This window comes from Magnolia sinica, chromosome 4 (genome assembly GCF_029962835.1).
Source record: "Magnolia sinica isolate HGM2019 chromosome 4, MsV1, whole genome shotgun sequence".
NCBI classification, from domain to species: Eukaryota; Viridiplantae; Streptophyta; class Magnoliopsida; order Magnoliales; family Magnoliaceae; genus Magnolia; species Magnolia sinica.
In genome coordinates, this window is record NC_080576.1 from 11,383,056 (window position 1) to 11,455,144 (window position 72,089).

The 72,089-nt window shown below is 40.9% G+C and overlaps 2 protein-coding genes across 3 annotated transcripts; one reads left to right on the forward strand and one right to left on the reverse strand.

The window, feature by feature from the left end:
* Positions 1-8,048: 8,048 nt before the first annotated feature.
* Positions 8,049-21,855, forward strand: LOC131242435 (CDPK-related kinase 5-like). The gene is made up of 11 exons (XM_058241055.1): positions 8,049-8,872; positions 11,492-11,622; positions 14,226-14,267; positions 14,415-14,523; positions 15,116-15,194; positions 15,300-15,596; positions 15,676-15,788; positions 17,789-17,896; positions 18,010-18,072; positions 18,172-18,339; positions 21,369-21,855. The coding sequence occupies exons 1-11, from the start codon at positions 8,306-8,308 to the stop codon at positions 21,507-21,509; spliced, it is 1,818 nt and encodes a 605-aa protein (XP_058097038.1). The 5' UTR covers positions 8,049-8,305; the 3' UTR covers positions 21,510-21,855.
* A 5,721-nt stretch (positions 21,856-27,576) lies between these two features.
* On the reverse strand, positions 27,577-39,982 carry LOC131242436 (uncharacterized). Of its 2 annotated transcripts, XM_058241056.1 has the most exons (2): positions 38,574-39,981; positions 27,577-27,957 (listed from the first exon to the last, which is right to left on the reverse strand). In XM_058241056.1, the coding sequence occupies exons 1-2, from the start codon at positions 39,896-39,898 to the stop codon at positions 27,954-27,956; spliced, it is 1,329 nt and encodes a 442-aa protein (XP_058097039.1). In that variant the 5' UTR covers positions 39,899-39,981; the 3' UTR covers positions 27,577-27,953. The 2 variants fall into 2 exon arrangements, with proteins under 2 accessions (XP_058097039.1, XP_058097040.1); XM_058241057.1 differs by lacking the exon at positions 27,577-27,957 and having other exon boundaries at positions 38,570-39,982.
* Positions 39,983-72,089: the final 32,107 nt, after the last annotated feature.

Below are 72,089 nucleotides of genomic sequence, written 5' to 3' on the forward strand. Positions count from 1 at the left end.
ATCTTCTTCCTCCTCATCTTCCTCCATGCCCCTTGGGAAGTTAGGCCTTCCCGGGCGGGTTAATAAAGACGACCCACCACGAGAAGGAACAACAGAAGCAGGGCGCTCCGCCGGAGCTTCAGTGACTCTCTCAGATAGAAAAGCAGCGTTGGCATCCACTGCTATCTCCGTCAGTAAGGAAGGCGATTCCGCAACATTCCAAAAACGTTGCGCTTCGCCTTCGTCTCCGGAAGCTCCCCCCTGGGGACTTCGAGAACCCCTACCCGCCATTATTATCTAATAGAGAGGGAGGAGAAACTCACCGGAGGGACAAAGGAAAACGGAAATGGCGGAAGGAAGCGCTGACGGTTAAGAGAGAGGAAAGGAAGAAGATGAAAGACTGAGAAGGCTCCAAAGGGAATGAAAAGTAGGAATGGCAATAGAAGTTCAAAATGCGGGACCCCCATCAATTTATAAGATTGCCATACGGCAGGAGTAATTAATGAGGAAATGATTCGACGCCTGCATCGATTCCCCCACTCGACACGTGGCGCTCGTCGACTGACGACAATAATGCCCTTGCTACGTGTCCAACCCTCATTGGCGGGATAAGCGATTTGACAGCTGACGGCGCATGCGATGTCAGGAACGGAACCGCCTCCCGTCAAAGGCGACATGGAACGCATTAAATGACCACCTACTGTCTCGGACTGGGTTGTGAACCGACTCAAAGCTCGCTACTCCTAAAAGACACGTCAAAATGTGGATGGTTACTGTTGGGAACAAAAGATATAAGTCCGTAGATTCGGACTTAATGCCTCGGCCGCCTAAGAATGTGGCAAACCCGAGGCATGATTCGCAAAACCGAGACAAAGGTTGAGTCGGTTCCGACGACAAAGGTTGAGTCGGTTCGGACGACTCATCCGCACTCCGGGCATGCGTCGGGCGGACCACCTTACCAGATCGGTCATCGCAAGATCAAGCCTCATTCCGGATATCTTGGGATAAGATCTCCAACCCCGAAGCTCACGGGATCGGATGAAGGCTCCAGATGGGCACGACCCAATCTCCGTGATACTAGGAGAAGATCCCGCGCACAATATCAGGAAGAGAATCCTCGTACGATTAAATGCCCCAGCAGCTATAAAAGAGGGACCCCGATCACCCTGAAAGGTACACAAGAACAAGTTCTCTCTAAAAAGCTCCTCAATACTCTCGGCCCAGAATCCAGGCCTGACTTTGGCATCGGAGGGTCCCCTGCTCAAGCCAGGGACTCCTTTGTCTCCTTTTTGTGCAGGTACACGAAGGTCCAAGAGGAGGAACCGGGCATTTGCATCAACACATATGTTTTTCAATTAAAAATACTTTTTTATATTAGACATTAATATTTTGTTAAGGATTAAGTAAATAATAAAATATGTATTTTTCTTTTTATTGATTTTTCTTTCATACACGGTAACTATCAATTTATTCTATCAGTCATGACCAATAAACATACTTAAAAAGCATGGTTGTGGGCTCCCGCCTGTGGATGGTCCACCACGACACCCACGGTCATGATCGATGCACGTATTGGCCAAAAACAGCCGACCGCTAGGCGATATGTCAGAAAACTCTTATTGGGTGGGAAAAGATATGATATGCTGAAACTGATTTTTAGTACTTGGGTGGCGTGGAATATGAGTGGGATGGCTTTGGGTGCGAATTTTGAATTATTTAAGCTGAGCCTACTTAGATTTTTGGGTTTTTCTCAGCCCAAGCCTCCATTGCTAAGCTTGCTTTGGCCCACTTGAAAACAACCACCACCAACGCAAGTGCGTGCACGTTGGCATGTGGGTGCAACTACAATGGTTAGGTCTGGTAAGGTTGGCCTGACGAGATCATAAGAGCTAGCATAATAAAAAATTATATGAAATGTACCTGGCATGATGCGTGCTAATATGAAATCTCAATTCTCACAAATGGGGCCCATCGTTCAGTAATCCAAACCGTTTATGTAACAGGCCCTGAACATATCATCTGTGTGAAGATCCCAGCCACCACCTTTTTTCAGTCTAATGTACTGTTGTTGTATTTCTCTTCTTAACCACTTATATGTAGGTAACAGATTGAAAGGTTGGATTATCCTATCTAAAAGAATTTTAAGGAATAGTCGATCGAGAGTGGGACACAAGAGACCAACGGCCTGGATTATGAATGATTAGCCCCACTGGTACGAATTGAAAACTTAATGCACATGGAAGAAAGATGGGGCCATGTATCAAATAATTCCTCTCAAGAAAATATTTTAACCCAAATTTCTCGCCTAATCTGTTCATGAATGGGAGAGACAAGATGCCACGTTCTCACTCAAGACAGAATAATGCCAAGAACAACTAATATAAATATATGTAATGACACCTTTCCTAATCCATGCATGCTTAATTTCTTGCCCTCTTTTTTAATCAACTGTCTATTTGGGCTCTTCATTGTCTGCCGTCCGATCGTGTGTCCCATATGAGATCTTGATTGGTCTAATTGGATTAGCATGACAATGTCTCGTACTATCTCTCTAAAATAAAATAAATGAGATTATCATCCCTTCTTTATTGAGGTGTACACAAGTCAAGCTTGGCACAGATGGACTCGGCTCCGCCACTAGCGAACCTCAGATTGAACTTGGTGTGGGTCAGTCCTTAAGCTTGACTAGCCAGCTCAGCTTGGTTCAGTCAGCAGCTCGGGCCAATTTGAGCTAATATTGAGCAGAGTTTGCCTGTATAATATTTTCATAAACACATGGACTGCATCTTCAAATTCTCACATTATGTAAAACACTATCAATGTTTTACGGATATTTTATCATACACTTTTTAGGCAACATCAAAATCAAGAAAAAAAATTTATTTGATGAAACATATTATCCTTGCTACCAGTTGACATTTCGTTAAGTCATTTTATAATATACTTGTTGAGTAACATTAATATCAAAGTAACTAAGTCACCGAACTAGTTCCATCTGAGTCAAATCGGGCTTTGGGTTTAAAAAATCAGCTTAACTACACTCGAAAGCCGAGTCAAATAGGGCTTTTTCAAGTCATTTTGAGCGCGCTAACGTAGCTAACCCAGTTAGCGTACAACCCTACTTCTTTATATGTATTCACTCGTGTTACCATGATGGTCAGAGGTATCATACAGTGCCTGGGTCCAAAGGGGGCAACTGGGGTCAATATTTGAGTGATCTAAACAGTTGATAGTGTGGCCACCACTGCGGATGACCCGTTCATAGAAAAAAATCTTTCGGATTGGAAGATCTCAACCCTTCAGTAAGTGGTGATAAATTGACGGCAAGGGAGGAGTATACAGCAATGATTCGAATTCAATCTAGATAAAGGCCACATAGTATACTGACAGAGGATCTTCCAACTCGGGATTTTTGATGCATATGACATCCACACCGATGCCTGTTTAATCAACTCGTTGGATGATTGAAGCGTGGGCCCCACATGTACGAACTGAAACATTCTGGACTCTGCATTGTACAATACCTGTAATGCTTCTCTCCCTCTTGTGCAGTCCATGTCATGTACACATTTTAACGCGTGATGCAAAGCATCATCCCGCTTTTGAGGCAAGATTCGTGCAGGCTGCTATGGTACGATTCATGCAACTTACTGTTACTCATCGATTTTTGCTGGCCTCCCATGCACCTTTTCCCACACGCCTCTTTACCTCACCCTTCAACCTGGCACGTGTGAGGGATATCTGACAATGCATGAGGGAGGCACATGAGGATGATCGTGCCCATCATTCCAGCCTCAGAGAAGGGTCGATGGCTTTCGGAAGATAATAGAACATTGTACATTTAATGTATTGGTGTGGTCCAGTCTATTAATGGACTGACCTAATTTTTGTGCAAGATAGGCTCACAAGGAGCCATGTTTTATGGACTATTAAGATGTTTGGCATTTACTCACCAAGAATGGCGGGTATGTTCGTACATCTCATTACCTTTGAATAATATGAGGTTATTTCTTTTGGAAATCCTTGTAAAATAATCTCATTTCATTGGATTTGTGTAGCCTTAATATAACTGCAGGAAGTCTTTTTGAAGGGTCACACACACTGAATGCTTAGTTGCGCCCTGGTTCACACGGAACTCGTGCGAACTTTTTTTTAGAACTTATTATATGTAATGTGCCTCCAAAATTTGAACGGTTTTCGTGAAGCAATGCTTCATGAAACCCTTCGGCTCAATTTTTTACTTTGATAAAAAAATTTGGTGGGCTATGAAAAATGAAAACCATTTCTTCTTTTGGTTTGAATTTCTCTTTGCTATAACCTACCATAATTTTAGATCATGGTTAAATTTTATCCCTGACGGTTTTATGGGATTTCGCATCATATGGACCATTTGGATTGGACGCCCATGACACATGTGCAAAGATGTGCACGTGCATAGGTGCATAGGTGCACAGGTGAGCATGCCTCTCTCTCTCTCTCTCTCTCTCGATATATATATATATATAAAACCACCAATAAATGAGCCCCACACTAATTTCTCTTCAATTATTTTCATTTTATTTGTCGAAATTTAAATTTGATTTTTAAATTCAAAATTAAAATTAATTTTTTTTTAAAAATTAGAATTAGGAAGGGAGAGACATAGAGTGAGATGGGATAGCTATTGCCTTATCTAAACTTTGGATACCTTTCTATACCAGAGAAAATTATACCTTATTCCATCTATTGGAAAAAAGAAGAAGAAGAAAATAAAAATTTCCAAAAAGAAAATAGAAGTAATGATAAGATTTTCTTTATATCCCCAGTGATTAGGTGAACGGTTAGACATAAACCATCTATCTTTGAGTGTGCAGAGGTTCCATAGATCCTATATGTCCTGTTAGATGTAGCTGGCCCACGCATTTCGGTTGCCTTTCACTTTATGCATTCATCGCCATGGTAGAGCTCCCATTGGAGGTTTCGATGGCATACGGACAACACAATGGGCCACAGAATCAACGGTGTATGAGGTGGACGGTGATTCTAACATTCAGGTAACAAGCTTTACATGCGTGTGAATAACTAATAGCAACCAACCTCTTCCAATACGTTGAAGTTTAAATGGCGGGTCATCCGCCCTTTATTAGGGAAGGGGATTGTGTGGTAACTCAATATGCTTAGTATACTTACTAAACTTTGTGAGGTTAACCATAATTTATATATTAATTCACTTGGTCCATCTATTTTATCAGATAATTTTAAGATTTAAGTTCAAAAATAAAACACATCTAAAACTCAAATGAACCACATCACAAGAAATACTGTGAGTTAAAACTCTACTATTAAAAAATTCTTGAGAGCCATTGGAGATTTGGATCAAACTCATATTTGTGCTTTCTTTTCATCCATATCCATATCCGTATGATCCTATGAATAGATTAGATGACAAATAAACATCATTATAAGGGCTTAACAAGGTTTCAATAGTAAAAATAATTAGTCATTGTTCCCTATGATATGATCCACTTGAGCTTTGGATATGTATTAACTTTGGATTTAACTCATTAAATGAGCTGAAAAAATGGATGGAAGGCATGAATAAATCATATACATTTACAGAGGGCTCAATTGGGTTTACTCATAAGATAAGAGCATACTAAGTCACTCGGTATGTACTCCAATTTCCGTGGACAGCCCCCGGGATAAGAGAAATGCTGTGTGCATTCAAATGGGATCCACTCATCAGTAAAGATAGGGGACACAATGCAATGCCATTTCTTAAAAAAGGGGGGAAAAATAGAAGAAAATGGCTAACCTGACCACCAGTTAGGCTGCACATGCATGTAATTTGGACAGTTTGCTCTATGATCATTTTAGAATTCTCACCTACTCAGTGGGAAAAGCTAAATTAACGGATCAGATGATGCACGGTGGTCCATCCACAGACGGAAACAGAAGCAACGGTCTGGATTACAGAAGCATGGCCCCACTTATCTGAATTGAAAACCCGCGCAGGCACGGGGCAGCTGATATTTTGGCGTATCCTTCTTCCTCCGGGTTAATTGCACGCATCCCGCCTCTTGTGACCGACTCATACGCTCTCTGGCAGTCTGATGGTTAATGCTCATGCGCTCCAAAAATTTATATGTGGTATGTAGATAAATCAAATCAAACCGTTCAAATCATTTGAAACAGTTTAGATGGTAAAGAAATTACACTGATGAATGTTCTAACTGATCGAATAATAGAAAGTTGAAATAAACATTCAACAGTCAGAATTCAACAAAAAAGAAATCCACTAAAAAGATATATATATGAGCAGTCAATGAATCCGATCATTGGATTATGATAAATGTCCATTGGAACCCAAGAAATGGACGGTTTGATTGAACTACATATGTCCTATGTAAAATACTGGAGTGTCTGAGTATGAGCGATCCACGCTGCCGGAGTAAGAAATGTCTCTCGGTTATATAGAAACCAACCAGTCATTTACTAATTACTACCGAGTAAAAGCTTGCTCCCTAAAAAAAAGTAAAAAGAAGAAAGTTTGCTGTCCCGCGGTTCGACTGCCGAACAATTACATGCGTTCGAACGTATGGTAATTAACGTAGGTGATAGCTGTGCGGGGCCCACTCATAATGTGTAAATTGAATCCAAGCCGTGCATCTGGTGATAATCTCATTGGAACTGTACATCCCAGGAATTGATCCTACTAAATTCTAAGACGGAACACACCACAGGTAGCAATGTACAATCACGCTTAAAACCCATGTGTTCGCTTGTTATGGCCCACCTAAGGTTTGGGATAGCTTGAGTTTTGATGTATCCCTCCTTCCTGGTGAGGCTCACCTGATGAACGGGCTAAATGATATAGACACAACATTGTCGACTTATCTTCCACTTAAAAGTTTCTTTGGTGTGGCCCACCTGAGCTATGGATCAGGCTGTATTTCTGGATGTAGTAATAATATTTGACGACGCATCTAATGGACCGGTTAGATGGAACTTACACATCAATGTGGGCCCACTACATCTCATCACACGTAATCATTTCCCATCCTAATTACCCTGTCTGGCATTGTCCAAAAAAATCACAACCATCAAACAATCCGTTCATCTGATGGGTGGCCATGAGCCACTGAGGCAGACTAGAGGAAAGAGGTGTCCCACCTCTTCCCAAAATATCTGTTGCCCTTGCTTCCACGACACATGGTCGGTGGAAGATAATCAGAACCATACAACACGGTGGGCCCACCTTGGACTGTCTGCTGAGATCAACAGCTACCTCAATCATGCATTCTTGCATTCCACGGATCGGATCAGATGGTCGGGACTATGGTGCATAAAGCTTTCCGTTCATCTTCACCGCACATGCATCTTTGGGAATTATAGAGAGTGATAACTAGGTGTACATACGGTTGGTAGACATCTGACCAGTCCAAGCTACCGATTGGAAGGTCAAGATCGATCGAGGTGGCAGCTAACTGACCCCTCGACGCTAGTCGTATATCAGGACACGAATTAGAATAGGACCGCGTGACACCATCCCTTTTCCAATCCTCTTTAATAAATCAAACAGGAGGCAAAGTAAATGCTCAAACCACGCCCTCGTTACTCTGTACGTAAACGACTGCCACGTGGCTAACGCCGTTGTTCCATTTCTCGGCGAGTTCGTCTTGCGTACTTCGCGACTGATAATTGTAAGCATGTGTCGCTCGGTCAGGGCTCACATCTGAGATGGTCCAATAATTTGAACGGCCAATCTTGTCAGAAATCCTGAAAACAATCAATAAACAAATAATCAAGCTTCATTGATGATATTAAACGTCGATTTTTAAAGTTGAATGTATATCATTAAAAACCTTACTTTTAGTATTTTGAATTGAAACAAGGTAATTTCTCACTGGTAGGAAATAATCTAGAGCATGGGCGGTTAAGATCATCGTAAAATGTCAGTCAGTGAGCCTAATAGAGCGACGATCCGGAGGCGTGAGAGAGGTAATTCGACGTCTTTCCCTTCTATCCTTCTTACGACAACCATTCCGATCAGAAGCGAACCTATCGGTGTTTCCTTTCTTATTATCTTATTATCTCCTCTCTCTCTCTCACCTTTTCTCCTTTTTTACTAGGGCTTTCAGCAACATCACCCAAACACTCGTAAAAGAGAAAAAGAAGGAAAACCAAATCCAGACAGCTCCAGTAATAAGAGAGAAGAGAGAGAAACGAAATCAGATCCAAACAAGCAGAAACAGATAAAATAAAAAAGAGGAGAAGAAGAAGAAGAAGAAACGGAGTCTCAGCAGCGGAAAAATGTCTGGTCCTGAAGTTTGAGATAATTACCAAAATGGGAGTCCACCATTCCAAAGCTTCCACCAGGCGCAACCCCTACGCCCCAAGAGACGAAGACCAGAACGAGAATCCAACTCCCTCCTCCGCAGCTCCACCGAATGGCGTAGCCCGCGCCACTCCGCAGCAGCAGCGGCGAGACGAGCGAGAGATCGGAAAGCGGTCGCCCTTCTTCCATTTCTACAGCCCGAGCCCCGCTCGCTTCTTCTCCAAGAAATCTCCTGCTCCTGCCTCCACAGCTCCAAATGCGAGCTCCCACTCCACGCCGCGGCGGTTCTTCAGGCGAGCGTTCCCGCCGCCTTCGCCGGCCAAGCACATCCGGGCCGTGCTGGCACGGCGGCATGGGTCGGTGAAGCCGAACGAGGCGTCGATCCCGGAGGGGAGTGAGGCGGAGGTCGTCACCGGGCTTGATAAGAGCTTTGGGTTTTCGAAGCATTTCGGGAACAAGTATGAGTTAGGGGAGGAGGTCGGGCGGGGGCATTTCGGGTACACGCGCTCGGCCAAGTTCAAAAAAGGGGAGCTCAAGGGCCAGCAGGTTGCTGTTAAAGTCATCCCGAAAGCCAAGGTTCGACTTGAATTCTCAATTTTGCCACTGCTGTCTTTCTTTTCTTTTCTTTTTTTCTTTTTTTTTCCTTCTCTTTCATCAATTAACAGTCGGCAGAGTGAGATCAGCAGAAGAAATACAGTCAGAATGTTGATTTGGTTTGTTCCTGGTTACTTTTCACATACTTTCAATTTTGTGTGCTTTATGGGTATTTTTATTTGAGGGTTGCGGATGTTAATTTGTATAGATGTTCATATTACACTTTGTTTCATCGTATTCATGGCTTGTTATTTGCAATGATATTTCTTCTACTGAAATTTAATAAAATTTTGTATTGTTCATTAGCTACAGATGTGTAACGATGGTTATAACGTGTAGAATTGTGCATTAGGGTATTGGTCGATTACATTTGAATGGAGAAATATGGTCAATTACTGAATGGAATTTCTGTACGATCATAGGAAGGAATTGAATAACAAACTCTACATGACTGATAGGGACTATCGTTTTGTGTTATTTGATGAATGATGGCACCATGATTTTTGGTATCTGTATATCAAGAATTCGAGATCCAGAGGAAGTTTTCTAGGCCGATCTTGTCTTCTTCTTCTCCTCACCCGCGCCCCCCCCCCCCCTGGTAGGCTCTTGATCCTCATTGAGCCAGGCACTAGATGTTAGCCGCATACTTGCAAGATCGTGCACCGATCATAGGGAAAGAGCAAACTGCATGTGCCTGTGTGTTCTACCATTGAAGGAGCTTGATAGAGAAGACAATGGATAGTGCCCCATCAAGTATCTTCCCCCTCCTTGCCTGCCCTGTTGCCTGGAAGCACTGCCTGATGGGAAGCCTTGTGTGTAAAGATTGCAAGTGGAGCTAGGGACTGGACGCTCTTAATATAGAAAACTGATTTGAATCCTACCCATCAACAGATTCTAAGATCCCATCAACAGATTCTAAGATCCTTATGCCTCCACACTTCCCTTAAGGGAAAATGGTCCATACGCAACTTTCCTCTTTTGTCATAGAGTTCAGTGCATTTGGGCCTATGATAGAAAGGTATGACCACAGCACTGAGTGCCAATTCTAAAATTAGAATCATCCATCAATCTGGAAAAGACTATATATTTTTTTTTTATGCCTGATGGGAAACCAGTAATTGGAAATATTGAATGAAAGTGAGTGGGTGATCCTAACCATCTGATTAGGTTGCCATCAATACACGGGTAAAAGGAAAATGGTAAGTTTTTGCGTCTAGTCAAGATCAAGTGAAAAAAAGAAAAGAAAAGAAAATACTACATTGATGTTTAAAGGCTGAGTTTGGATGCCAAAACGAATTGAATGTTAGAATTCAGTTGAATAGAGGCAATGACCAGATTGTAAATACGTTTCCAGTATCAACAGTGAGGAAGTGGCCTTCAAGTTGCAAATACATCCCTTTCAAGTCCAACTCGAGAGTAATGTAATAGCAATTTGGTACCTACCCCTCAATATGACTGCTAACAAAGGTTATCTCAATTTAGTCATTTACTCAGATTGAATTGAACTCAACAGTAAATCCAAACACAGCCTAAAGTTTCCTTGCATTTCTCAATCTACATCCACCGCGAGGATACTTCACGGGATTCCCTTTGAACATTGTGGAATGGTGTCATTATGCTGTTTGTCTTGAAGTTTGCTGATTTGCTCTTACCAACCATGATTTGGAATTATTGAAGTTGTGGAAGAAAGCAGCTATATTGCTTGCAAGCATGAAAGGATGCTTGCGATTTTTTCACTCTAGAAGATAAATTATGTTTTCTTGGGAGGGCCTGAGAAAGGTTGTCGGCTATTTGTTCAACGCAGGGCAGTTTCTTGTGAATGACTTTTTATCTGATTTTGGTGCGGCGAGAAAATTTCACAGAGAATAAGCTAAGGGCAAAGAGTATTGGAGAACTCTGTTTGATTATTTATACTGTATACTCACATTTATTTATATAAAATGATTCTTGCCATTGAGAAATGAATAAAGGCTTCTATGGAATGTGTATGGAAACAGTGAAAAGGGAAAAAAATGTACTTCTGGCAAAAGCAAGATTGAATAAAATACACTTGGCCAAGGAGGGCATTTCTTAGTCGATGCTTAAGTTTGGCTTTTGTATTATGTTTTTCGGTGTTGGAGGTCTTTTAATTTCTTTTCACTTTTGCTATTTTCTTCTATTTCTTGCAAGTAATCCTTTGCTATCGGGAAGTGTTATTATCAATTAAAATTTATTTAGTAGGGAGGCTAAAATGCCTCTCATCATCTCTGTTAACACATAATGTCTTGTATTAATTGCTAACATGGTGTTTTCTAAGGATGTAATCTGTATAGACATTCCTTCAGTTGCAATGAAAAGTTTTCGATCTTAAACAAACTCTTCGAACTTTCGTGCAACATCCATCTTGTTTCTTTTAGAATCTCTATTTGTGCCCTTGAATGCATTTCAATTCGAGTTGTTTGACGCAACTGTTTTCTTTTCCAACTTTCAATACACTATGACTGCATGAAACAATATTCACAAATGATTTTTGCAATGTATTTCTGGTTTACTTTAATGTGGATGTTAGATTGTCTGTCCTGTCTTCTACCGTCAGTGGTGATCTCTTCCTTCATTTGGCAGATGACGACAGCCATTGCCATTGAGGATGTCAGAAGGGAGGTGAAAATCTTGCGAGCTCTGACTGGACATAGCAATCTAGTTCAATTTTATGATGCCTATGAAGACCATGAGAATGTGTATATAGTGATGGAGTAAGCACGGAACTCGAAACTACCATTTAAAATTGCAGTTTATAAATTCTATTCATTGCAATCCTTGTTATTCTTTATTGGAGTTATATTGCACAAACTCCTTCATGCTATGGTGTAGAAATGTAGTTCTCTGAGAAGTTAACTTTTGAATGATGTTATGGAAGATTTTTGTGATGTTTAAATGATCTATGAACTAGAGTAGCGGAATTCCTCATTGTTTTGATTTCTGAATTCTCCTTCCAAAACATGTAAGCTGTTTGTTTTACTGGAAGTAGCTACCAACCAAATTGATATGTTATGTTATGAGGCTGGCATGCATTTTTGGTAGAAGCTCTGTTCATTTTGTAATTTATGCATTCATGTCATTAATGTCGCAAGGATTGTATCTTCTTGCATTTGTTTATTGGAGTTCAAGAAGAGATGCACATGGTTTGTTGCTGAACAAGTTCTTGTTCCATAATCCATGTGGCATTGTGTGTCATTTAATATACAACCACTGCTCGCTTGGAGTTGCTGTTGTCAATATATGTTGCAATTCAGTATGACTGAACTACTTGGCAATTCAGTATGAGCAAGGTATTCAAAATTGGTTACATAACGGCCGTCACATAACAGTAATGGTCATAACCGTTACGCGTTACAAGGCCGAAACGGCCGTAACAGTCTTGTAACAGCCTTGTAACAGCTTTTAAAAAAAGAGCCGTAGCGGCTGATACGGAGGCTGTGACTCCCGTCACGGCCTGTATCATAACGGTAATGGCAGTGGCCGTTATGGCCACCGTTACCATTATGGAACACCTTGAGTATGACTAGACCACTTGGCATGGTGAACATGATTCACATGTTGGGTTTGGTGGCACAGCTTGCATTGAAAGTGCTAAATATTGACTGGTGGAAGTTGATGCTAATAGACTATCATCACCTTGGAAGTTAATGGAAACAACACAAATTCTTTCACTGTAGTTGGTGATGCTGTTGCCACATAACCTAGGAGAAGTTGCAAGGAGCATCCCAAATTCTTTCATGGTACCTGGTGATGTTGTTGTTTCAGAGGCAAAGATCCATGATCAATATATTGCTGAATCCTTGATGCATGCTAGAGGTTATTTCAACAGGGACATGTCAGGAAAAGCAGTAACAATCTAAGTCTCCCTCAAGGCTGTGATGGCAGCTTAGTAGGAGGAACAAGCATGATAATAAGTTTTTCAGAAAAGAGCTATAGTTAAGAGCTTCAGATCACCAACAATGAATATCTCATCTAGATGGTAGAAGATTAATGCAAGGTATTTTCACACCGGGCTCGAGTAGGGTTGCCTGTGGGATGCAGGGGCACACTCGGGGTGGGTGGCCCGTGTGAGGTGAGTGGCTTGTGTGAGGCGGGCCCCACTCATGTGAGGTGGGTGGCTCGTGTGAGGCGGTACCCATGTGATTTGGGGCCCACGAGGGAGGTTCGGCCGAGGTCCTAACCCATGAGATATGGGGCCTGGTATATGGGATAAAGAGATTGATTCGCCATGCTCTAACAGTTCGAGCTTTTAGAGTAAGTGGTTAATTGTCCCGCATCAAAGATCCTCTTTGAAAAGTAGTTTGGTCCCATCTGCTAGAGCTTGAAGAATTTCCAAGGGACCAGCATATTCAGGCCCAATACGTTGTTGTATCCCTACAGTTGTGCGGTTGTTTCTTATTTCTGGTTATCACTTTTTCCTTTTGTAACACCATAATTAAATCATTGTAAACAACCAATATATATATATATATATATATATATATATATATATATATATATATATATATATATATATATATATATATATATATATATCAAGAAGCAGAAGGTGCAATACGGCAAAGTTTAGAGTTTCAAGTATACATTTCTCGTGTTTTCGAAGTATTTATAGCTTCAAGGGTACTCTAGTCATTTGTGTCATAGATTAGGGCTTTCTTAGTATCTAGACATGATGAAACAATATTTTATTCTTGTGTTGTTTATGTGAATAGGGTGTTAAATCTAGGGTTGAGGTTAATTGAGGATGATCTTGTTGGGAATTCTCCTGAACCTACAGTTCATATATGGGTTTTGCTAAGATAATAAAATTTTCATTTCTGAATGGTTTAGGCTTTTGTTTCCACTTGCATGAGTGGATTTTCCACCCCTTATTTGTACTGTGCTATGAAATTCATAAGATATACTTATAGTGCCCACATGGTGTATGTGTGTATCCATTATCTCAATAGCATGCACTTGCACATAGATATATGTGCACATTGTAACTGGATGATGCATATTTGCAGGGTTTAAGCGAAGCCCTTTCATCCATAAACCCCTGAGTATGCTGCAGTGTAGTCTAAGGCATGTAATTCATCAAGTGAATGCATGCAATTGATTGCAGATGGTGGAACATTTGAACTCAGCATTGTTGAACTTTAGGTGTCAAACTTCCTATCATGGAAGAGTTCTAATGGGATTTATGTTCACTGAAATTCCTCTATCAATATCATATGCCAGAAATAATTTGTGTGGCTATTTGAGATCTCATAAATGAACTGGGTAAATTAAAGGGGGTTAGTTGGAATCCTCATGATCCATTTGTTGCATATTTCAGGTTATGTGAAGGTGGGGAGCTCTTAGATAGAATACTTTCCAGGTGATTCTTTGCTAATTATGTTTATTAAATTCTGTCATCATGGTTTCATTGCATTCAAACATGAACCCAAAAGAATGAAATCCACTTTTAATAGTCATTCTTTTATAGCTTGTAGCTATGTGCTTATATGTGTTCTTTCTTGTACAGGGGTGGAAAATACACAGAAGATGATGCGAAGGCTGTAATGGTGCAGATACTGAATGTTGTTGCATTTTGCCACCTCCAGGGTGTGGTCCACCGGGATCTCAAACCAGAGGTAAAAGCACATTGGACCACTGTGGAGTTTCCAACCTTTTGTGATTCTTCTGAATAGACATCCAAGTTGAAGTAACATATCTTGAGGATTGGAATCTGTCTCTAACCGATACGTATTTGTACCTTACTAGTGATTGTTGACTGAATAAAAGTACCACGAATTGATGCGGCTCCATTATGTCTTTATCTGTTTCTTTGAATCCTCTTCAATCATAGCCATCCACTTTCTTTCAGAAAGGAATGGAGGCATGCAAAACTTAACTAATGATACTTCCAGATGTACCTGCCAAAAGTATACCTAGTAATAAAGGTTTTAGTTGCAGAAAACTTGCCGAAAGCGGATAAGGATATGAATTATGTGTTGCTTCACTGTTGCAAAGATATGGATATGTTTATTTGTTTTCTAGAGTCATTACTACTTTTTTCATGGAAAAAAAAATGAGTTGCTCACCTCACCTCAAGTCCACAATATAATTGTATACCTCAATCCTCAATCCCACAACTATCTTTAATGTTTCTTGGTGCATATTGGGTTGGGGGTTCTGCATTATTTTTCTGTATTATTATCTAAATGAAGCTCTTTGCTTGATCAGAATTTCCTGTTCACAACAAAAGATGAAAACTCCCAATTGAAGGCCATAGACTTTGGCTTATCAGATTTCGTTAAACCAGGTTGGTCCTTATCTGATCAGTTGCAAATACTCACTTAAGTATCAGTTTGACTTTAATTTTGAGGATTTTTTAAAACCATTTTCTAATTATTCAATTGATCTACAGATGAAAGGCTTAATGACATTGTTGGAAGTGCATACTATGTAGCACCTGAAGTTCTACACAGGTCCTACAGTACAGAAGCTGATGTATGGAGTGTCGGGGTGATTGCATACATTCTTCTGTGTGGGAGCCGCCCATTTTGGGCCCGAACTGAATCCGGTATCTTTCAGGCAGTCTTGAAAGCTGATCCAAATTTTGATGAACCACCTTGGCCTTCTCTGTCGTCCGAGGCGAAAGATTTTGTCAAACGCCTATTGATTAAAGAGTCACGCAAAAGACTGACCGCTGCTCAGGCTTTGAGTGAGTGCCCTTGCGAATCATCAAAATGCTCGGTTTCCAGCCTTGTCTTCCTGGAGTACTCATAATTCTCTCTCCACAGGTCATCCCTGGATTAGAAATTACAACGACATAAAAGTACCACTGGATATTCTCATATTCAGGCAAATGAAGGCCTATATGCGCTCATCATCTCTGCGTAAGGCTGCTTTAAGGGTGTGTATCTAGTTATATTGTGATTATGACAATTTTTGCTCTTACGTGATATTCCTGTTTTTTTTCTTTCTATATTTGTTGTTTCGGCAAATTGTTTTGTTATCCTTTTCCTAAATTGCATTCATGCTCTCGGCGAATTGTTTTGTTATCCTTTTACTAAATAGTTTTCGAGTGGCAAACCTACTGCTTAATGTGAGAGTTGCTCCATGGGTCACTAGGTCTGTAGGTCTTTAGCTATCTGCTTCAGTTTATAATTTTATATGCTCTTGCCTAGAGATCTGGTATTGGTGTCAGTGTGTGGTTCGATGCATTGAAGGGATTCACAGACTTGACCTTGATGACAAATGAAAGAATGAGACTTAAAGCCGTAGAGGGATGATGATGTTCTCTAGCTATTAAAACTAGTAAAACAGCCATGCCAAGTGCCTGTAGAGATAGGTGAAGTGGTTTGCAAATCATGGGAGAGGGGGGAGGGTAAGGCGGTTGTAAAAAGTAGGTTTCCTTTGGTGGGGGGAGGACCTTGGATCAACATCCTGGATAGCTCTACCTTAAATTGTCTCAATGCCCTTTCAACTGGTTAGAAACCCTATTCATGTCCTTTCATATTGCATAGTTTAGCTGTATTGACTAATTAATTGAGGGCACTCCTTGCAATTCTTGTTAGATGGAATAAAGATTTACGTATATTTGAACAGTATGGTAAAGATCACATTTCTTTGTTAATTTTATCAATTGGCCCTGAAAGTTGGTATCAAAAGCTTTTGAAGCTTAACTGGGCGAACATTGTGGTTTCTAGCTTGACATTGCAATGACTGTTTATTCTGATGGGAACTATTACCTTACTCTTGTGAGCCTATCATGTTATTTATTGGCAAGAGTTGATTATCTGCACGTGAGTTACTAATAAAAGAAAAATCATATCGTGATAAATAATTTGATTAGTTTCAGTTCCCCCAAAATCTGGCGCATGCCATTTTCATGCAAGAAATGAATTTAATAAATAAAGAGTGCAAAAAGAAACCCATGTTTGGGTCTGCATGCACTGTCCAGTCCCAAAAAAATGTGATTTACAGCAATCTGATGGCACTTGCATTGCACCCTATGAGGGATCTGGAGAAGAAAAGCGCGCGCACACACAGACTTGAAGGCCAGCATGCCTGAGCTATACAAATTGTATCATGGAATTGCAAAGTCCACCACACTCAAACTATATTAGAACAACATATTGTGCAGGTACTATAAGCAATGAGACTCAAAAACCATAAATAGATGTCTAGAAACCCTGACATAGGTTCTGGCATTCTGCAGAATTACATGGTTCTAATCCCCTTAGCTTGATCAGCTATCATGCATATGTGCAGATGTGCTGTGCCAGACATGGAGACTCAGTGTTAGACACTACAAACCTTGAGAATCCAAATGCAAACATCTCTGTATGGGCTATATGTTATTGTCAGAAGATACAATCATCATCTCCATAGCCTTGTCCTAGCCATTTGTTGCGTGATGTGAGATTATACATGCGTACATACAGAAAAAAAAAAAATGTTTCTAGTTAAATAGGAATATGCCTAGAACTACATAGTTAGAATGTGGATGGTGCTTGTAAATGAACAAGACCATGAACTTAGATGAACTTAGATTTTATCCTACCAGCTATTTCAATGTGTTTAGCACAGATGTGCAGCTTATGCCCGGGAATGGGTATTGTTTGAAAAAAAAAGAAAGTTCTTTATACATAGATTGGAGGTGGGTGGGGGAAACATTTAGTACGTAAAATTATAATTAGCTTCTTTTGAAGCATAATCCTTCTTTCAAATTTGAGGCCTTGCTCTGTTCTAGTTCTTCAAGTTTGCATTACTACATCACCTTCTTCTCCTCCTCCTCCTTTTAAAAATTTTTATACACATTTAAACCAAATCTGATGACTACAAAGAAACTGTCTTAGTTCACTGATTATGTTACATACTTAGATTTCATTTCATTCACATTTGCAACAGGCTCTTGCAAAGACATTGACTGTGGATGAGCTTTTTTATATGAAAGAGCAATTTGCACTGTTGGAGCCAAATAAGAACGGGTGCATCTCACTAGAAAACATCAGAATGGTTAGTTTCTTTCTGTAATATCTAGATTTCTTACTGGGCATGACTGTTGTTGGTTGTTAAGCTACAATGCTCAGTTACTGCTGTTGATGATTACTACTGAATATTTTGGCCAGGCATTGGTGAAAAATGCAACAGATGCTATGAAGGAATCCCGCATTCATGATTTTCTTGCTTCGGTATCTATTTTACTGTTGACTATCTGTAGTTATTCTTCAATTTCAAATGGTTCTGTATGTTTTATAACTTTGTACCAATACTCCTTTCTTCTATGACAGTTGAATGCTCTTCAATATAGAAAGATGGACTTTGAAGAATTCTGTGCAGCTACATTAAGTGTGTATCAGCTTGAAGGCCTGGATAGGTGGGAGCAACATGCCCGTGGTGCTTATGAGTTTTTCGAGAAGGATGGGAACCGGGCTATTGTTATTGAAGAACTTGCTTCGGTATGTCCAAGCTTCTCTCCTTTAACAAAGAAAATAAGCTGTGTGAGATTTCATGTATGGAAGTTTGAGTCTGTGATCTGGATAAGGAAAGTTCCAACTCAAAACTAGGGGTCGCAACAGGCCAGGTTGGGGTGTTCCATGCTAAGCCCAGCCCAGCCCGACACCACAAGCTTCAGGGTCAAAGCTGAGCCTGAGCCTGAATGGGTCTCACATAGCCAGCCCAGGCCTGAACCTGAAAAAATTGGTCGGGCCGTTGCTTGACTCTACCCGACCTGAAAATCAAATCCTAATTCAAATCCCTATTGGTTGGTTCCGATGGTGAATGCTCCTATTCCATCCATTGATCAGGTGGGCTGTATATGCAACAAAAAATAGACATCAACAAACACAAAACCAAAGACACATACATCATCATCATCATCATCATCATTGGCTATGCCTTATCCCAATTAATTGGGGCCTGCTACAGTGATGTACACATGAATAAATAAATATCCAGTAAGTTGGCTTAAAATGCACATGAAGTAGGGTAGAGTCAAAATCTTTGATTCAAAATCTTGAATTCCTCTAGGCTTCACCTGGTGGCCGCAAAAACCGTTATAATCAGCTTAAGACCTGTTTGAGGAGGCAGCCAAAACATAGTTCGTACCAAAGTACTCGTGGCATTTTTTTACTTCCTATTCAAACCATAGATCTAAAATTTGGTGTGTTGACTTGAAATTCAGTCAATTCAACTCGACTCAACAAGATTTCAAGCAGTCTCATGGAAACTGACTTCTGTGACTCGGTCAAGACTGATCAAGTCAGCATGGAAACTCTCCGACTCGATACAATTGAGCACTACTCCATCGAGTCACTGACCCTGTCAGCTGGCTTTTGTTTCTAAAGTAAAAAAAAATGCAAGAGTCAAGATTTGAAGAGCCAACTTCATTTATCAAACCCACAACATGCTACCACTGCACCACATTGCCAGTTGTGTTATCTTGGGTATTGAAACTAATCCATGTTTTGTTTTGTTTTTCATTTCTTTTCAACGATTTTAAATGCATCAAATATTATAACTCTAATTAATAAAATATTGAGTCGAGTCAATTGAAGACTCCCCCCCCAATCTCTCTCTCTCTCTCTCTCTCTCTGAAGATTAATATTCTTAGGAGACTTAAATTATCACATAGGAAAAAGATAGTAGTGGATATGAAAGGGTACATGGAAGATATGGTTTTGGGAGAAGAATGAGTTAGGGGATGCTATACTTGATTTTGGTATGTATGATCTAGCTCTAGTGAATACATATTTTAAAAAGAGAGATGAACATTTAAAACCCTTAAATAGTGGATCATAACTCTTAGTCGGGTGGTCCTTCTTACTAGGTGCTGCTTCCGCTTCAACTTGTGCTCCCGCCTCCATTTCCCATCTGTTTTTACTTGAAAACATTTTGAAACATATGCTTCCCCGCTCCTGAACCCGAATTTATTGCTTCTTCGCATCACAGTTAGTGCAACTATAGATCATATGCAATCTAGATAGGTTTCTTTCTAGTTAGGAAGATAGAATGATTAATATGTAAAGACTGCAAGGTTATACCGGGAGAGAGTTTGACTATATAGCGTAAGTGAATGACTATGGATGTTTGCATTGAGAGGTGGAAGGGAGTGAAATTCATGGGTGTCCAAAAATGAGGTGGAGGAATTTAGAAGTAGAGAAAACAATGTTATTTAGTCATAAATTGATGGGAAGGAGGATTGTTGAGGAAGAAGTACATGTTATTTGGATTGGTGGTGGAATGATGAAGCCCAAAAGGCTATTAGTGAGAAATGATCATGTTCCAAGGCCTTGTAAGGGACCGAAACTAGGAAAATTCAGAAGAATATAGAAATGCCAAAAAGAATCCTGAAAAAGTGATGAGGCTAAATTTAAGGCACGTGATGATCTATTCAATATATTGGGAAAAGAGTAAAGTGAGAAATATGTCTTCAAACTTGCAAAAATGAGAGAGGAAGGGTAGGGACTCCGATTGTTTTAGATGCATTAAATGTGATGATTGCCAGAGAGGAAGGTTGAAATGAAGATGTTGAGATGTACGAGTGGCAAGACGAGGGAGGACAAAGTTCAAAATGAATGTATTCGAGGGAGATATAAGATTAGGAAAAGTAGAGTTGTTTGGCCATGTGCAATGGAGTCCAAGAACTACACCAGTTGGGAGTAAGCAAGGCGTTCCGTAACGGCCACCACCGTTACCTTTATGATACGGGGCATAACGGCTGTTACGACCCCGTAACGGCCATTACAGTTTCTCTTCTTTTTTTTATTTATTTAAATGATTTCTCACAAACAAAAGAAACTTGTATCTGCCCTGTAGTGTTGATTAAAAAGTATGAAAAACTTGTGTTTGTCCCGTAATAGACCATTATGGGGCTATTATGGCTATTATAAGGGACATAACGTGCCGTTAATGGCAATTACGGGTCATTTTTTCCATAACGGCTGTTACGGCCGTTATGACCCCATAACGTGTAACGGTTGCCACCATTACCTTTACGTAACAGCCTTTACGGCACACCACGGGAGTAAGTAGGTTCAAGTTGAGGCTGTAGAAGGGCAAGTGCAATGCATGAAAGGTCGTTGGTGGTAGTTAGAAAAGATTTGATGACTTATGGTTCAATTGAGGATATGGTCCTTGATAGAGTGGGGTGGCAGAATTAGTCGGGATAAGGCTTGGATGATAATGACGTGGATTTTGCTGAAAATAGCATTTTCATGGGGAATCCAAATGCACCACCCTTACTGAGATAGTCAAGTGTTATCTGATTAGTATTGAGACCAATTAGCTTGCCATTGTCTGAAATGACTTGTGGTCTCTGTTGGGTTGGGAACTGGAGCTTTGAGTTTTGACAGAATGATTTTCTTTTGAATGCTGCTCTTCTACAAGGAGCTAACTGCTTTTTGCCATGTTTTACCTGTATCAGGGATTCAGGTTAACCATAACTTTCTAAATTGACATTCGCAAGCACCTTTTTGTGTGTTTTCAGGAACTTGGACTGGGCCCATCAGTTCCCCTCCACTCGGTCCTCCATGACTGGATCAGGCACACCGATGGAAAGCTGAGCTTCCATGGATTTGTTAAATTATTGCATGGCGTATCAACTCGGTCCCTTGCAAAGGCTCACTAAATTGTTGAAGCATGCGTGGGTCCTCTCGGCTGCAGATCCAATGTGGGGTTAGGCCAATACCGAGCTGGCAGCTGTGACACTATTGATTGCTCATGTGGACCCCATTTCACGGTGTTCTACATCAGCGCCCGTCTGTCCTGCTATCTGTCCACCATTATTTAACAGAAGCTTGAGGTCATAGGAATTGTTCTCTGGGGAGTGGGTGGATTCGGTGCTGTCCCGAATCTGTATTTTTAATCTTTTTCCTCTATTGTAACTGTGGAATCCATTGTCATTGTTGTCCGCTGTAAAATGAAAGTGTATCATCGTGCGCTTCGGTGAAATGTATCTCACTCAATTTGATCCAGCAGGCATGCAGACCATGGAAATCCTGAATGATTAGTGTGTGGTTTACCAACTAATTACGGAATCGGCCTGAATGTGCTACATAGCATTTGGAAGGTGAATGGAAATTTTCTATTCATCTTCCAGGCTCTGTGGAATGGTCATGAGCACTCCAATACTTCTATGGAGCATTAGCCTTTAACATGGGTTCTCGAGCACTGTTACAGCGCTGTTATAGTGATGAATGGCCACTCTATTAAAGCCTGTTATGCAATGAAAGCCATCACTTACACAATAGACTTTTTTTTTTTTTTTCAAGTGTTTATGTAAAAGAAACACTCTCCTGATTTATTGAAGCCATTCCTTTTCCATGTTAACATGATGGTGTTAGCATTTTTAAGTTTTTTTTTTTTTTTTTTTTCAAGTGGTGGAATCCTCTCTGTTTTCCTACCGTTTTCCAATTTTCCCTTTTTGTAATGGCCGTTTCTGTCATTTGAGAGCAATGCCAGTTGGCTGATATGGTGCCATAGCTTCAGTTGTTGGACCTATCATCTGGAGCTGGTAAATATTTTCCAATTTAGTCCGGTTTCATCCATGAATGATACAGGGCGGTATTAACCTGAATTGGCCCTTGATGGGACGGTACAATATTATTTGGTTTTGCTGGTGACAGAACCAATTTTCAATCCTCGATTGGTAGCATGAGCTGGACAGTAGAGGTTCATGCTACCTTGCAAGAGTCGGCTCCTAGTCGTTTGGGTGCTTGTAAAATCCTCAAGTTGCAAATGCTTTACACCAAAAATGGTTTAAAGCATTTACTAAGTTGTAAACGGTTTACACCGGAAGTACCAGAAATTGCTTACATCCAAAAAACCGTGTTTCAATTTATTTATGAACTCTTTACACCTTAACGGGACATTTGTTCAAATATACAAGGGCACTTTCTAATTCATAATAGCTGTTTGCCATTACCCAAACAAACACAAGACCTGATAATCACCTTACCAGTTTGCCAAACGTTATAGAATGAAACAATTTCCAAAATCTGGACGTTTCCTTATACAGGAAAATGTCTTTATGATTTCATTTTTATAAAAATACATAGCATTTTGGGTAAGCAATCAGGGCCATATTTCCAATTAGAGTAAAGATGGTGTTTGTCTGCCATATATTATCGAGGTGCGCTCCATTGGTACAGGTACAGGCCTGAATATCAGATTATACAGAACTCTGATGGGCTACTGAAGAGGGAACACGGTGGGATAGGTATTGCTTAGTTCTATTCTCACTGGAGCCCACCTGAGTTGCAGAACAGCCTATTTTTCATCCATTATTTATAAATCTTCTGGACGGCCGGATTCGGTATAGACAACATGGTGACCTCTCTAACTTAGATCAAGGGTGAGCGTCCTCTCTCAACCTGTCCCCTCCGTAGCCCAACTGAATTTCTATTTGGGCTGAATTTTTGGGAGAGGGGTAACTTGAGGTGACACATTGGATGGATGGGTCAGATGCGTGAATAATTTCATGGGCCCCATCTCTATCCAGGTACCACCGTGGTTTAGGGTGCCATGGGAGCGCACCCCTTTATTATAGTAGTAAACATACAGAGTTTTTTTTTTTTTTAAAAAAAACCTTGGGAAGCCAAACAGCATTCATTTGAAATGGATGTGGATGGACGATGACTGGGCTGTCGTATAAGTGGGCCACAGGCTCTTCTATATTCTTTAATGTGGTTGACTTGGGTCCCCTAACAACTGGTAAGCATTAGTTTTCGTCATGTGTCATTCATGACGCTTTAACATCTACATTTATTTTCAAAAGAAATTCAGTTCTACATGCATTTATGTTGATATGCAGTCATGAATGGCATCTCCCTCTCACACACACAGACACGGCACCTCTATAGGGGACGCGGATTGGATACTGACAGATTAAGTAGCCAGACTCGCTACTGAAGTGACGTCGTGAAGTTCTGTGGGCCCCACCATGATGTATGTGTTGTATCCACGCCGTCCATACATTTGGAGAGATCATTTTAGGCCATGGTCCAAAGAATGAGGCAGATCCAAGGCTGGGGTGGACCCCACCACAGAAAACAGCGGGGAGTGTGACTCCCACCGTTGAAACCTTCCCAAGGTCCACCATGATGTTTATTTGAGATCCAACCTGTTCATGTGTTGATGTAGACATGAAAGAAGGGAAAACACAAATATTAGCTTGATCGAAAATTTCTGTGGCCCTTAGAACTTTTTAATGGTGGGCGTCACTCTCCCCACTGTTTCTGTGGTGTGGTTCTCTCTACCTTTGGATCTAACTCATTCTTTGTATCACCCCTAATATGATCTCTCCAAATGGATGAACGGTGTGGATAAAGAACATACATCATGGTGGGGCCCACAGAACTTGGTGACGTCACACTAGCAAGGTTGAGGCCCACCCAAAAAACTTTCAGATGAAATATGTCCAACCATGTTCTGTATATTTCATCCAACCCGTTCATCAGGTGTGCCCTACCATGATAATGGGACGCTAAAAATCCGACCATTCCAAAACTCACCTGAACCACACCACGTAAAAGTATAAGCTTTAGGCTCCCGTCGTACATCCCACCTGAGTGTAAGGTTGGAATGATTCTTGGCACCAGATACATGGCTTGGAGTCCAAATACAATTTGAACTGTTTTTATTGCATTCACATCCTGGCGCCACTAATATGTGGGGATGTGTGCATGCGTAGGACTGCTGTTTTTAAGTTGGACGTGTGTTTTGGTTTTTCTGATTATCAGATTGGTGGATATTTATTGTAGAATTAAGAATTAAAAATCCAATGGTCCTGTTTCAACAAACAAGTGTCCACAAATTGGAATTTAGGATTATTCAAACAAATCTGATTTTGAGATTCTAACTTAGCCACTGTGGGTTCCACAATTTGGTAGGTTTTAATTTGAGTTAATATAATCCATGTGTACAATTTCTGGGTGACTGAGCCTCAAGCTTCATACACTGTCTGAGTATCATATAACTCTTAAAATGCCATTGTAGGGTGGATAGCCTACGAGTGCGAATGGGTAGGATCGACCTTACAGGTTATTCGACCCAACCCTTAAAATAGTGGGTCCGGGTCCAAAAGTTAAGACCCAAATTATTAAATAGGTTAGCCTGGACCCTTTGGATCGGTGGATCCGACCTAAAAAAAATAGCGGACATGGGTCTAGGATTTAGACCCATGGGGAGGGTCCGGGTCCAAAAGTTTGACCAGAATTATTAAATGGGTCGAGTCCGGGTCCAAAAGTTTGACCAGAATTATTAAATGGGTCGAGTCCGGGTCCAAAAGTTTGACCAGAATTATTAAATGGGTCGAGTCCAGGTCCGCTCAAGATCCAACCCAGACTCAAGAAAAGGTAATTAATTACTTATTTGGGTTGTGTCTGGGTTTGATGCCACGTCATTTCGCATTTTGTAGCATTGTTTTTACAAGATATCTATAGGAATATATTTTCAATAAGAGGACAGATCACCTAATAGTAGGGGTGGCAATGGGGCAGGCAGCCCAGTGGGCCTTGTTCTGATGGGCCCAATGGCAGGCCGAGTATGGAAATATGCACCCGGTGGGCCTGGGCCAATGACGAATGGCGTGGCTGGCTGTTAACCATAACCAATCATCAAATGGGCCACCATTAAACAAAATGAATGGACAATTTAAAGACACTTGTGAAGTTCCTATTCACCGTACATTTCAATTTAAAAGCTCTTTTGAACATGGGGTCATGTTTCTATGTTTCTTGAGGTCTTGGTATCGATCCCTAGCCGGGGTGGCTAACATGGAGTGTGTGTACTGACATGGGTGTGTACTAACAAGCTAACCCCCCAAAAAAAAAAAGAGTTTCTATGATCAAAACCATCCATGTGATGGGCCTCATCATGGAAATTCTTCATATATACATTAGACCATTTCCAACCTTTGCTGCTTTTACTCTTACTTTACATGGGCAGGCCCTGGCCCATACCCGCCGTGTAAGGTTAGGATGTGGGCCCGGGCCCTTTTGGCCCCATTAAAGCCACCAAATCACCTAAGTAGATTAAAAGGTGATTTGCCACAGGCGTGCATGTGTATTCAATATTTATGAAATAGAATCTCATTTTACAACCACGTTATCTACTTTGTCATGTGAGAACAGTCCATAGAATGGGCGCTATCCGAGCTTCTCAGCAGCCTACACACTCTCCGAAAGGCCCAACATGAGATACGGTCCCAGATTGGCGACGAAAGAAGGGTTTAAGAGCCCGACGTCAACGACCCTACCATACCTACAAGCTATCATAAAAGAGAACATGCGATTGCACCCTTCGGGCCCACAGGGATTTGCTGGACTACGTCCCAACTTACTGGGATAGCAGGAGATGTTGGAACGTCAGCCATTGGATCAGGATCCTTCTCAAACTGCTTTATATGATTGGCGATGGAGGATACCCAAAGAAAACTCTCGGATTGAAATGTTAACCCTTGGATTATTTCAAACTTGGAGATACTGTTCATATGCAGAGGAAAAGAGACAAATTATCCATCGGTTGAAACATTCAAAGAGTTGTGGTTTTTTTCCCCTTTATTTTTCTTTCTCCCCTTCTGGTCTATCCCCAGTTGAGGGTCATCATATAAACGGTTTGGATCATTGTCCCAGCGCATCCTATTGTAGTATGTAGATATGTGCTCCAGCAATCTCCTGCTAGAATTGCAAATTTGCTACATTGAAGGGGGTAGCAATGGCCCGGCTTGAGTGGGGCTGAGAAACAACCCAAACCCACAACCAATACCCTGTGACTTGACCCGATCCACTTAAAAATTCATCGAACCCAAACCCAACCTGATTCATTGAGCTCAAGCCCCACCTGGACCACTAAAAATTATCAAGCTCAAGCCCCACCTGGACCACTAAAAATTATCAAGCTCAAGCCCCACCTGGACCACTAAAAATTATCAAGCTCAAGCCCAACTCACCCAAACTAGAAGAATCAAACTTGGTTTTAGAATGGAATACAAGGCTAAAGGCATGCCGCGCACTGCGCAATGAGTGGATACATACCAACATGAAAATATCATGCATATGTATTTATATTATCATTTATTAATTCGTTTCTGGTTCTGGGCCAGGGAGAGTCATCTGACCAAGCCCATCAATAAGCTTTATGGGTGTGTCAACCCATCAACTTAAACAGGCAACATTTCCAAACCCAACCCTCGGCCACTACCCATGAGATGGTCTACTATCGTTGTATCAATCAGGATTAATCTGCTCATTTGCAAACCCATTAACTACAAGGATGATACCGATTTATCATGTACCAGGGGCACGGGTGTGACACAACTGCTGAGCATATAAGCTTATTTTAATAGCCCTTCCCAATACATTAGCTTGGATGCATAGAAAGAAGAAGAATAGGTTTCCCTTGCCCAGAACATAAATCAATCTCACACCATTTCACAGTGGGGCCTACCCCATGTAATCATGTCTGGGGCACTCTGAACCACTCATCCAGTGAGCCAAAACGAACAGTCACAGCATTTATTCATAGGATCAGATAATCCAAATGATTCAATCAAGTGACCACCAAAAACAAAAGGGGGAAATAGAGGCAGCAACCACAATAACCATGCAAGAAGCCCATTGATTGAATGGTTATTAGGAATATCCAATCGGTGCGATTTCAGGCCTTGGGCCATCCATCATAAGGCAATGGCAATCATCCATGAAAGGATTCTCAAGACCCAAAAATTGGGATTTAACTGAAGACTGAAGATACACGGACAAAAAGGTACGTGAAAAATGGAGATGTGAGTAAAAGCTACCGGACTTGGTTCCCTTTCACAAAGCTCTCTCACTCTCTACAATAATCAGTGCCACAGAAACCAACCTCAGCTGGATGTCATCTGCCCAGTTACAATACAAACAGCCAAATCTCATTTTCTCCTAAGGGGCTCTCTCCTGGGCTTTCTGGTTATCTATCCTAGAATTACTCCCATGCATACTAATGATGCCTGCAGCATGGCAAAAATCCACATGTATTACATATCATGGCATACATTATACACAAGATGCCATTGCGGAGCTTCTTACTGCTGTTACCTGCATATCAATACAGCATCGATGTTAGACACAGGTGCAGCTACAAAGATACTTGGACCATGGCTTTAAGACTCGGACGTGTCCCATGCAGCTTGTCCAAGTTGACTCGGTCTGACCCAATTCGGTTTGACACCATGAGTCACTGAGCCTTTTAACCATGATCTAGACATGATGATTACATACTATTGAAGTTGCAAACAAAACACACACACACACACCACAGTTTTGAAGTCCACCCAGTGGATAACTTTGAAGCTGTTGAGTGCTTGTGACATCCAATCCTCCTAATAGGTTGGCCCCATCATGAGGCCTGCCTAGTGAAAAAATCAGCCCTATCCACTTGTCAAGTGAGCCACATCATAGAAAACAGTGTATAGCCATTGATAAATGGCAAAATGCAAGTGTTGTCCACTTGATCATTGGATCGGGCTGATTTTGCATGAAGTGTTCCTCGTGGTGGAGCCAATCTATTGAACAGATTGGATGTCCCATGCATCTAGCAAGTTAGAAGTTATCCGCTGCATGGAGGGGCGCATCATGAAGTGTTCCTCATGGTGGAGCCAGTCAACTGTAGAAACTGAAGAAAATAGCATCTTATGATTCTTATGTATCATCGTCACCTTACTAGCCTTCTAGTAATTTGGGGTCGGCTGACTGGCGGAAGTTTTACCATCACCTTTCCACCAGACATCAACCTCTCTCTTTTGTCCAGGCTTTGGAACCAGCCATGGGAGAGGCTCAAACTAACACTAGCATGCCAACACAGTCTTGCCTAGCGCTAACCCCCAGCCTATCTATTACATGCACACTTCAAAAGTGCACAGGCAGTTGCTGGACATACTACTGAGCACATGCCTTCACACACATGGACAGCAGGGAGCCCACTGATAAATGTTAACCAAACATCATTTAATGCATGCCAACAGCGCCAATCAGCACCTTAGCCCAACTGTTGCCTAGCGAATTCATGAACAGCTGTCTTAGGTATTCAATGTATACAAGCCTGTAGAACCCACATGGAGCATGCAGTGCCAGAGAGGCTCACTGATTGCGCCTTGGATAAAGAAGCTTCGGCAAAACAAGATTGGTATAGCTGACACCCAAATAGTTGGGCCTTAGATAGCATCCAAATACGGTACATGAATATCTTACATTATGGAGTAACATGCAGTGTATAACACATGATGTTAAATATATATAGTTGGTTGATACATGATCCACAGGACATGGTATGTATGGCTTCTAATGTGGGGGTCTTCTTATTCATTATCTTAATGCATATTTATATTTTCTGCTGCTTCTAGTACAAGTTGAAGTTGTTGGTCCAAAAACAAAAAACATGGCATGAATTCAATGTTGATAAAATATTATCACATGATAGCGAAAATACTTAAAATCTTTTTGCCACGAAGTTGCATGCTGGATGTGTCTATCCAAGTCAATGTTGAACTGACATGATACCCAAGAATCACTACAGTGAGAATTCCTAATGAACTAATGTGATTCCCCCTACATGGAAACACATCAAAGCAACCTTCAAAGAAACTTCAATGCTAAGACAGGTTCGATGTTCTATTTCTTTGCACAACCTGGGCATGGAGCTTCTCACAAGAATTTAGGGACACAGGATACAATCTAGAGATCTGGGATTACTATTTTTGTTTCCTACGAATGAGATTTTTGACCTACTTCTACTCATAGTTCAAAAACCCGAAAACTTGACTCAATGTCCAGCTGCGTCAGGTTGACTCAAAAGTTTCGAACCAACTTGATTCGATATTTAATAACTGTAAATTGAAAATATTAGGAATGTAAATAGATATTAGAAATACCTTTATTAAGTGTTGTGCCTGCGTTGATGAGGTTGGGGGTTCGAATCCCACTCCCCATTTTCTTTATTTTTAATTAAATCTCCACTCAAAAAGTGAGTAACTCGGTTTGCGTCACACTGAGTCATGTCGATTCAACCAAGCCATCAAGTCGACTAGATTAGTCTCTCCGAGTCCGGGCCGAATCAGGCCCAGTAATGCAGGGGCATTTTCACACTGGGCTCAAGTGGGGTCGCATGTTGGATGCAAGGGCACACTCGGGGTAAGTGACCCATGCGATTTGGAGCCCATGGGGGAGGTCTCGGGTTCGAGACTCCTCACCAGGGGTGATTAATGCGCATTTCACACCGGGCTCGAGTGGGGTAGCCTATGGGATGCGGGGACACACTCGAGGTGGGCGGCCCATGTGATTTAAGGCCCACGAGGGGGTTCGGCCGAGGTCCTAACCCAGGATATGTGGGGCCTGGGCTATGGGATAAAGGGATAATTCGCTATACTCTAACAGTTTGAGCTTTTAGAGCAAGTGGTTAATTGTCCTGCATCACCCGGTACCAAGTTACCAGCAACTCAGCTCGAAATCTTACGGAGTCAAATTGACTCTGTCAAGTTTCGAGTTGAGTCAGAGAGTTTTGGAACTATTCTACTTTGTTATCAAGGAAAATAAAAAAGCGCACGCAAAAACAAAAACAACAAGAAAACCATAATACTAGAGATCCCAACAATTTTGGAAGGTTTGCACATCATCCTCATGGAAATGTTGCTCCGAGGGGACAAACCATTTAGCACAAGAAATGGAAGATGGAGCTACAAGCACAAGAAAGTCATCATCTAGTGATGAAGCAAATTAATGATTTTTTGTAAGAAGTTGGAACAAAGTTAGCTCACAAGATGGATTAGAAATTGGAATTTGTGTACTATACACTTAAGAAGTACCACATTTGTCTTGCAGTATCTGAGCTTCTACCCTTGGAGGAAAAAAGATAAAGAAAAAAACTGTCACGCCCAGATCGATGTCAAGGAGCATCTGAGCCTCCACTGTTGGAGACAAACCGTTGGCCCGAATTGGAAGATTTAACCACCACTTGGAGAATGATATTACATCTGCGAGTCACCCATTGGGTTTATTAACACAGATCCAGACTCCATGTCATCTCATTCTCGCTCCATAATCACAATATGGGGGATCAGATCTTCTGGGATCAGATCTTCTACCAAGCGGGATCTTATCTGCATTAACAACAACTTCTAGAGAATAACCGAAATGTTTTGCACCCAAAAGATTAGTCCAAGGGAACTTTGTTCCAAATCCAAAGAGCCTAGAGGAACGCACACCCTACCAATACAAGTACATGAAATGTTTAAAACCTGTATCACTCCTTTTGAAAACATAGAACAACTCCAGCTTGGACCCCAAACTTCTCACCTGCTTAATTACATTAGACGAGTCTGCCTCCACAACAACCTGCCCATTAAACGCGCAACTGAAAATGTCCAGCATGTCTCTAGGAGATACCTCAGTCACGTGTGTTATGCCCAGAGAAATGGGAAGTGAAAAAGCCATGTGAATACTATTCCTTTTCAACCCTGACCCGCACACACAACCCGAATGCTCACACACACACAGGACACACCAACACCAACTGGAGGGGGAGAACTGATGCCGGAAGGGTAATTGAAGCTAACATTTCACTTTTGGGTCTCAAACTTCTAAATCTATAATAGTTTCAAATTTCTAGGTGTAGGAACTGGTTTAGAGATTATAGGTGGATAATGAATAGGCATAACTTCAAGCACATAACTTCAAGCACAAGTTAGGTTTGCAGACTATAGATGTCAGTTTAAACGATTGAATGGGTTTGGTTGAGAACTAGAAACTAGGGTTTATAAAACTAAGGCCTTGTTTGGATTTATGGAAAGCGTGGTAAAGGAAACATTGTTTCTTGAGAAACCTTATTTCCAAGAAATTGTGGGAAAGGAAACTTTGTTTTTCCATGTTTGTTTTTAAATAAGATTTTCCTAGAAAAATGAATCTGTTTTCGAATGTATTGTTAGGTAAAATAAAAAGTTCTCTTGAGAAAATTTTCCTGGTAGTTATTGGCATGTGCCAGATTAACATGTGACACATGGGACACTTGAAGATGGAAAACGGCACATGTGGGTGATTAAGCTTAATGGTGTCAGTGTCACACATGACACATGAGGATGCTTGAAGTTGTATGGTGGCACATGTGACAAAGGTGACACATTAGCACATTTGACACAAGTGGGCCACTTGAAGGTAGATGGAGGCACTTGCAAATAGGCACATTGGAACATGTGGCATGTTCTCAGATGTGGCACATATAGAGCGATTGAAGATAGACAATGGTACATGTAGCACAGTGGCACATGTGGGTGCTTTGCACATGTGTGGCACAAGTGGAAAATGGATGGTGTCACACGTACAACACACAGAAGATGGACAATGGAAAGTTGGCACTGCAGCACATGTGTGGCACTTTGTACATGTGGGGCCCAAGTAAAGATGGATGGTGGCACACGTGCTACACAACAGAAAATGGACAGTGGAAAGTTGGCACATGTGGCATCAGCACATTTGAGGTATTTTCTACATTCGGGGCCCAACTAAAGATGGATGGTGGCACATATGGCATAGTGGCACGTGTGTGGCAAAATAGAAGATGGATGGTGGAAATTTCACGTGTGGCACATGTGAAGCGGTTGAGATACGCCGAGCATGTGTGTTTAGCTCTTGAGAAATTCATTTTCTTTCAATTGTGGGTAAATGCCTTTCTTAGGGGGGGGAAGTGGAAAAATAAATTTGTTGACTTTCCAACAAAAAGAGGAAATGAGAAATGGATTTCCCACTAATGCCTACAAAAAAAGAAAGTCTTCACAAACACTAAAAAATTAGTTTCATGGTAAATGCCATGAATCCAAAAAGGCCCTAAGGGAATTTGAATAGTGGTTAGATGAGGTTGGATGCATGTGAATCAAAAGGAAAATAAAGATAAAGAAATGAGGGAAGGGGTAAGCAAGGTTAATACATACAACCTACGTGAAGGGTAAGGAGATGCACCTCACCTAGATCTGAAGAAGACATCACACCTTCTTTCAAGTCTAGAAGAAACACCAAAACAGAGGAAAATAACTGATGTTTGCTTTTTTTTAAATTATTCCTGAAACTCGAATACATGGCGGGTGCATAAAGACATGAATAGTTTGCAATCCAAGTTGTAGAAAACTTCTAAGACAAGTCTATAACAACTGTCTAATGGAAACTTTCCTTTTGTAAACTACTGACTAATTACTACCAACTTTAACCAATCAAACACCAACACTGACTGGACCGTTTAACTAGCCTTGATTGGACCTTAACAGTACTACTTGACTAGTCAACGGTGTCAAAAGGGTAGAACTTACATTGAAAACTGTAACTGGAGTGTCAGCAGTCAGTCTTCTGAATATAGGTTCTTCCTATTCTTCTTCTTTTTACATGTATACACTTTCCATGAAGTGTTTGGATTTGCATCAGGAACCATCTAGCCATTGGTTTTTCACAAACTGGAGCACCCCACATGCAATTCAACCCGTCCCTGCATAAATATGAAGTAAAGATAGCCCAAAAGACCAAGAAGATTAAGGCACAGACGATGATGCTTTCCCTTATTCTCTCTTGCAACCTTAGCACTGGCATAGTGGCATGTAACATAGTTAAATATGTCGTTATTTCTTTAGTTCTATATTTCCTGAAACTAAGTGCCATATGACCTTTCTTCCTCTTTTCTTGAAAGGTCCTCCAAAACTGCTGAAAACCTCCCCAAACTTCTCTCTAACAAGATATGCAATGCCAATAAGGTTGAAAACACCAGTCCAAAACACTCTAGAGCTTAGCCACCAGACAGTGAAGGAATAGGTGATGAACCGTTTCCTCTTTCTCCTCACACAACTATTTGGCAAACTAGAACCACTACTTTTTAGATGATCTTTTATCTTTTCTCACTGTCCAGACGAAAAATAAAAACTGTGTGAGGGGGACCAACTGACTTCCAAACCACTGCAAGAAACATGGATGACCCATTCTTGACCAAGCTTTTGAAGCTAAGTAGCTCTCTTGAACAATCAGCGACTTGCACAATCAGAATCCTTCCACTGGTAACGTCCTCATGAAAGCACAGCCCTCGCCAAGTCCCAAACCCCTCATCAACCACACATCTCCTTCACTACCCACCTATTTTCTAGCAACAACCCCTATTGGGTTAACTGAGCACAAGAACTCCCATTAGACTACTGCAATTCCTCTCCCTTAAAAACAGATCAAAGACAACTTCTGAAGAGCCTTCAATTTCAGGCTAAGTTTGAGTCTCTTCTTTTAATGATAAAGGCATCCATGGAGCCTGCCGCCTTACATGGATTCTCAGGATTTTTACAACATACAACAGGAAGCCTCTCGCTTTCAGGATTTACACTCTTTTCTTCATGATAAAAATACTTTTCCTTGTTCCAACCTCTTAGATCATGAAATCTAGTGACTAGTAGTAACAATGTTGACCAATCATGGCCAATATAAGAATCCATTCAACAGTGTCCTCCTCTTAGATGGGAGTCCTACACTCCCCCTATTGCTCAATGTTAGGGCTGTAAACGGGTCAGCTATGGTAATATCCATATCCGTCCCGCTTAGAAGTCTGTGTAATCGGGTAAAAAATTTTAATCACGTAAAAAATCTCATATCCGAATCTGACTTTCTCGGGTCAGATACAGGTAATCAGGTAAACTGTAAACAGATATCCATTGCCGGCCCTATATACAACCTTTCAGCCTGAGCATTGTATAATTCCATTGTCTGATTTACACTGGTGGAATTTGGACCCTAGCTGCCCATTTGGTGGCCACTAGTTGGATGATTAGAATACTCCATCAATGTGAATTTAGGACAGCATCCAAAATGGGGCCAGGAACATTGGCATGCACGTTTGCCACATAGGTTGTTCCACTCTGGAGGACTTCAATGTCCTGATGCACCATGCCTAATGCACTCATTTTATACAAGTGTGGCACAGGATTTCAAGACCCATGGTATGGTGATCTAGACTGTTGATATGATGGGCATCACTGTAGATGTAGCAAGTACCAAACAATTTCTAGGTTGGCTGATTCTATACATCCGATCTATCACCAATCTATTGCTATTACTATTTAAAATTTTAGTTAAACACATTATTAGTTCGGTAAACTAAGAAAATATCCTTGGGTTGTCAGGTAAGTGGATACAGTCTACAGATATGGTAATATGTGTATCCAAATCAATGTTTTAAATAGCACGTAGCGTATAGCGTAGCGTTTGGCGCTATATGGCATGTAGTGTAAACTACACAATACTTAATATTTTTAAATAAAATACTAGAAAAATATGATACAATTTACAAAATGCATAATTCCTATGAGTTTTTTTACTGCGAATCCGGATCCTCAACCATATATTTCCATGCAAAATCTTTGTCTCTTTGCTTTCAAACATCTCTACATGTGACCTCTTTTTTTAATTTATTGAAACATCACAACTTCACAATATGGACCACAATTTGGATGGTCTCGATTGATGTAAATGCTCTATCCACGATATGGACCACAATTTGGATGGTCCAAATTGACCTAATGTAGTGCCACTGTGATGGGGATGAATCATAACCATTTTAAAATAGGTGTTGAACTAAAAAAGAAGAAGAGAGATTTCAGGTAGCATACGCTTAGCTTATGCTACATGCCCCATAGCTTATGCTACCAGGGACACTACCTGCATACGCTATGAGTGCTACCGAAAACACTGATCCAAACTGCTCAGAAGTCTAGTAATGGGGTAAATTTGAATTAGGTAAAAAAATCACAACTCCAAATCCAATTTTTTCGGGTCGGATACGTCAGGTAATCTGGTAAATGGATATCCATTGCCAACCCTACTCAATGTCTTACCCTCTTTTTTTTTTCCTTTCCTTCATCTTCTCAATATCTTAGCCTCTTCCGTTGAGAATTAAAAGAAAAACATAAACACAAAGGTAGAGGCTTCAATGTTGTTGAATGGTGGTCTGTGGTGACTCAATCCCCATGGATGTCTCATGCTAAATTGTAATCATTTGGTGATTATATATATATATATATATATATATATATATATATATTGAACACAGGGTGTCCCCGCCCCTTTTGAGGCGAGACTATTCCCTGTAGATACACACAATCACCCACAACCACGTGTGTCGGGTAATGCCGCCGAGGAGGGGAGTTGAACCCACACCCGTAGGGAGCAAACCCACGGTGATGGCCGCTTGCGCAAACCTCGTTGGGTCATTTGGTGATAATATTTAGCACAAGGCATCTATGCCAAGCCACTAGCTGACAAAGCTATCATTTTAGGATGACTGCTAGCCCCACATGCACCTTCCCTTATACATGGTACACTTTTAGAGTTAGTTGGAAATTTGGGCTGGTCATTCATCAGGTGCCTGACCCTTTATAAAAACAATGGATAGTAATTAGAAAAAAAAAAAAAAAAAGCATCAACATTTAACGAGCTTGGTTGGCCCAACATCGGATTGGCAACTTTGGCACTCACATCCCATGTGGGGAGTGCTGTGGGTGAGGCAGCTAGGGGTAGTAAACCAGTGTACTCAAAGATGCTAGGCACAACTGTCCCGGAAATGCCTAGGTACATACCTACAGCTTCTTTTTTTCTTTTTTCTTTTTTTGAACAATTAGGCACATACCTAGAGATTCTAGGTGCAATTTAAATATATATATATATATATATATATATATATATATTTTACATGATATATATTATATATAGATGCATAACGATTTAACAGCTTTAGCTCTAAAAGCAATTTTAACAAAATGAAATAGAACTACTTATAATATTATCATGTATTTTAACGGATTGATAGTCAGACACTACCTCCAAAAACTTACATCTACTTAAATATTCTAATGAATACATAAAACTCTAGAATTTATAACTTTCCCTGATTCTCCAAACCTAGAATCCCTAATTTCATAAAATTTTCAACTACACTTCCCAGTTTTCCTTACTCCCAATTCTAAAACCACAATTTCCAATTTCCCAAATCCTAAACCCTAAATTTCCCCAACTCCCACAAATTCCTTAACCCAAAATCACAATTTTTCTAAAATCCACAAACCTAAATCCAAATTCTCAATATCCCCAAACCCATTGACCTAAATTTTCCAATTCCCCTAAAATCCCCAATTCATATTCTATATCTTCAATGGCACAAATGAAAACTTAAATTGATTTTGAGAAGTCTAATGTAGTGCTTACAACACTAACAGAAAAAAGAAATCACCAGATCTCATGGGTACATGCAAAATCCAAGAAATTTGGGAGAAGATGTATTTTTCATAAATCAAAGCTTTGACCTAAAAGATATGGGGAAATGTGCTCAACAAGGTTTATAAGATGTCCTTCCACCCTTAATGGGAGTGAAAATAACCAAAATATTTGTTTGCCATGCATGAATAGTGGGGAGTCAATTGATCATTTACTTATCCATTGCCCTTTTGTCGGGAAGGTGTGGAATCATTTTTTATCCATTTTCCATGTGGACCGAGCGTGCTGGATTTGGTGGAAGAGCTTTTGTGGGTGTGGCACGGTAGCGGGATCGGAAAAGGGGACAAGAAGTCCTGGAGATTGCTTATCATGGCCGTGTTTTGGGTCATATGGAGGACGAGGAATGGGAGTTGCTTTAGGAATGTTCCGGCTAGGGTGGAGGAGACTATTGCTAAAATTAAAGCTTCCTTGGAGGGTTGGGTTCGCTTTGTTTAGGAGTATGAGGCCTTTCCGCTAGTTTGGTTTCGGTCCTTTTTTAAAAAAATTTTATATGGTGGGTGGTTTATTCTTTTCTCACTTCTTAATAAAGTGGCTGTTATTTCTATTAGGTAACAATAAGGATAACTCACGACATTATGCATGTGGCACCAAGGTGCAAATAGGAGTGCACTAGCGGCTATGTGCACACTCCAAGGACAATGCCTTTCCTAGGGCCCAGGCAAGGCATAGATGGCCCAAAGACCAAAATGCCTAGGCATGTGCACAAAATGCCTTTGACTATGCTGTAGTAAAACTTCATCATTTGGTTTGTAAAGGCTCTAATGACGCCCCTTAACAACCGTAAGAAATTTAATGAATAATTCATATGAATGGGTTAGACACTGCATTTCGTGTAGTACACACATTCAAGAGCATCTAGCAATGTGAGCTTGAAGAAGTAACTACTAGAACCTAGATTGATAATCCATTTAGCTAGCTGCACATGTAGCATGGGTTTAACATCAAAGGATGTATAAAGGTACATAGTTGTACAAATTTTAATCATGCATTTTGCCATCTCTGTCTACTATAGATTTCTGTTTCCCATTGCAAGACTCGTTCAAGTACACTAGTAAGCTCCTGGGCTACAAGTCATATTAGGAATCTAGGATTACAGCATGAGGTTCTTTCCAACAAACTCAATACATTCACGTTCATTCCATCAGTCCTATGGCCCCCTTCATGTTTGTCACTCATATTGAAGATCCAACCAAAAGATCTCTGGACCCCCATCAAGCTGTCAAGTCATTTTAATGAAAGAAGACCACAGCAAACTAAAGATCTATACGCACTTTAGTAATTCAATTGTGATTTGATTGAGATTCAATCCAATATAGGTGTTATCATAGAACTGAATTTACAAATGCATCAAGAGCTACTGAGCAGTGAAAAATCATTACCTTGATGAAAGCCGTTGTTGCCTCTCTTGTAGATCATCCGCCATGGCCTGCCTCAACTTCTCCCCAACATAATGTAACGACTTCTCACTCTCCAATACCCGAGCGGGCGGCCCCATCTCCTTCGGGTCTTTAAACAGGGCTGGCTCCGGCTCCCCCGCAATCTGGCATATGTTATGCAGCACACAGCACGCAACAATTGTCTGTGGAGCATGGTTGAGGCCAACGTTCAGGTCCTGCAGGATCCGCCACCGCCCCTTCAGCAGCCCGATGGCTTGCTCAACTGCCGCACGACCACGTGCAAGCGCAGCGTCGAACTGGTTCTGCGCAGGGGCACCGCTGCCACCGCCATCAGGGGGGGAGAAGGGGGTAAGAAGGAAGGACAGCAGCGGGTAGCGGTTGTCGCCGGTAATGTAGGGGCGTACATGGTGACCACGGACGGTGACGACGGAGTCACGGAGGATCTCAGCAGAGGTGAGGCGCTGATAGAGAAGGCTGTCACGGAAGTGGGAGACGTCATCAGCGGCGCCAGGGGCCTTGACGCAGACGTCCCAGAAAATCTTGCGGTGGTCGGCGACGGCCTGGAGGAGGACAGCAGGGAAGCCGTGGCGGGAGAGGTAGGCAGAGGGATCAACATCGCCACGGTCGGGGAGGCGGGAGATACGGACGGGAGAGCCTGAGATGGCGCCACACATGTTAGGGAGGGAGGTTAGGTCACGGAAGGCGTGGATGGTCTGGAGAAGGCGGTGGCCCACCGGGATCTTGATGAAGTCAGGGTAGAGCTTGGTGGAGAGGAGACGGGTGACCATGTTAGTGATCTTGGAGACGAGGAAGGGATCAAGGTTGTGGGACCGGGCGAGGCGGGACGGTGGATGGGCGTGGGCCAGACGGGCGAGGACCATGGCTACAGCGTAATCGGCTGGGATGGAGAGATTGGAGCGGAGGATGTGAGGCTTGAGGTGGTCGACGAGGGAGGAGAAGACGGGATAGGAGAGGCCGTAGGAGGAGCGCCACTGAGCATCGCGGGCGAGTGGGTCCATGGACCAGATCCGGTCCGTTGAGAGGGAACGGAAGGCGGAGATGGTAACGTCATCTTTGGTGGGGGAGGAAGGGGGGGAGGAGGAGGAGGTGGATCGGTGGAGGAGAGCGGAGGAGGCGTAGGAAAGGACGGAAGCGATGGTAAAGAAGAGGAGTGGAGCGGCAGAGGTGGAGGATGAGGAAGAGAGAGGGGATGAGGTGTTCGGCTCCGATAAGAGGGAAGTGGTGGGGTCTAGCTGGTTTTGGAGGTGGATGAGGTTTGATAGCATCAGGAGGAGAGATGAGTCCATCTCTCTCTCTCTCTCTCACAGCCGGCGATGGCAGGAGGAAGAAAAGGGCACGAGCCCTCCACGCGAGATGAGCGTGTGAGTCTTGAAGTACTCCAGAGTCCCATCCACCACCCACAGCCGGGAGCTGGGCGCCGAGTCGAGTCGGACCGAGTTAGGGCTGACCCGACTCGATCCGGTTATGAAATAGGCCTGACCCGAACTCGACCTGACTCCGTGCCGAGTCCAGAATGCCTGACCTGATCCGAGTCCGGTCAGGCCTGAACTAATCCAGACCGAGTCTGACCCAGTCACAAGTATTAAGTCGGGTCAAGTCGGCACCGATTCAAGTTAAGTGCATAGGGTATTCACGAGTTGAAATCACCACTCAAAACCTAAATTCACGAATTGCAACATCTCCATCAGCTACACGGCATCTCAGATCAAAAACGTTGGATCTAAGTTTTTTTTAATATACATGTCTGAGTTGATATTCAGATCAAGTCGAGTCAAGTTAGATTTATGGTCGAGTACAATCGAGTTATTGTGTGACTCGAACTCAACTCAATTTTAGTTTGAATTAGACGAATTCAACTCAATTCAGATCGACTCACCTACTCAGTTCGGATCAAGCCGAAACAAGTCGGATGAGAGTAGAGTTTTCAATCCCTCTTGGAGGCGGTTTCCGACATCATCCAGCTAGCTAGTGTGTAATATCCTAAATTTTCTCTATTTTGAATTGTGTTGAGGGTCAAATATTACATATTAGACTCCAGTTATTACCCGATTTTACGAGCATGATACCGTTTAACGTCCTATTTTAACCGTGTTTGTGATGCAGGGTGTATTTAGGAGCCTGGACTGAAAAATGGTAATAAAAGCATGGATTTAACGCTTATAAATCACCAAGATAAGGAATGGGCCCTAGGGGACCGAGATCGAAGAAAGTACATGCTAGAAATAAGAGGAAATCAAGCCACTCACGTTAAACGGGCCTGAAAGTCATCCAGAATGCAAGATCACGGGGTTCTCACCATCCATTTAGTTCGAAACTTCATAGGCCTGAAGACCATAAATTAAATGTACACGTTTAATTTCAGCCATTGGAACTTTGTAGAAGTGGGCCAACGGACACATTAGCTCATGAATCTCTAATTTCGAGCCCACATGATACCTGGATATGTTCCAATTCAAGTCTCAACCACTTAAATTAGATATAAAAACGGACGCATGGATTAGATTTCTTATAAACATCACATAGGGGCCACATGAACGTTGCACGTGCACTACAACAAGTGCACTCGCTGCACACCAAATCATCTGAAACGGTCAGCGACCGCTGACCCGTCTGAATTAGGAAATCCAGAAATTCCGCCTTTCGCATGCAGAGCTTGTGGAAGACTCTCGGTGCACCATTATCACCATACAGTTGGATGGTCCTAACCGTTCATTGGATTCATAGGCCTGAACCAACCGCAACCTAGGAGATCTGGGCCCGAGACTCATCAAAAACGATTCTTTTACTCATTGGAAGGCGGAACCATCACTGCACGATCGATCAAGTAGGCCACGTTAAAAACACTCCAAAACCGACCATCTCAGAACGGTTTTTGGAGCAGAACCTAATGGACGGTGTAGATTTCTCGTTCACTGCTGATCAAGTGCCCCACCAACAACACAGTGCCAGCCAGCCGCACGCTCTGTTATAGTGAAACCAAGACCCGTTTGATCCGGGCCATTTAGCGATCATGGCCAGGATCGGTTCAATGATCCTGGCTGTTCAAAATCATCCAAAGGTGGGACCGACCAGAGCCATGAAGGCTGAATGACTCTGATCTGCCGTTTGGGTTCTTCCACAACGCAAAAACGTGGGTTGAGTGTGGGCACAAGCTGTTTGCTGCGTACACTCTCCACCGCCCTTCTCTATACTGCTTTCTCTCAAACTACCGACTCTCCACGCACTGACTCCAGTTCTACATCAGCTACCGACTGGATTTTCTATAAAGGAGGGAGAGAAACGTGGAGAGAGGCATTCAATTTCTAGCCCTGGACGTCAACGAGAGGGAGAGAGAGAGAGAGAGAGAGAGAGAGAGAGAGAGAGAGAGAGTTGAGAGAGTTTTGTTTGAGTTTTTTTATTTATTTAATTACTGTTTTTTTTTATGATTATTTTTGAGAGATCTAGTCCCATCATGTTGGGCTAAACCTCTTAGCTAGGGCTAAGAGGTGAAGCTTGTGGCGTGATGGGAGAACTCGACAGTTAAATTCATATGATGATATGATGTTTGATTCTAGTTTGATTAAGGAATGCCTTTAGTTTTTAATGGTTTGTTGTGACTTCCATTACAATAGATCTACGATAGCATTGAGTATTTCCTTTTCCGTTTTATGATTATGAAGTCAAGAAGCCCTGTTATTTACCATCGCCCCTTGAACATGGTTGGATGACAGAACTCTTCCTAACATTCATACATCACTCAAATTGGCTGTGGATTGGTTTAATTCTGTTGTTTACTTTGTCTCATGAGCATAGTTTAGTGATGGAATCCATTCTAATTTACATCCGTCTTATCTTTGAAAACTAGATCAAAAGAAGTTCAGATTTGACTTTCATGGTATATCTTTTAACTGGATGAAGATAGGACTCAAAGTCCACTTGAGTTCATGAATCAAGCATATATCTCTCTGATCTCTACAAGTGTATCCTCTGAATCCTTAGTTTCTCACTTTGATTTCTACAAATTTTAGATTAGTATTTTCACCATTATTCACTCATATTCACTTGATTTAGATTTCATCTCATCCTAGTTTTAGTTCTGGTTATTTTTAGATTAGTATAGGTTTTAGTCCCTGTGAATTCGACCCCGGTCTTACTGAGTTTATTACTACATGACAACCATATACTTGGGGTGTGAACAGATTGCCAAAAATCCTTATTTTTTAAAATTTTTTTATATCTAGTCACGTCGTCACTTACTAACCTTTGATGCTTGAAGTGAGCCTATACGTGGGTAGTAATGATAAAGAATCGCACAAATTCGATTAACCAATTGTATGAAGACAACTAATCCACCTGATCACTTAAACCTCAAGCATAGCCCCGTGAATCGTTCATCTAGGGCTCAAATCTAACTGACTTATCATTGACTAATCAAGGCAAATATAACTAAATTAAAGATCTACATAAAGCCGAACCAGTTATGAGTCAAATCTTAACTGATGGACCAAGTCAACCTATTTACTCCTTTAGCCTAAGAACCAACGGTTTAGAGTGATCATAACCGAATCACCATTTTCGCTAATTTCAAATAGGAAACAATGTGAACTTAATTAATTCAGACCCTAACAACTGCGCCCAAGAAATCTCCCTTCCCAATTCATTAAAAAAATGCCCCGATTACCCGAACGAGCTCTGGACCCCTCATTAGTTACTCAATAGTTCCAAAATTATAGAATAATGTCCATCTCGCTGGGTTTGATGTCCATTGTGGACGGTGGGCCCAGAAGATGACCCGAACGACACAACCTGGACTGTGAAGGTAGAGCTTGAAAGGCGCGACTCTCTAAGACTTGAAACCTGAAACTTAAGTGAGTTGGCCCGGCCACTAAAACGGCGAAGTTATGACTTTTCAACCGTTGAATTGCAATTAAAGTCGGGCCATGAGTCTAGAATATTTTCCTACTCATATCCGCATAACTGGGACCCTAATCAATCATCAATAACAGTTGATCGCAAATCAGGCCCCCACGGCCAATCGGGTTATCCGTTTACCGCCAAATTCGAACCAACCACTTATCTGACAATGGGGCACTTGCCCCATGACATGGATGGGTTAGAGGGCTACTGGAATGGCACCAGAGATCAAAATTCAGCCTACTAGGGGCATACATGTTAGAAAAAGGGCCCCCAAGGCCATTTTGACACAATTTCTGGACTATTTAAGCCCAAAAATCACACGCCTCACTCCCATACGAATTTTTCTGTTGCAGGGGAGGGAGAGTGTGGGGAGAATGGAAGAAGGAGCTCCTTAGGGGAGCTGATTTGAGGAAAATCTCCCTTGCCACTGTCCACAGCGGACCCCACAACTCCACCCCACCATAGAGAGCGACCCACTGACGATAGAAATGTAACCATCTAGCCCGTTTCCCAAATTTCAGCATCTTAGGCCATTTGCACGCACTTTAACATACAAATTCTATCGGCATAGGGCTCCGATACGCCAACCCATGGAATCAAAACCTTGAGAGCGGCTCCACAAACCGTCAAACCATTCCTAGGTGCGGACCGTTAGTCTTAGGTGACCAATTATCTAACCTAGGTTAGAATTAATGATTGTGTGTGCGAAATTTGCTTTGCATGTTGATTTACAAGGAATTCGTTAGTAGATAATTCATTATAAATATGCTTAAATATGTTTAGAGTGAGAGTTACTTAATTCCATGTCAAACTAGACTAAGTCATTATGATGTTGCCCTTTTTCCTTGTTTCCCTTCTCATTATGTGAAATTAAATATGGTTCACCCCCATGTTTGAAGTAATTTTAGGAAAATTGTACCACATGTTTCCTATACAATTAAGTTGAGTCAAATGCTTGTGGACTGTTTATATGCATGCTTGAAATTTTTGCAATTAGAAGTAGTTCATGAATTTCTTATAATATTAAGTAGTTAAATCTTATATACATGCATGCTTGAATTTTCTACATTTAGAAAAAATTCGTGATCCTCTTTATATTGTGAGGTAAATTTAAATCCCCCTTGTTGGGTTGGCCAGGAAACGCTGAAGCCCGTAGCGGTAGCCCCATTGGTAGGGTTGTACAACGGCCAATCTGACCCATTTAGTTCGAGGACGGATAACCGGCAGTAGTTGGACTACATGGGACGCTTGCTCCCAATATTATGTGTTCCGCAACTCGCCTGAACGGGGCAAATTGGCTCACTAGTTGTCCAACCATATATGTTCACCATGTATGGTCACGCCTGCCTGAATCTGAAACACCTCATACCTTTGAGAGGCTACTATTAACCGTTAATGATACAATCCTCAAGAGTTATAAGCTGGGTATGGTGGTATGGGATACCGTGTCTGAGCTGTCAGCCTACATTGGGGTGACGAGCCTCATCGTAGTGACCAGTGAGCAACCAAGTCTCGGAAGCTGTGCATGGTGGAATGGGACACCGTGTCCGTGTTTTCGGCCTATGCTGGAGTGACGAGCCTCCTCGTAGTAACTAGCGAACACAGGAGATGACAAGTCCTTGTTCGAACGGCCCCCGTCAAATTACTCGGCCGATGGTTCTGTGCCATAATACCGTTCGAACGACCTGGGCATGAATGGAATTGGTTATGTGACGAGCCCGCACCTTGGAACTGAGTTTATACTCAGTGTTTGGGTGACAACTTATACCGAGTTAATTCTCATACCCTTGAGTATCATGCCCTACTTTTGGAATTATAAATTTGTGAGACAGATGAATAATACCTAAATTTGGATCATAGATCGCAGGCTCAAAGCTGCAACGGCCGCCCTGAGCTGAGTGATCTGGATAAGGTCATTAATTAAATAGAGGTGTTTCAGTTTCCTTAATCTTGCTAGATGAACGAACTTAATTAAATACTCGGTTAACATGAATAATCACGCATTGCTTTAGTTAGGTTTGCGACTCGGCAGTCGGGGACACCTTATGAGGGAGTGTTGGGCATTGCGAATGTTAGATGGTGTTGTTCGAGGGAATGTTGGATGGTAAGGGCATGCATCATATCATAATAACATACGTGTGCATTAATAAGAGTAGCTAGGAACTGTGTGTTAGATGCTTTTCATTAATCGCACCTATGGAATTAATAACATGTGTAACTTATTGCTAATAGAACCCACTGAGGTGATCACTCACTCCCACTCTGGGACAGTGTCTTAAAATATCAACTATACACTTTTGTAGATGCAGACATTATGGAGTCTGATGCATCGGAGAAGGAGCTCTCATTTCATTCATTTCAGTGTACGTTGCATGATCCATTTTAATTCCTTAAATGCTTACATGCCAAGCAAAATGAACCATAGAACTATCTTCACAAGACATAAGTGACACCCGAGATATTAGGAGTCGATCATTACTCGACCCCCGAAATCCGAGGCGTTACATAGTGTTAAAGCTTTGTGGCCCCCAACTTGATTTATGTGCCTAATCCACGCCGTCCATTCATTTTTCCAACTCATTTTATAGCATGATTACATTAGTGAGGCATATTCAAATCTCAAGTGGACCCACCATTGGAAAGAGTGGGAATAATGACCTCCATAGTTGAAACCTTACTAAGGCCTAAGGTGACATTTATTTGTCATCCAAACGTGTTTATAAATTTCGTGAAGCGAAATCACAAATATTACCTTCATCCAAAACTTTTGTGGCTTCAAAATAAACTTCAATGATAGATGTTCAATTCTCATTGCTCCCTAAGGCAAGTTTCATTTGAGCTTTGGATATGCCTCATTTTGAAGCTCATACCATGAAATGATTTGAAAAAGAAAATCGATGAAGAAGGTTGACAAAAAAAATACATCATCGTAATGCCCTGGGGTCATCAGCCAAACCATGCCCCCACCCTGCATTTGCGCGGCTTCAGTGGATCCAGGTGTATGGACAGAGACTGTGGAAGCCACTGTCATACACGTGTCTTAAATCCACGCTGTCCATCTGTTTTTACGGCTCACTAGAGGGTAAGATGCCAAAAATGAAGTAGATCCAAATCTCATGTGAACCACACTACAAGAAATAGTGGTGTTTGTCCAAAAAAAACTCCATGTGGGCCACATAAGTTTTAGATCAACCTAATATTTGTTTGATCCCTTCATCCACATCTTGTGATCTTAGCCACAGGTTGGGTGGAAATAAACATTTCAGTGGCTCTAAAGAAGTTTTTAGTGATGGGTATTCAATCACCACTATTTCCTGTGGTGTGGTCCATCTAAGACTTGGATCTACTTCGATTTTTAGATCATGTCTTAAAATGATCTGTCAAAACAGATGGACGGAATGGATGTAAGGCACATACATCTCGGTGGATCCCACGGTAGGTGATCTACCAACCTCCACTGAAGCGGCGCCCCACAGGTGATGGAGTGCAATCATGCCAAAACTTCTGATGGGCTCACGTGACTCTTGGAATGCCTTCACCCTACTAGGACCTGAATAGGGATAGTCCTATCAAGGGATCTGTAACGCCCACTGTGACACATGTGTTTTATCCATGGCATCCGTCTATATTGAAAGATCATCTTAGGGTATGAGTCCAAAATAAAGGTAGATGGAAATCTCCAGCAGGCCACACCATGGGAAGCAATGGTGACAATGACCGACGGTTGAAACCTTCCTAAGGCCCTAACATTTATTGCCATCCAATCTGTTCATCCTTTTTGTATCTTACCCTAAAATGATCTTTCAAAATGGATGAACGGCTTGGATAAAACACATATATCACGTTGGCCTCACAGAGTCTTGCAGGGCCGTCTGTGCAGTGGGGTAGTACCCAATCCCGGCCCATTTTCGAGGAACCTATTCACGTGAGAGATGCGTGGAATGGATGCATATACACACTATGGTGGACCGTGAACAATTTAGATTATTTTAATGGTGGGAATTTTCATCTCAGTTGCTTATAGTGGTGCATTCACGCGACTGTTGAATCAGCCTGATTTTTGAACCCTAAATACATACGAGTGCAGCTGATGGACAGGGTGGATCTCATTAGAGCTGGGCAGAAACGGACTGATCCGACAGATCTGACCTGATCCGATCCGAACCAATTCAAACTGAAGGCTAGGATCGGGTCGAATCGAGTTGGCCTAGTCAGATCCGACCGTAAATCGGATTGATCTCGGATCAATAGTCAATCCAGACCGATCTGATCCGGAATCTGATTCGATTCGATCCGCGCAATGTTTATTCAACACTGTTTCTTATAATGTTGTCCACTTGAGATTGGGATATACCTCCTTTTTTGTTTAATACCATTAAATGATCTATAAAAATACTTGGAAAGCATGGATGAAATAAATACATCATGGTGGGGTCCACAGAGCACTGACTACCCACCATTGGCTAGTGGCAGGGGAAGTAGCCAATCCGTCTTCTCAACCCTGACGCATCGAGCCACGAGGACGCAGATTTCAAGTGAAAGCCTTTCACATGAAGTTCTTGCGTGGGATGCTAGGTGGGTCCCACCGTGATGTTTGTGATAAATTCACACCGTCCATCCGTTTTGGGAGCTCATTTTAGGACATGCAGCCAAAAATGAATTATTTCCAAAACTCAAGTGGCCCTTATGAGAGGAAACAGTGTAGATTTAATGACCACTTTCGTCGGTTTTTCCTCTCGTCCGGCACACTTGAGCTTTAGATCCACCTATTTTTTGGTATCATGTCCCAAAATGAGCTCTCACAACTGATGGACGGTGTGGATTTCTTACAAATATCACTATGGGCCCACATAGCATCCCAATGTAAAAATCTTCATCCCCAAAAAAGAATTCGAACGTGGATTGGCAGGTGTACCACGCACTAGGCCAGACATCAACAAATTCTGTGGGTCCCATCGTGAGGTATGTGTTATAACGAAACTGTCCATCCATTCGGCGGGCTCGTCTTAAGGCTTGATCTGAAAATTAAGACAAATTTAAAGATCAAGTGGACTACATTGCAAAAAGCAGTGGTGGTTGAACGTCTACCATTGAAACTCTTTTAGGAGTCAAGAAAATTTGATCATAACCGTACCTAACCTGATCCGACTCAATTTTCCTGACCGAGTCGGACTCGGCAGTGTAACGGATCGGATCGAGTCACTCTGACTCAGACTTGGTCTTGGATTAGATCGAGTTCAGGTCGGGCATTGGAAATTTCGGACCGAGTCGAGTTGGGCCCAATCCGGTCTGACTTGATTCGATGCCCACCTCTAGATCTCATTCATATGAAGTTGTTCTATCCAAGTTAGCAAATTCATTTCCTATTTGCCTAAGGAAGTCACATTGTAGACTCCCTCAAATGGAATTTTGATCCAAATAGTAGGCGGTGATGTGCGGTTGGATGCACCTGGCAAACAAATCTCGTCTTTCAGTACATGGACCTTGAAACACTAACGATAGTTTGGATGCTATTAAAATTCATAGGGGTTGTTTGCCATGCTCGATTCTCGAGATTTATGAGTCATCTCATGAAGATCTTTGATCTTTGATTACACCCTGATCCATAGCTCAAGTAGTGGACTGAGTGAAAGATACCTCGTTTCAACACTGTGGTCTTGGCATTGATTCCTTAGTGGGGGTGGCTAACAGTGAAGTGTGAACTGACAATGGGGTGTACTAACAACCTAACAAAAAATAAAAAATAAAAAATGATGAAGATCTTTGATCCGAACCTATGCTTCGCATTAAAGGATGACCCATGCGTTCACTATCGCCCCTCACTATGGATTTTAGGGGGTTGAGGGGATTTGATGGGATTTCAAATCCCCTAGTATATTTGACACCATTAAAGTAACCTGGGGTTTTAAATCCCCTCAAAGAAGGGGTTTGAAATCCAAGGTGAAAGTTTGGATTACATATAAAATCCTTCTAAGAGTTGCATGTATAACATGTGTCATTAGACTATTAATCTATTCGGCACATTGCCCACTTATGATATCTCAAAACAATTAGATTATCAATTGCATCACTATAATTACTTTAATACGTTGATCCGCACCATCCAAATAATATAAATCTATAGTTAAAACTTGTTTGTTAGTCACTTGAATTTGATATTGTGCTTGTGGCCAATCTGATACTTGAAATTTCATCATTTTTAGGCTAAGTATATATTTCAACAGGCTTATTACAACCATTCTATTAAATATTATATACATACACTAATTAGATATATTAAAGTTGATTTAGTAATTAAATTCAAACCCTTGTGAAAATATTCTACATAGCTACTTTTGGATTACATTGGATTCTCAATCCAGGGTGTCAAATGCAACATGAGGATTTCAATGAGGGGGTTCCAAATCCATGCTCCCAAACAGGCCCCAAAATACTAAGTGACCGTTTGGATGCATGTAAAATTTTAAGTTATGAAGAGATTATAAGTAATCGGATTACAAAAGTGGTTTACAAAGGCGTTTTAAGTTATAACTAAGTTACCACTTTTAGCTGTAATTTGAAATCAGGCAAAAAGTTATATTTTAAACTAAGCAAGCTCTTACAACAAAAAAAACATTATACATAATAAAACACAATGCTTGTCAGACACTAGTCTCACAGCTATACATTGACCAGGACTATAAAAGGACCGTCAGCATTTGGTACTCTCTCAATGGCTTCAATAGTTCACCTGATGTGTGGGGTCCAATCATAATGTGTTGAGTACATCTAATATGTCGATCATGTACTTGCCTTGATGGTCTCCTATGGCCTATAAAAAAGTTGATTGATCGTTAAATGAACCACACGAGAGAAAAGGGTCCAGCATTAAAAACTTTCAAATTACATTTAGGCCCCACTATGATGAATGGAGGGCATCTAAGCGTTCCTGCTTACACGAGAGGAAAGGGTCCAGTATTAAAAACTATCAAAAAAGAAACAAATCTTTTTTTGTATAATTTGCTGATTTTGACAGGATTTACTGCCCAAAGCTCTGTGGTGTAAATACCTATTTCATGTATTGTAAATAATTTACAAGTTAGCCAACACACATAATTTATTTACCTATGGACATATTAGCACTTAAAAGCCCAACAAAATAGTATATAAATGATTTACACCCGAAACTCTTTTTAAGTAATAAATGTTTACAACTTTAAGCTTTATGGGCATCCAAAGGACTCCTAACTTAATCTAAAAAGTAGGCTAAAACCCTATAAACAAGTGCTCACAAACAAGCCTTCAGACTTTTTGTTTTTTTGGGCAGGATAAGGTTTGTGGGTGGCAATGGTGGAGTTTGCCCCAGGCCAAGCCAGACCTGCCTAACAATCACGACCCCAACCCCAACCCCGGGTACCGACCTAATCCGAGCACGGGCCTAGCACAGTAAGTCCGAGCTCGAAAATATTTGGTTGGGCCCAATGCCAGCCCAACTCAAAAATTGATATTCTATTTCTCACTTAATCTATGTATTTATTAAGTGGGCCACGCATACATAAAGAAATAACCATTTCAAAGGAAAGAAATCAACATTCTACATTAAATTGGATGGGTTTCTCAAAGGAAAATTGTAATGGAATGTTTGTAGGATATAACACTTGCAGGTGAAAACCCAATCAGGTCGGGCTAAATGGTCTGAGCCAAGTCAGACCCGAAAATTGATCAGGCCATGCTAGCCAGGCCCAAGCCTACACCACGGAGCAGGCTAGTGGGTCCAACCCTGGCCCAAAGGTTGGTTGGGCTTGCTGGGTTTCCCCCCTTTATATGGTTAGTGTTGAAAATTAATGGTTTGGGTTTGGGCAGACTAAGCCCATTCAAGGTCTGAGTGAAAAAAGAATTGATTGGCCATAGCCCAGCCTACCCTGAAAATTGATTAAATATGTATTTTCTAGTTGAATGTTTTTAATTTATCTATTAATCAAGTAAGCTACATATGCACAAAAAATAAACACTACAAAGAGAGAGAAAAAAAAAAAGTGATAGTGCACATGCTACTTTTGTGGACTATGGCTTTTTAATATCTACTTTAGCTTTTCTACCTATCCCAGCTTGGGCCTGTTTGATACCGCCAAATAAGTTACTTTTTAAAATATATATTTTTTTAGTTTTTCTACTTTCCATACAAGAGGTGCCTGCAGTGTTGCATGGATGAGTCATCTACTCAATCTTTGGAAGCCGGCTTTTCTGCCTTACTAGGTGCAGCTGCATCACGTGCTCCTTCCAAAACCTGCCGTGCAACTTAGTGATAGCTGTGCAAGATCCAAACCGCTCATCAGGCAGGCTGGTCCACTTAAAACGAATGCACCTGCAATTCGAATAAAAAACACTATTACAATATCGTCATCTCCTCTTGTTTAAACTGAACTTAAGCAACCCAATTTGCTGGTGCATCCAAATCCTTGTATGCTTTCCCAAGCGTTGCTCAGCCCACAACCCCTTTTCTAGGTGACACCCAACCGTAGTAAAGTTACCTCTGAAAGAAGAGCAGATGAGTGCCTGAAGGGAAGAGAACTTGCATTGCATCAGAGAACTCAGGATCTTACTAATAAGTTCCCTGAAAATGAACACTCCTTTCTTTAATACAATGGGTGGAGGTGGAAATTATATGTCAATAATCTTTATAATTCACTTATTCTAGTCCATACTTTTGTTTACTTATGCGACTCTTTAAAGAACTCAAAAAGGCATTTCACCCGTCCATTTACATTCAAAGAGAGAGAATTTCATTTGCAATCCTATTTACTTACATTTTATTTCATTTACACGTATTGAGTAAAGTCTGTGGAGCCCACCCTCATTCGTGCATTGTATCAACTCCATCCATCTCTTTTATCATCTAATTTTAGTGTTTTAAAACAAAAATTAATCATATCCAAAGATCAAGTGGACCACACCCCCTGAAACAGTGTGAATTGAATTCTACCGTTGAAAAGTTATTGGGGGCCCACAGAAGTTTTATATCAAGATGATATTTGTTTTTTCCATTCATCCATGTCTTTGTGATCTTATGAACTGTTTGGATGAAAAATAAACATCATTGGGGGCTTAGAAACATTTCAATGGTGAAAATCAATACTTCCAATGTTTCCTTTGATATGTTCTACTTGAGCTTTTGATGTACTTCAGTTTTGGGCTCAACCCCTAAAATGATCCGAAAAAACGGATGGACCGTGTGGATAAACCACATGAATTCACAGTGGGCCCAACAGAGTTTACTTAATACGATGAGACTCGGTATGCAATCCGATTTCACGTGTATAATGGGGACGCGGATTTCCCGCCAAAGCCTTTTGCAGGTAAGATCCTGCACAAGTATTTTGGATGGGCCCACTGCGATGTTTGTTATAAATCTAACCCGTTCATCCATTTTTAGATATCATTTTAGTACATAATACCAAAACTAAGGTGTATACAAAACTCAAATGGGCCACACAAGGGGAAACAATGGGGATTTAGTGTCCACCATTGAAATATTTATATGGCCACAAAAGTTTTGCATCGATCTAATATTTTGGTGTTTTCACTTCATCCTAGTAAAAATGAACTTATAAACAGTTTGGATGGCATATAAACGTCAAGACGCCTAGGAAGGTTTCAACGGTAGGAATTTCTTTCTCCACTGTTTCATCTTGTGTGGCCCAGTTGAGTTTTTGATCATCCTAATTTTTGGTTACATGTCTTAAAATGAGCTTTAGAAATGGATGAATGGATTGAAATTCTTATAAACATTACGGTGGACCCTATCATACATTCCAGTGCTGGAACTTCATGCAAAAAGCTTTCTCCTGTGAATCGCGTCCACAGTTTTCATTGGAAACGGACTAGCTACTCCCCTGCCACTCGGTGCTATGTGGGCCCACCATGATGTATGTGTTTTATCCATGCCGTCCATTTATTTTTCTAGATCATTTTATGGTCTGAGACCAAAAATGAGGTATAACCCAATCTCAAGTGGACCACATTACATGAAACAGTGTTGAATGAATGTTGACCATTAAAAACTTTTTGGGGGCTATAAAAGTTTTGGATCAAGCTGATCTTTGTTTTTTCCCCTTCATCTGGGTCTTTATGACCAAACCAACAGATTGAATGTCAAATAAACAGTACGGTGGGCCTTAGGAGGACTTTAATGATGGATGTCTAATCCCCATTGTTTTCCTATGGTGTGGTCCATATGAGATTTATATACCTGTAATTTTTTGGATAAAGTGCTAAAATTATATGTAAAAATGAATAACCACCAGCCACTGAGCCGGTGGCAGGGGGAGTAGCCAATCCGTTCCTGCAATCAGCTACCTTCTATTTGAGAATTTAGCGCACAGATTAAGTAGTGAGATTACTACTAAAGTGATGTCACCTAGTTATGTGGGACCCACCATGATGCATGTTTTGTATCCACACCGTCCATCCATTTGGAGAGATCATTTTAGGGCATGATCCATAAAATGAATCGGATACAAAACTCGAGTGGACCCGAACACAAAAACAATGGAGAGATTCATGCCCGCCATTAAAAACTTCAAAGGGTCACAAAAGTTTTCCATCAAGCTGATATTTGTGTTTTCCCTTCTTTAATGTCTATGTTAACTTAAGGTTCACTGTGATTTTTATTTAAGTTTTCATTTAGGGATTTAGTGCACAGGTTGAGTAGCAAGACTCACTACTAAAGTGACGTCACGTAGTTATGTCGGTCCCACCATGATGTATGTTTTGTATCCACACTGTCCATTCATTTGGAGAGATCATTTAAGGCATGAGCCAAAGAATGAATCAGATCCAAAACTCGAGTGGACCCCACCACAAAAAATAGTGAAGAGAATACGCTTACCATTAAAAACTTCTAAGGGCCACAAAAGTTTAAGATCAAGCTGATACTTGTGTTTCCGCTTCTTTAATATTTATGTTAACTTATGAACAGGTTATATGTCAAATAAAAATCACGGTGGACCTTAGGAAGGCTTCAACGGTGGACGTCACTTTCCCCAATATTTTCTATGGTGGAGTTCACTCCAGCTTTGGATTTACCTCATTCTTTTGATCATGCCCTAAAATGATCTTCCAAATGGACGTACAATGTGGATACAACACGTACATCATGGTGGGCCCCACAGAACTTGGTGGTGTCACTTTAGTAGCGAGTCTAGCTACTCAATGTGTCGGTGGCTAATCCACCTCTAATTTCTTTCTTCTAAAATTTAATTAGGTAATGTCATCTTACGACAATTTTATAAGATAAAAAATATATTTACAAAATCTCCTTGATTAGCAAGGAATATTAGCTGCGGCCCAGGATGAGTGATGTCCGTAGGATCCTTACCATGGGCCCACCTTGATCTATGCGTTGTATATCTACTCCATTCATCCGTTTTCTCATATTATTTTAAGACTTGACCTGAATCGGTACTTGTGATCGGGTTACATTCAGTCCGAATTAGTCTAGGACAGACCCGAACTTGGATCGGGTTAGGCATGTTGGACTCTGTACCGAGTCAGGTCAAGTTCAGGTCAGGCCTATTTCAAAATTGAATCGAGTTGGATCGGCCCTAACTCGGTTTGAATTGACTCGATGCCCACCTCTAATCTACATTATATAGGGCACAATTCAACGTGGGCCTTAAATCATGTGGGGCCACCGACAAAATGATGGGATTCATTGGACAAAGTGACGAGGTTATTAGACGAAATGACGAAGTTATATTAAACAAAGTGACGAGGTTGCCCAACAAAGCAACATGATTCCACTAAACAAAATAATAAGGTTAAATGAGACAAAGAAAATAGAGTTCCATTAGATAAAATTACAGATTCTTAGAAAATAGGGTTTTGCTTGATAAAATGACGAGTTTTCAAATAAAGTGACTTAGTTCCACTAGACAAAGTGACGATGCTACTGTGTAAAGTGAGAGGATTTCACTAGATAAGGTAGCGACTTGTCAAATAAAATGACGGGGTTTCAATAGACAAAGTGACGGGTTCATTTGACAAAGTGACAAGGTTGCAGTACAAAGTGACATATTTCAATAGACAAAGTGACGAGGTTGCAGTACAAAGTGACAGGGTTCAGTAGACAAGTGACCGGGTTGTAGCATAAAGTGACGGGGTTGAAGCACAAAATGACGAGGTTGCAGTATAAAGTGACGAAGTTTAGTAGACAAAGTGACGGAGTTGTAGCACAAAGTGACGGGGTACAATAGACAAAGTGATGAGGTTGCAGTACAAAGTGATGGGGTTCAGTAGATAAAGTGACGAGGTTGTAGCATGAAGTGATGGGGTACAGTAGACAAAGTGACGATATTGCAGTATAAAGTGACGGAGTTCAGTAGACAAAGTAACGGGGTTGCAGTACAAAGTGACGGTGTTCAGCAGACAAAGTGATGGGGTTGCAGTACAAAGTGACGGGATTCACTAGACAAATTGATGATGTTGCAGTACAAAGTGACAGGGTTCAGTAGATAAAGTGACGGGGTTGCAGTACAAAGTGACGGGGTTCAGTAGATAAAGTGACGAGGTTTGGATTAGATTCAGTCGTAATAAATGGTAGGCGTGACTCTCTCCACTGTTTTTTGTGGTGAGGTTCACTCGAGTTTTGAATCTGATTCATTCTTTGGCTCATGCCCTAAAATGATCTCTCCAAATGGATGGACGGTGTGGATACAAAACATACATCATAGTGGAACCCATATAAATAGGTGACATCACTTCAGTAGCGAGTCTCACTGCTCAATGTGGCACTGAATCCCAAATGGAAATGAAAGCGGATTGGCTACTCCCCCTACTACCAGCCTGGTGGTGGTGGTGGTCGGTACTCTGTGGGCCCTACCATGATGTATGTGTTTCATCCATTCCATTAATCTATTTTTACAATTAATTTTAGGGGTTGATCCCAAAAATGAGATGGATATAAATCTCATATGGACCACACCACAGGAAAATAATGGTGATTGGATATTCATCATTAAAGTCCTCCTAAGGCCCACCGTACTATTTATTTGACATCTAATCTGTTGGTTTGGTCAGAAAGACGCAGATGAAGGGAAAAAACAAAGATCAGCTTGATCCAAAACTTTTATGGCCCCCAAAAAGTTTTTAATGGTCAACGTTCATTCAACACTATTTCATGTAATGTGGTCCACTTAAGATTGAGTTATACCTCGTTTTTGGTCTCAGACCATAAAATGATCTAGAAAAATAAATGGATGGCATGGATGAAACACATGCATCATGGTAGGCCCACATAATACCGAGTGGCAGGGGAGTAGCGAGTCCGTTTCCAATGGAAACCGTGGACGCGAATTCACCGGGTAAAACCTTTTGTATGAAGTTCCAACGCTGGGATGTATGGTGGGGTCCACCGTAATGTTTATAAGAATTCCAATCCATTCATCCATTTTTAGAACTCATTTTAAGACATGTAACCAAAAATTAGGATGATCAAAAACTCAACTGGGCCATACAAGATGAAACAGTAGAGAAAGAAATTCCTACCGTTGAAACCTTCCTAGGCGTCTTGACGTTTATATGCCATCCAAACTGTTTATAAGGTCATTTTTACTAGGATGAAGTGAAAACACCAAAATATTAGACCGATGCAAAACTTTTGTAGCCATATAAATATTTCAACGGTGGACACTAAATCCCCACTGTTTCCTCTCGTGTGGCCCATTTGAGTTTTTTATACACCTTAGTTTTTGTATTATGTCCTAAAATGATATCTAAAAATGGATGAATGGGTTGGATTTATCACAAACGTCGCAGTGGGCCCATCCAGAATACTTGTGCAGGATCTTACTGCAAAAGGCTTTGGCAGGACGTCCCATTAGACATGTGAAATCGGATTACGTATGAGTCTTATCGTACTGAGTAAACTCTGTTGAGCCCACTGTGAATTCATGTGGTTTATCCATGCTGTCCATCCGTTTTTTCAGATCATTTTAAGGGTTGAGCCCAAAACTGAAGTATACCAAAAGCTCAAGTATACCATACCAAAGGAAATAGTGGAAATATTGATTTTCACCATTGAAATGTTTCTAAGCCTCCAATGATGTTTATTTTTCATTCAAAATGTTCATAGGATCACAAATACATGGATGAATGGAAAAAACAAATATCATCTTGATATAAAACTTATGTGGCCCCCCAACAACTTTTCAATGATAGAATTCAATTCACACTGTTTCAGGTGGTGTGGTCCATTGATCTTTGGATATGATTAATTTTCATTTTAAAACCCTAGAATTAGAAGATAAAAGCGATGGATGGAGTTGATACAATGCATGACGGTGGGCTCCACAGACTTTAGTCAGTACGCTCGCCATTCTGTTTTACTCAGCACGCAAACCGCTTCAAATCTACTTTTTTTAATATATTAAACAAATCTGATGACGTCGCACTTATAGTGACGCTGACCAATGAAAACGTTGGAGGCAGGAACTCCCTGCCTCCGGGAGGCAGAGGATCCGCACTCTTACTCACATCCCAACACATTTCAAATACCATTTATCTTCATTTACTCTACATTTCACCCATTTACCTCCATTTACTCCCATCCAAACCGCCCCTTAACGGACTAAGTAAATAACATAATATGCATTTTTTCTCGTGAATTTTCTTTGATACACATATCTGTCAGTTTATAATATCGGTGACTATGGATACAAGAATCAAGATACGCGTTAGCAATACAATATGAATCAAATAGAATCAGCCTATATTTAAAACAATGGTAGCAATGGTGTCAGTGACACAGGTCACACCTCATGTTAACCTGACATAGAGTCCTAAACTTGGACAGCAACATGCCAGGCTAGTTATGGATTCAGATCCTGGGTTGATGTGATCCCAATTTTCAGTTCTCGGGATTCTGATACTGATTTACGGCTGAGATTAGGGTGCATCAGGATGTGGGCCCAATACTACGCGCCTCACTGCATGCCCTTTTTTCCCGTGGTATGTGATCTAATACTTTTTTTTTTTTAAACAACCAAACACACCACGGTGGGCATTGTTAAGATTATTATTATTATTTTTTTTTCATTTTGTTATCGTGTTTCTTGGATAGTGGGCCCCACAATGAAGGGACGTGGCCCAGAAATCAGGGAGTCTGACCGATAGGGCAGGTTTACAGGTGGGCGTTGGAACAAACTGACGAGTGGACTAGCCTGATTTGGGAACGAGCTGATCTTCCAGTTTGGGCCCACCTTATAGAAATCAGGCACGTCTGATTTAGGTCCTTACTCATGCCTAAGCCGTAGACTCACAAGAGTTTAACACAAGGTCATGGGTTCAAATGCACATTGTGGTGTGAATGCATGGGGGTGTGAGAGAAGGATAGAGGTACAACTAGAAATGGGCTAGCTATGGGCTTTCCAAAACCCATTATCCTAGGGACCACATGAGAGAAAGACGGGATGTACACCATTAAAAATTTCTATATTGCATCTAGGGCCCACTGATGGGTGGCAGACATTCAATCCGTTTAGTGTATACATGTTTTAATGTTCTCTTAGAGCCTTAAAAAAAATCAAATCTTTCTTCCGTGATTTTTGTAGATTTTGAAAGGTTCACCATGCAAGCTCTCTCATATGATTACTTACATTATTAAATGTAATCACTTTACAAGCTAGCCAAACACACAACCTATTTACTTGTAAATAAATTACCCTTTAAAAGCCAAACGGAACAACATATATTTCAGCTTTTAGCAAAAGCCTATGTTTGCAACTAAAAAAGCATTATACATTGTGGAATATAATTGTTTATATACACTCATGATATGTGGGGACTCACTGTATTGTGTATGATACCTCTAATCTATCCATCATGTGCTTCCCTTAATGCTCTCCTATGGCCCTAAAAAATAACTCCTTGATTATCAAATAGATCATATGAGAGAAGCATTGGGCATCTACCGTTAAAAACTTTCAAATTGCATTTGGGACCCACTATGATGGGTGGAGGACAACCAATCAATTTAGTGTGTGCATATTTTAATGCTCTCTTAGAACTCAAAAAAATAAAATAAAACCGAGTCCTTGTGTGATTTGTGGATTTTGAAAGGTTTACCGCCCAAGCTCTATGGGACGCATACCTATTGTATACATTGGAAACACTTTACAGCCTAGCTAAACACATAATTTGTTTACTTGTAAATAGATTATGACTTAAAAGCTAAACGGAATAACATGTAAACTGTTTACACTTGAAACTCTTTTCAGATGTAATTTGTTTACAACTTAAAACTTTATGGGCATCCAAACGACCCTGATAGGATTCATTGCCTGATTCCATGTATTTTAAAATGATGGAAGACGCTATTTCAGATGCTCAGTGTTTGGGTCTAGGACTGAATTTCGTGATCGATGCATACATGTGACTTAAATAAAGCCCAAACCTAGATTTGGGCCTTAAATAAGGGCCCGTCTCCCCAGCCTGTGGACAGCCTTAGGGTTGTGTATTCAATACCTTGGGTTGTGCTTGTGTTGGGTCAGGCCTCAATGCCCACTGCTGAGTTTGAGTTGGGCTTGGTTTTGACCCTAAACCTGACTTGATCCACCCAATTTGCACCTCTAGTTCTTTACAGCTATATAGGATTGCAAGTGGTCCATGATGAGCCCGTTTAAGCATGTTCTAGTCCTGCTCACCAACTAAGGACGGGAGTCTACACCCAGCCTAGCCCATGAGCGAGGAAATGGGTTCACGTGTGTCTGGGCCCACAAGCAAAATACTCAACATGAAACATTAAAAATGTTAAGTGGGGCTGGACATATTTGTTGGGCCATTCAACAACAGAAAGTCTAGGTACAGAACATTATTCTTGAGCCTTAAACTCTGGCCTGGATCCGTATCATTGGCCAAACCTCGACAAAATGGACCCTGGTCCAAACAACTGGGTGGTGGATGGTCTATGTTGGTTCGGCCTAGCCCACATCCAACCCTCTTTTAAGGACTACGCCCAATTTTTAGTTGGGCTGGCCATGCTTGCAACTGCCTAGAGTAATGACAATTAAGCCTAGATACAGACCCGACCCGGCCCGGCCGCCCCATTATGTGTAACATGCTTCAGCCCCTCCAATTTGGTACACGCGTATCTGCCATTGCCCTAAAAAGATGGCTGGCCCCCTGATCAGGTGGGTCACATTTGTGTAAGGAAAACAGACAGCTAAGCCAGTGATAATCTCAGTATTCATTCCTATATCACAAAATTAAAGGGCTAGGATTGGACTAGTCCTAACTCAAGTTGTGATCAATGGGTTGGACGGTTGAGATGGATGAAAACATCATCTTGATGAGCTTTAACATAGTGGTTGCCCCACCATGAACTTGTCACTTGTATAGGATATCAGAACCATCTAAACGATGGGCCCTACCAAACAATTGTAATTGACCACCACTTGCTCTCATCTTTTGAAATTTCTCAATCCCACTCTGCCCATACGTGCCAATTTGACATGTGCGGCTAGTCGGATGTAATTCCAGTGGACCCCACCTTATACCTGCTGGGTATGGAGTAAATTCTACAGGGCCCACCTTAATGTATATGTCTGATCTATGCCGTTCATCCGTTTTAGCAGTGCATGAGCCTAAAATTGAAGCATATTCAAATCTCAAGTGGGATCACCGTTGAAAGCCTTCCAAGGGCTCAAAGTGATGTTTATTTGTTATCTAACCTGTTCGTAAGGTCACACGGTAAAACAGAAATATCAGTTCCATCCAAAACTTCTGTGGCCCTGGAAGGTTCTAATGGTAGGTATTCAATTCCTACTATTTCTTATGGTGTGGCCCACTTGAGCTTTGGATATTCTTCAATTTTGGGATAATAATCTAAAATGATCTGGTTAAACGGATGTACGGCTTGGATAAGACATATAAATCAAGGGAGGCCCCAGAGAGTTTACTCAGTACGTAATCGGCGATCACTGATCTCGCTCCTCATGCAGCGGACATGGCAGTTCGACTGTCACGTAAAGTAATGCTTTATGACGTGGAAGCATGGTTAAAGGTTTCTCATTTTCTAAAGCTGACCAACGTTCAGTAAGCAGAGGCGGCTTTTTGTTGAATAGACATTTCACGTGATTTCTGATGTGGATTCATTTCACCCGTGTAAATAAGTCACACGTGTCCCATGACGTGATTTCTGATTTGGATTCGCTAATTTGAACCGCCTCCAAATGCAGAAATTTCTTGAATTTTTAAAAGGGTGAAATGGTAATAATTACGGGTATTTAAGCTCTTGAAAATCAAACACGCCTTTAAGGAGGCGGATTGGCTGGTGTACCTCACACCAGTTATATAGCTGACGGTATGTGTTATATCCAAACCGTCCATCCATGTTGCGAGCTAGTCCTAAGGCTTGAGACTAAAAATAGGCGGATTGGCTGGTGTACCTCACACCAGCTATATAGCTGACGGTATGTGTTATATCCAAGCCGTCCGTCCATGCTGCGAGTTAGTCCTAAGGCTTGAGACTAAAAATAAGTAAGATCTAATTATTAAGTGGACCACACTGCAAAATGCAGTGGGATTTTGAATGTCAGCTATTGAAGCAAGTTTTGGATCAATATGAAATTTGTTGTTCCTCTTCATCGAGGTCTTGGTGACCTTATGAACAGATTGGAAGGAAAATAAACGATTATGGTGGGCCCTATGAAATTTTTAACGGTAAAAATCATTATCTCGGCTGCTATTTGTTGTGTGGTACAGATGATATTTGTTTATGATTCATTTCTTAATAATGCTGTAAAATGATATCTAAAATTAGATGAAAGGTAAAGATATAATAAATACATCACTGTGGGGCCATGTAACTTTGATCTCCTATTAACCGTTCGTACAACTCGTAGCCGGAGGAGCATCGGCGCCTTCCAACGACACGTAACTATAGCAGCTATATAGCAGGTGTGTGGTACACCGGCCAATCTGCTTCCTTATTTTAAACACACGTTTTTCATCCTGTGGTTATTCCTCGTGAGAATCAGCACCAGTAAGTTACATGTGTTATGTACGGTTACATCAGTCCGGATCCTCTGTTTGCCCAGAGCAAGACTTTCCCGCTTTTTTCCTTGTTTGCCTAACAGTGATGGGTCCATCTCAACCATCGATGCAATTATACTATCACACGGTCCAATTAAGTTACAACAACTACAATTTTATTGCTTGACACAAACAGAAGATCTATGTTGGTTATGTAAGGGTACGCATGACATTTTTGAAGATTTCTAGAGATTTAAGGAGATTTTTTTATAACATAGTTGGAATGCACGGGGCAATGCCGCATTATCTTTTGAATGGTCAGTTAGAGAACGATTGTTAAAGTTGCAAGACCGGTGAAGGATACAGAAATTTAGAAAACCAAGTAGTGCTAAATGTTTATAACAATTGTCAGAGTATGGAAAGCTTCTAGATGGCCATATTAATAATATAAATAGTAAATGAACTCAATAGGAAGAATTTGTCCCGTACCAATTAAATTAAACCAAACATTATATTTTAATTATTTGTCAATTACATTATGTAGTATAATCATTTACTTTTTTTGTATGTTGTTTACATTCCGTAGTATAATTCATAGTGCTAATCAAGTAGCTGATAATTATAGTTGTAATTTGAGTCTACGCGCACGTTGGATTCAGTTCTTCACTTAAAAAAGTAATTTGCAGCTGGTTTCATGATCGACAGTAAGAATCCTTTTCTCATTTTATGTTATTTCTACTGATTTATTATTATTATTATTATTATTTGTACTGAAGGCAAATGTGCATTAAAGGATGAACCATATTATCCGAATATTACCTGATCTTGTTTACGTATTGCACGAGTGGTTGAATAGGCAACCAATCTCATCAAATCTTAGTTATATATCATATATCTGTCAATCTTAACACTTGGGGTTATAGTTGTTCTGTTTAAATTGAGCCACAAATCCAATTAACGTGTGGTATCTAAAAAGTGAGAATAGTGTACAACACTAGTGCATATTTTCCACATAGCAGGTTAGGTGTGGCCTTGACTTCATCCAACACAATGGAGCCCACCTTTATGTATATGTAGTATCTCCACGTACCATCCATTGGTTTTTCCGATTATAGACAAAAAATGAAGTAGATCCACATATCATGTGGACCACTCTGTATGATTGATCATTAAAAATTATTCCAAGTTGTGATCCACAAAAGTTTTGGATCAAGTTGGTATTTGCTTTTTTTTTTTTTTTAAACTCTTCATCCCGTCTTTCCCAAAGGTTCAAATGACGTTACCAATGGGTTAGATGGAAAATAAACATCATAAAAAGACCCTGAAAGCTTTTAATAGTGGGCGTTCAACCAGAAGTGTTTCCTGCAATGTGGTCCATGTAAGATTTTTATCCCTCAATTTCCTACTATCCACTGATGCAAGTGCACATGTGCAATCATCTCTCAAGCGGCCGACACCTCTGTCCTACTTTGACATTTTCAATCTCTCAACAATCAAATAAAACGGCCAGACAATAACGATGACATAGGATTGATAGCTTTGTCCGTACCTGACAGGCAGAGAAAAGATCTTGCATACTCCGATGATGGATGATACGCAGGTACCTACAAAAAATATCTAGAAATTGCATTCGTCGCATACAACTAATTCAAATTAATCTTTCCAACTTGTTATTCAAAACTAACCTAATTTTATTATCCGACTAAAGATTGGTGCACGTTTATTGGACAGCTGAAAACGAAAAATACCAACGGTTCCATTTCAAGGATTGTTCAACCCATCTGATTTTCCGAATAAAAATAGAAACTGATTTCTACCATTTAGTGGACGATCAAGTTTTACCTCTGTTCCGAGCTTGTGACAGGCTGGGCTCTGAGAGGCCGCTAAGATCCATGACTTTTCTCCATACTGATTTTCTTCTTTATATATATATATATATATATATATATATATATATATATATAATTTCAGATAATTAGACTAAAAATAAGGCAAAGCAGCGGTGACAATGACAACCACAGTTGAAACCTTAATAGGGCCCACCATGTTATTTATTTGCCTAATGAAAGGAAAACATAAATATTAGATTGATCCAAAACTTATGTGGTTCTCAAGAATTTTTCTACAAAGGGAATTTAATTTTCACCATATGGTCCTATTAGCCTTCGATCATCCTTAATTTTTTGGCTCATGTTCTAAAATTATAAGAAAAAATGGATGAACATGATAAATGAAATCCATACATCACAACGGATCTTGGGAGCTCCAACTTGTCTCTGAATAGGCAGGGTAGTACCTAATCTGCATCTTTATTTAGCTGGTTCGATTTTAGTCCATACATGACATGTATATAATTTCTGAGTGCATGGATATAAAGCACCCTACGTTGCTGGGTATCATGTGCTCCCCTGCATAGTGATGCTCATAGCACCCGTCATATCATGGTGCGTGTGCACACGGCCTATCAAATTATCCTCAGTAATGTACATTCCATGTGTTGGGACTTGTGCACAGAGAAGAATTAAACAAAGTAATCGTAATCCCTAAAGTAAATCTAATAAAAAACACTTTGAAATTACGTGGAGAAATCCTGAGGCACGGAATAATAATGCATTATAAATAACAAAGTTACAAAATATGAAACCTTACCGGTCAAAACCTCGAGAGAAAAAGGTTAGCCTTTTACTCTCTCCAAAATCCTCTTAAACTCTTAATCGCGTCTAGCACCCTTCCTAATTCCGATTACACCCATATATTTAAGGTAAAAAGGAAATAGAAACAAATCGTGAATACCGCCCAAAACTGTACAATCTGTTGACCTGTTAATTCGATCGGTCGAGACGCGTTAATTGGTCGGGTCAATTTGTCATCCAAAGTTTTCGACGCTCTAAAAACAATTCAGAGATTTTGTCAAAAAATCGAATATTTTCGATATCTTTCGACCTGTCGACCGGTCGATGGCCCATATTTCAGCATACATTTGAGCCATCCAATTTTCAACAATCTTCACCATGACTTTAATCTTTATGCTGCAACATGTCATGTTCGATCATCCATCACTACTTCGTCTTCATCATACATCCACAATTATTGCTTCTTGTGTACACTTTGTCTTTACTCCATCTTTAGCAGACTCAAGACTCAATCCTACACACCTCGAATACATTGAAGTAGCTATTTCACTGCTTCTTAGTATTGCTTGTTGGAATTAGACATGTATTTGCTAACAACACCGACCGTATGTGAAAATTTTTGTATCGTACAAACCATGAGATACATCAAACTATCAACCATACTCAAATAAGACATACGAGACATAACTTGCTTTTCTTCATATTTTATAGGACACTTTTAACAAGAAAGTCGAAAATGAGTTCAGTAGGAAACGTTGACCAGCTTTACTTTGTTCATCTTATACTTCACCAATACATTCTCATGGTATTCAGCTTGAGATAATCATAGCCTGTTAATCTTCCTGTTTCTGTGTATGTCAATGCCGACAACTCTCTTTGTAGCCCCCAGATCTTTCTTCTAAATGTTCCTGATAGTTGAGCCTTTAGTATGTCGATCTCAAATATGCTATATCTGGTGATAAGTGTCAGATTTTCTATTATCGTATTTCTTTCATACTTTCTTTACAGAGATATTGTACAAATATATAGGGAGATTAACAACACTATTCTTGGCTATACATAGATATTGTACAATTACGAATATAATCTTTTTGATTTTCTCTTAATTGATAACTCATTGATTGATTTGACAACTCACGCCAACACTCACCCTCAAGTGGAAGCATCGAAATCTTCAATACACAACTTGTTTAGTGAGTTATAGAAATCCTTGCTTGATATAACCTTTGTAAGAATATCCGTCAGTTGGTCTCCAGACTTCACGAATGGAAATCGAATTATTTTGGCTTTGAAATTTTCTTTGATAAAGTGTCTGTCAATCTCCACATGTTTGGTACGATAATGTTGGATCAAATTGTGAGCAATGGTGATAGCTTCCTTGTTATCACAGAGCAAAGCCAATTTCAGCTAGAAGTCTTTTGAGCCACAAGAGTTCACAAAGTCTTTTAGTCATTCTATGGAACTCTGCTTCAGCACTTGATAATGCCACCACTTTTTGCTTCTTACTTCTCCATGTAACAAGATTCCCTCCAACAAACATGAAGTATCCTGAGGTGGATCTTCTGTTTGTGGTATTCCCCGCCTAATCTACGTCTGTATAATCATTAACTCTCAAATAGTTATTTTTTGAAAACATAAGCCCGGAGAGGATTTTAAGTATCGTAAAATCCGGATCACCGTCTTCGTATGATCCTTACTAGGTTGATGCATGAATTGACTTACTACACTCACTGTGTAGGCAATATCTGGACGAGTATGAGAGAGGTAAATAAGTTTACCAACTAATCTCTGGTACCTTCCTTTGTCCATTGGCATTTGGCTTGGATATTCTCTGAGCTTGTGGTTCTGAATGATTACAGTGTTTGCTGCCTTACAATCCAACATTCCAACCTCACATAATAAGTCTAATATATATTTTCGCTAAGAAAGAAATATACCTTGCATTGATCTAACAACCTCTATTCTCAGGAAATATTTGAATCCTCCTAGATTTTTCATCTCGAACTCGGCCACCAATTGTTTCTGAAGCTTAGTGATTTTTTTCCTTATCATCCCTTGTGATGATCATATCATCGACATATACAATTAAAGCTGTTACCTTGCCTTGTTGGTACTTTAAAAATAATGTATGATATGAATTACTTTGGTGGAAGTCATACTTCTTCATTGCCAGACTGAACCTCCCAAATCATGCTTGAGGTGATTGTTTTAATCCATATAGTGTTCGCTGCAATTTGTACACAAATTCAGCTTTTGAAGATGCTGTGTAGCCTGGAGGAGTATCCATGTAGACTTCCTCTTCAAGATCACCATGGAAAAATGCGTTCTTTACATCAAACTGGTGCAATGACCAGTCTAAGTTGACTGCGAGAGATAACAGGACCCTGATTGTATTTAACTTAGTTACTAGCGAAAAATTTTCTTAATAATTTACGCCATATGTTTGAGTGTATCCCATTGCGACTAGCCATACCTTATATCATTCTATAGATCCATCTACCTTATGTTTAACAGAGAAGACCCATTTGCACTTGACTATTTTTTTTTCCTTTGGGCAATGGAACCAAGGTCCATATTTGATTCTTTAGTAGTGTTCCCATTTCTTCCTCTATTGCCTGTATCCACTTGGGATCAGCTAAAGCTTCCTGAACTGTATTGAGAATATGACATACGGACAACTCGTGTGAGAATGTCTTGAGAGGTTTAGGTAGCTTTTTGGTGGAAACATAGTTGGCAATTGGATATCTCGACCTTCTTTCCTTAATGTTGGAGAGTATCTGTTTGGTGGCTTGCGAGGGTTATGCCTGAAAGGTAAGGTATACCCAACAGATGTATCTATACTATTTATAAATGAGGGTGTAGTGAAATTGCTTACCTCAGGAATATTCTCAGGAGATGGGTCTGCAGACACTGAGAGATGGGGGGATTCAGGTTCTTCTCCTGATGATGTGAGCTCAGTTTTCGAAGGCCCTCTAAATTTAGAGGATATGCCAGGACTTGAAGATGTATTTGTTGATTCCTTGCCAATTATTGGTGTGTCATTACGATCTTCAAGCCAGTCAAAACTCAGCCAATTCAACTCTTCATCTAGTGTCTCCCCCTGAAGAGAAGAAGTAGATCCCGAAGAATGATAGAACGGTTTGGATTCCAGAAAGGTGACATCCATAGTCAAATTGGTACGCTTGACAGTAGGATCATAGCAGCGGTAGCCTTTTTGATGCGTAGCATATCCCAAGAAGAGGCACCAAAGGGCACATGGGTCAAGTTTGGTGCGCTGGTTCTTAGGGAGGTACACATACGCCACACACTCAAATATGCGAGGAGGGAGCATTAGGGCCATAGGTAGAGAGATCGAGGCTGACATAAACTATAATGGGGTCTTAAAATTGAATATGTTGGACGACAGTGGTAATAACATCGGGCCAATGTTGTGTGGGAACATGAGCGCCTAGAAGGAGAGCCCGGGTAGTCTCAAGAATATGCCGATTCTTCCGTTCAACGACTCCATTTTGCTGAGGGGTCTGAGGACATGAGGTCTCGTGAATAAGACTATGTTGTTGAAAATAGGAATGAAAGTGGTGATTAACATATTCACCACCATTATCAGAGCGGAGAATCCGAATCTGAGTAGAAAACTGGGTCTGAACCATAACATGAAATGACTGAAAGATACGAAACACTTCATCCTAATGTTTCATCAAATATAGGCAGGTCATCCAGGTGCAATCATCAACAAATATCACAAACCACCGTACACCAGATATAATAGATAAAGGAGAGGGTCCCCATAGGTCAGAATGAATTAAAACAAAAGGTGTATCACTTTTATTCATACTTAATGGATAAATAGTACGATGACTTTTGACTAAAATACAAATATCACAATGAAGTTCAGAAGTCTCCAAATTAGAGAATAAATTAGAAAATAAATGTTGTAAATACCCAAATGACAGATGTCCCAAACGACGATGCCATAGCCAAATCTGTCGAGCCTTGGAACCAAGTGTAGAAGACACGTGATGCACACAACCCAAGCTGAAATCTTCCATGTAGTATAATCTCCCCCCCTCTTAGTACCACGCCCAATTATCTCCTTGGTGAGAATATCCTGAATAAGACAAAAATCGAAAAACATTAACACCACACAATTTAGATCTGTAGTAACTTGGCTAACAGATAATAGTTTGTGAGATAAAGAGGGAACAAATAGAGTGTTGGGTAAATGAAGAGAAGGTGATAGGGTTATAGATCCGGCTCCTGTGACAGGTGAGTTCACTCCATTAGCATTCACAATGTGGTACGCCTTGGAGGTGAGTGATGGGAGAAATCTGTGGGATCAAACATCATATGATCTGTGACCCTAAAGTTGAGGAGCCAATCACTACTATCCATATCATGGCGACGACTAAGCAAGGCATGATAGATGTTACTTGGATCTGCAGGGGAGAAGTCTGATTTAGGTGAGGCAGTGGGCGGGATGAGAGAGAGATAAGGTTCGGTTGCTGCCACATCAGTCTTTCATGCGCCTTCAGCCGTACCGTCTCGCTTTTTTCTGGGTTGAAGCTCATGCCACCAATTGGGGTATCCATGCAATTGAAATTAGTTTTCACGTGTGCGCTTCGAATTGCTAAAATGAGAGCATTTGAAATCATCGGATGAGGTATGGGCTTTAGAAGAAGATTTCCTAGTATGCTGAGAACCCGATCCAAACAGTCCAACCTTTAGGCCTTTTGAAGCAAGCACCGTCCCTGGAGGTGGTTCATTGTCGCCAGCGTTCATCACCACCTGACGAAGAGTCTCCCTGCGGACATGGGCATATGCTTGCTCCACGGTGGGAAACGAGTGCATCTGCAACACGTTGCTGCGAATATTGTCTAACCTGTCATTAAGATCATCGCAGAATACATAGACCCGATCTTCTTGGAGAAGATTATTATAACGTTCAATATCGGCAGGGCACTCCATCAGATTAGGACGTCGAAAATCAATCTCATGCCAGAAGCCTTACAAATCGGTGTAGTATTTTTTTAGGAGCCACCTACTTAGCGGAGACGTGAGACGTGCCACCGGAGATTATAGACTTGAGAGGTATCACCACCATTAAAATAGGTGGTAGCAACTGAATCCCAAACCAGTTTAGCGGTGGGAAATCGAATGAAATTGCCGATTAACTCTGGATCCATGGAGTTAATCAGTCATCCTTTAACAATGGCGTTGTTAGTACGCCATTTGCGGAAGGACTGATCGGTCGGAGATGGCGAAGGTAACTCGCCATTGATGTAGCCCAACTTGTCTTTGCTCAGGCCCTGACCGTGCTTTCTGATGTCATATTTTCTATTATCGTACTTCTTTCATACTTTCTTTACAGAGATATTGTACAAATATATAGGGAGATTAGCAACCCTATTCTTAGCTATACATAGATATTGTACAATCACGAATATAATCTTTTTGATTTTCTCTTAATTGACAACTCATTAATTGATTTGACAACTCACGTCAACACTCCCCCTCAAGTGGAAGCATCCAAATCTTCAATGCGCAACTTATTTAGTGAGCTATAAAAATCCTTGCTTGATACGGCCTTTCCACCACCTTCACATATGGGATATGCTAAAACCCCGACGAAGTCTAGTGATTCTTCCATCGACCATAATACGCTCCTCTCTGAAATATTCACCACAAAAATGGTTGAAGCTTTGTCCAAAGCTCAGGCCCCGACCGTGCTTACTGAACTTGCGGCTGTCCTGATCGGTACCAAGTTGGATGGTTCCAACTATGCTTTATGGTCCCAAGTTGTCGGAGATGTACATATGATCCAGTAACATATGATCTCTTCATGGATTCCCTCTCATAAGTGGTTGGTCCACCTACTCCTGTACCTATGTTTATGTGTTAGTAACAACCTGTGTCTCATCTCTGTCTATCTGAACGTTCAAAAATGACTTTTATCGCTTCCTTCTACTCATCTTTACAGAACAAAGATCCCTCGTCGAATTTGACATCACAACAAAGAATTATTTTCTGTGTACCAGTTATATAGCTTGTACCCCTTCATACTATCACCATAGCTGACAAAGATATACTTCTTGGTTCCTTGGTCTAGCTTATCTCTCTTGAATGACGATACATGAGAATAAGCATTGCAACCAAATACTCGTAACCCCGAGTAGTCTACCCGTTAAACACTCCATACTTCTTTTAGAATTTTACAAACAATAGTCTTAAAAGGAGACCGGTTCACCAAGTAACAAGCCATGTTAACGGCCTCAGTCCACATTTCCTTTTTCACTCTAATATTATTTATCATGCACCGGGCCCTCTCCAAGAAAGTTTGATTCATCCGCCCAGCCACACCATTCTGCTCTGGTGTGTGGAGTATTGTGTTGTGCCTCACGATCCCATCATCTTTACAAAAATGATTAAATTCTCCAGAAGTGAATTCCCCACCAATATCTGTCATTAACACTTTCACATTTCGCCTCGACTATTTTTCCACTATCGCTGTCTACTGCTTGAAGTTGGTGAAAATCTCGGATTAATTTTTTTAAAAATAAACTCACACATTTCTGTAATAATCGTCAATTAACGTAACAAACCATGACGACCTTCCACGAGACACAACGGGCCACGACCCCTATACATCAGAATGCACATAATCAAGAAACTCTTTACAAACATGTTTTACAGACTTAAAAGATAATCTTGACAATTTACATATATGCAATGCTCACATATACTAAAATCAATGCTTTTAAAAGTTGGGATTAAACAACGATCAAAAAGTACCTTTATGCCCCACTCATTCATGTGACATAGGCACGCCTGTTACATATGTGTAGACGTAGAATCCATTACAGACACTGCAACTATACCTGCGCTCACGATCAACTTATAAAGGTTACCATTCATTTATGTTTTCATGACTATGAGTGCCCCA

What these genes read in the sequence shown, in the direction of transcription:
- LOC131242436 (XM_058241056.1), bottom strand. Translation starts at nt 39,898, where the DNA reads ATGGACTCATCTCTCCTCCTGATGCTATCAAACCTCATCCACCTCCAA.
- LOC131242435 (XM_058241055.1), top strand. Translation starts at nt 8,306, where the DNA reads ATGGGAGTCCACCATTCCAAAGCTTCCACCAGGCGCAACCCCTACGCC. An exon ending in TTAGATAGAATACTTTCCAG is followed by an intron (nt 14,268 to 14,414) that starts GTGATTCTTTGC and finishes TTTCTTGTACAG; the next exon opens with GGGTGGAAAATACACAGAAG. An exon ending in TTATTGAAGAACTTGCTTCG is followed by an intron (nt 18,340 to 21,368) that starts GTATGTCCAAGC and finishes GTGTGTTTTCAG; the next exon opens with GAACTTGGACTGGGCCCATC.